At 34.2% G+C, this 72,089-nt stretch overlaps 4 protein-coding genes across 4 annotated transcripts; all 4 read left to right on the top strand.

The window, feature by feature from the left end:
• The first annotated feature begins 2,316 nt into the window (after nucleotides 1–2,316).
• LOC124356878 (solute carrier family 2, facilitated glucose transporter member 8-like) lies at nucleotides 2,317–7,466 on the top strand. Its single transcript, XM_046808152.1, has 2 exons — nucleotides 2,317–2,461; nucleotides 6,085–7,466. The coding sequence occupies exons 1-2, from the start codon at nucleotides 2,386–2,388 to the stop codon at nucleotides 7,461–7,463; spliced, it is 1,455 nt and encodes a 484-aa protein (XP_046664108.1). The 5' UTR covers nucleotides 2,317–2,385; the 3' UTR covers nucleotides 7,464–7,466.
• Nucleotides 7,467–25,312: 17,846 nt separating this feature from the next.
• LOC124356877 (solute carrier family 2, facilitated glucose transporter member 8-like) lies at nucleotides 25,313–38,365 on the top strand. The gene is made up of 2 exons (XM_046808151.1): nucleotides 25,313–25,513; nucleotides 35,382–38,365. Exons 1-2 carry the CDS (start codon nucleotides 25,438–25,440, stop codon nucleotides 36,758–36,760), a joined length of 1,455 nt encoding a protein of 484 aa, XP_046664107.1. The 5' UTR covers nucleotides 25,313–25,437; the 3' UTR covers nucleotides 36,761–38,365.
• Nucleotides 38,366–45,207: 6,842 nt separating this feature from the next.
• LOC124356876 (facilitated trehalose transporter Tret1-like) lies at nucleotides 45,208–54,229 on the top strand. The gene is made up of 2 exons (XM_046808150.1): nucleotides 45,208–45,291; nucleotides 52,241–54,229. Exons 1-2 carry the CDS (start codon nucleotides 45,210–45,212, stop codon nucleotides 53,617–53,619), a joined length of 1,461 nt encoding a protein of 486 aa, XP_046664106.1. The 5' UTR covers nucleotides 45,208–45,209; the 3' UTR covers nucleotides 53,620–54,229.
• A 14,022-nt stretch (nucleotides 54,230–68,251) lies between these two features.
• On the top strand, nucleotides 68,252–69,699 carry LOC124356875 (facilitated trehalose transporter Tret1-like). The gene has a single exon (XM_046808149.1). It carries the CDS (start codon nucleotides 68,259–68,261, stop codon nucleotides 69,636–69,638), a length of 1,380 nt encoding a protein of 459 aa, XP_046664105.1. The 5' UTR covers nucleotides 68,252–68,258; the 3' UTR covers nucleotides 69,639–69,699.
• The last annotated feature ends 2,390 nt before the right edge of the window (nucleotides 69,700–72,089 follow it).

The raw sequence follows: 72,089 nt of genomic DNA, 5'->3' as shown, positions 1-72,089 counted from the left end.
TTTTGTATTTTTACTTCGCCCTCAGACATGAACGAGCTTTAAGGTTGAGCTCATACATAATAAATTATAAATATTATGTCATTGCATAATAATAAAATATAGAGATAATTTTGAAAAATCGTTGTGTTGATCTTAATGTCGTATCATACAGTTGGAGGAATTTAGCTGTGCTCGTAAGGGTCCTAATACTACCCTTTCAACAAATAAACGCTATCTGTGTGGCGGGTTGCGTTTACGTGCTAGCCGCTGAGATGAAGGCGCAACAATCTCTTTAACGGCTTTAAACTCACGATTTCGATTTGCAGATTAGTATTGACAAATACGTTATTTTAAAAAACACGTTTAACAACACTATAATAAGTTTAAAACAAGGATAAGTCCTATTATTGTTATTATTTGGTATTCTCTTATTATTTAATTCCAAAAAAAAATCAGCACTGTCACAGAACAGACTGATTGTAGTGAGTGTGATGAGTAATTTGGCTCAATACGATTCCTGAAAGGAGGGTTTTACCCATGAGTCACAGAAAATGTTTTCGGGACGCAGCGCATAATGCTACCCCGCCACCCCTCCCGCCTATAACCACACACTCAAGGTCACGCGCGCAGCTAAAGTCCTCGAACTGTACCTGACAGTATTACTTGGAATACTTATATGTTCTGTTAATGTAGGCGTTTGTCTTGTGTGGGAACCAATCATTCAAGGTCGCAAGAGGACAGGTAATTTACGATACTGGAAATATTTACAGCAAAATGTATTGAGTTAATTGCTTTATGTTTGAAAATTATTAAAAACATAATTTTCACATGTTGACATATGTACGCAATAGCTTACTACACGGAAATTTGGCAATCGTGAAAAATGTCTCACATAAGGACAGTTTAAAAAATTAAAGTGGTGCAATCAATTTTAGATTGGAAACTTATTTTTAAACCTTTATTTCATATAACCTTGAGAAAACTTTCTTAAATACAGAAAATATTCTCTTAATAATTCCGCGAATAGATACATAAATTTAACGTAGGAAATTTGTGATATCAGTGTCAAAATTGGCTAAGGATAAAAATGGAAAATGTTTTAGGATGTAAATAATTGATAGGGGGTGAAAATTTTTGTACATATCTTACTTATGTAAATCACATCTCTAAATTGAATATAATTTTTTTAATGACTAAGAATATAAATAATATTACTTAATGAAATTATTGTTTTTATGAATAAACAACATGTCACTTCGTCATGTCGTATTTCATATACATAAACATTTAATTTTACAAAATTAATCTTTCAATACCAATAATTTCTCATAATATAATAAAAATCCTTATTTTATTATTTCGTGTCTTCAAAAATATTATAGTAAAGAGGTGTGACAAAATGTTGTTTACAAATTAAAAAACGACTAAAATCAAAAACCAATGGCGCTCCTTAAGCCCATTATATTATTTAAAAATATGCTACTCGGTTTAGAATACATTTAAGCAAGTATTTTCAGCCTAGGTTACTTTCTAGCCCTCAAGTAAGGATTCTCTTCCCGTGGTAAGTTAAATTGGACATATGTCTCTTTCTACCAAACATTTAAACCACGATGCGTAAAGGGCCTTAGGCACAACCGTTTAGGCGTGTCCGTGCTTCAAAATGATGTTTTATACTGAACTAGCTGTTTCCCGCGGCTTCGCACGCTTTTCGTAAGCTTTGCCTGTGTATGTGCTCTTCTGGTTCAAGTGAATTATATTTCCAACGCCGATGTATAGTTTGCCTTGTTACCACGATCAATAGAATATATGTAGGTTTATAGCCATTGTAAACGTAAATTTATTATATAATTTATTATAAAGTGGTCTAACACTCAAACTTTAAATTCAACCAGAAAGTATCTTAAGGAAAAATACAAAATTATTTAGCGCCTTCAAATAGTGTTTGGATATTTAATGTACGGTACTGTCTAGTAATTGCAGTTTATAATGTGCAGGCGTTTTTTAAAAAACTGTTATCTTTTGCAGCGCTGCCTGGTGATGTTACATCAATGTGCATATCATATAAACCATTTCCGTGAAAAAAAATACATATACATACAAATGTTTGTAATGTTTGGGCAAATAGTTTACGACTCTATAAAGGACAAACACACAAACATTCATATATATATATATAGATGAGCGAATTTACTGAATGGAGAAGAAATGGGAGTTTAGAAAGCTAACACATTGGACACAGAAAGTTCACTTGCGTTCAGTGTGTTCATATAAAGATTAAGGAATGGTGGTTTATGAGCGGCTGTTATCAGTTTTTGCCTCGTATCAAGACCGTACTGATGCATTGTTATCTCTTGAGCTGAGGAGTGGTATCGTCTCAGACACTGTTCCCAGTCCACATTGAGCACCATGCGCAAACTTGACCACGAGACAGCGAGATACCAGCGAGTGGCCAAGATAAGACAGTTCACCGTCGTATCTTTAGGTACATTTAGTTAAGTGCTATGTTTAGTGTAAAATTTATCAATATAGTAAGCAGTTAACTTTCTCATTTTAAATACAATAAGTAAATTTGAACGTTTTCGCAATTCACCAACTAAATTTAAACTTGTAAAAAATCCGCATATCTGATCTTCAGAATATTTTACGATTTGGGTCTAAAACGAATAATTAAAATAATTAATTTTCCAATACGGCTGATATAGCTTTGCTTAATATCTGAATTGATAATTTTTTATCCCTACTAAAATACAATCGCAATGCTCAATAGCAATGTCACCTGTTGCATTGTAACTTTTCAAGTAATTGTCAGACTAGGAACTGAAATTGTCAAGAAATAAACAATAGAGAATTGTCACTGGGTTTGTATTTAATCTCCACGAGGAATTAATAAGAAATCCTAAGTAGGCTAAAACAAAGGTTATCCAATATATTGGATACATTTTCCAAATTGTTTATATAATTTATATATTTATTGCAATAGGCTACTTTTTCCACACTAATGAATTAAAATTTTTTTTTTACCCAGCTTAATATTGATACCAGTACTTAGGTTGTGGGGATCGGATGATAAATAGCACTAAGGAAGTGCATAGTTGACGGCGCTTACGCTATCTTATCTTAGTGAGTTTAGTTTGTTTAAAGAGTCAAAGGCCATAGTCTTAGTAACCTTTCATCCAATTACAACAAGAGAGGCGACCTAGGGGTTAACTTTCAAGTCCCCAATTCTTTCACTGCTGTGTGGTTGCTCTTGACATTTGACACCTACATTGATAAACACCGTACATTTTGAAAGCAATGAAATTGGTTTTAATTTGATAATATTATAGTAAGAAATGTAACAATAGAAGGTTACGGTGCAGTAAACTAACCAATTAGCAACGAAATACTTTAGTAAAGACAGTAGTAATCATGATTAAAAAAGGAAAGGTTTTGTTTATTTTCATTACTAGAATTAAATTTCAAAATGTCACAACATAGATTTAAGTACTGTTCGTTATATCACAATCATATTAAACTTTCTATACTCAAAGGCAATGCCTTGGCGTATAAATGATTAGTCCTTTAATATAGTAAAGGCTCAGCCCCGTAATACTTAAATATTTATCCCTATTATCTTGAACCCTTACAAGGCTAAAATCACCTAAGCATGTAGTGTTTTCTAAAACCATGAAGTTGGTTTGGTTGATATCATGTAGCCATAGTTTATAAATATTCTCACTTTTAATGGTTCAAGTAGTCGTATAATGTCAAAAACTATTTATGGTCGCTAGCATGAATCCTTACAAAATCAAGTAGAAATATAATTGTTCCAAAACTTTTAATTTTTATGAACTATACGTAGTAAGTGAAGAGTAACCATTAATTCTCTACTAAAGACGCCTAACGTCTTACAAACTTAAGACACATTTTTCACAAGTTGCTTAACATGGCCATTTTTCTAAAATAAAAACATTATGTGTATTATAAAGTAGTTGGAATAAAAATTTTGAATTCATTTGAAATTGTCTGTCCTAAAATTTGTGTTATTAAAAATGTTCTAACACATTTGTCCGAGCCATGCTACCATCATCGTGGTTCGAAGTTTTGTTTGCATAAAGAATTATGGGAGTTACTTTCCTCATAATCCACGTTATATTGCACATACTAGTATATTCATAAATAATTACATGTGCGTGAGATATATATGTTTTTATATTATGAGGATTTTGGCTTTTGATAGTCTCGGTCGGCAAAAATGAAACTTTCCCATACATTGCATTATGGTGGTGACTGGAGTAGAAAAATTGCTAAGAAGTATACCTAATTCCATTTCTAAAGGTTGAAGTAATCTCATAGAGTCGGAGTTTTCTCAGTGAAAGGGTGTTTGTATAAACATAAACTTTATATACGAGTATATTTTTCCAGAACTTCATCAATAAAATATAGAAGAATCAATGAAAATAACTAGTTTTTTCATACTTTATATACGAAGGTTTATAAATGTTCAAAATTTGATTTCATAGTTCTCATTTATTTTTGTTAGTGAAATGTAGCCACTGATATGTTGATGTGGAAACATATGGTACATACAAGTAAATAAAACTTGGTTTATTCAAACACCTGCTATTTGACAAATACCTCTAGAAAGGTGGTACGACTATGTTCGTTGTTTTTCTTTTTACGTAATAAATAACATGATAAAGGATACGCAATATAACAATTTTCGTAACTGATTTAACAAATCTGTTTAATAAAGGATTGAAATCATTACGTATTCAAGTGACTTAATTATAATTTAATCAAAAGCTTAACGTATTAGAGTATATAATAATTTAATCAATTATCCACTAAATTCGTAAGATATCTATCAAATATTTGTTTACTGTGACTTTAATAAGGGTTAATTCCTAGTTGACAACAACCAACCCACTTTAGAGGTGTTTTTATTAAGAGTTTTTAAATGCTGCAAACCCCAAATGTTAATTTAATCATCATATTTTAAGATCATGAGTATTTATATCCCACAAATAATTACATAATTTTATATAATTGCCAACAATTGGCATTTACATATGTTATAAAAATGCGAAAAATTCGAAGCAAATATAAATTTTTGTGCCTTTTTAATTTATTGCGTTTCCGATTTAGTTTACTAAACATTTTATGAACGTAGGAAATATTTTAATTAATAGTATAAATAAACCTAGCCCATTGTACGAGAAGTATGAATAAGAGACAGTTTAATTAAAAGATCGAAAACAAAAAAGCTCCAACTAATCGAAAATTTACCGCACTAAAGAACATTCAAGTAGTCTGACTTGACATGAACAAGTGTTAATGATGCAATCCTAATCTGTGTAATCTTATCATTCTTGTGTAAGTTAATTATATCACGTCCCTGAAGTGCTCTGACCATAAATATTACATCTCTATATTGTTTATGTATTTAAATTATTATAGAAAGCAAAATCCTACCCTATATTTTAAACAATATATTAATATTAATAAATATTGTTATCGAAAATATGAAAAAACCATAACGCTCATTTTAGATTTTAATAAAAATAGTCAAATATTCAAGATTAAAATCTATAAAGACATGAAAATCCAATTGTTGAGAACATTTTAATAGTAGATATAAAAAAACTGTACATAATATGCATTTAACTAGGATAAATAAATTCCTATTAAAAGTATTCATATATGAGTACTCGCATAGTAAAATTCTGTAATCAATAATACAAATTCACAAAATATTAATTTATTTCTTAACAAAAAAATGCCGATTATTTATAATATTATAACCTAGCTCAAAACATACAGTTTCCGAGGCTTTTAAAGACCCCCTTTAACTGCTTATAAGCCCAAACTCTCTATTAATTAACTCATTTACTAATAAAGATTTTTAACAGAGTATTAGTTATTATTAATTAAAAATTGTTAACATCATGTTAATAAATCTGTTGTATGTATTTCCCTCCTCCATTCAGTATTTGAAAATATTAACTTAACTATAAGTTCTATCTTGTGTGCTAAGCTATACATTATACATAAATACCTAAAACTGCTATACGTTATATAAAGTGTATATTATAGAATATTTTCACCCCAAGCTGCATGTTACAGTTAGCTTGCTGGGGTTCTGCACGGGTACGACGCTGGGGTGGACATCACCGATGCAGCCATTGCTGATGTCTCGAGACTCACCCGTTGGGACAGAGCCCATGACGGAGGACAAAGTCGCCTGGCTTGGTTCCATCAACTTCCTCGGCACTGCCATCGGGACGTTTTTCTGGGGCACCATCGCCGACCGCTTGGGCAGGAAAAATATTGCTTGCATATCAACTGTTCCATACATCTTGAACTGGACTTTGATTCTGGCTGCTCAGAATTTTTGGATATTAATGGCAGCGAGATTTATTGCAGGTATTGCGAACAACGGAGCGTCGATGGCGGCCTCTGCTTTCATTTCAGAAGTCGCACAGGACGATTTACGCGGATTTTTTGGATCCTTTTTTATCATATTTGTAAATTTTGGAATATTGTACTCCTACGTTATCGGTACCTATTTTAAATATTATGCTCTGTCCATTGCCTGCCTGATGGTGCCAATTATTTTTCTGCTCACATTTTTTTGGGTGCCGGAAACTCCAATGTTCCTTTGGAAAAATGGACAGACTGTTAAAGCCGAACAATCTGTCTTTTGGTACAGAGGTGGTGATGCAGCCGAAACAGAAAGGGTGTTGTTGAAATACAAGTCTACGCCTAGTAATATAAAAAAGAAGTTGTCGTTCATGTCATTGTTTGCTACCAGAGGGACCACGAAGGGATTCATTCTTGGAATGGCTCTGATGATTGCGTTACAAACCAGTGGAATCTTGCCAGTTCTGAGCTTCGCCGTGAGTATATTTGAGATTTGTGGGGCATCCCTCACTCCGTATCAGTCCGCACTCATAATAGGGCTTGTGCAAGTAATATTCACGTGCTTATCATCACTTTTGGTTGATAAACTTGGAAGAAAGTTTTTGTTGATATCATCTTTGTTGACAATGTCACTATCACTTTTGGTTTTAGGAGCCTACCTGTTCTTCTTAAGTACACAGCCGGTCGCGTCTCTGTTAAGATGGATACCCGTCATATCTTTATCCTTGTTTGTCAGTGCATATTCAATCGGAGTGGGGCCAATTCCTTTTATAGTCGTGGGGGAAATATTTCCCACTCATTTAAAAGGTCTCGCGATCTCGTATCTACTATTGGGATTGGGCTTGACTGCCTTCATATTTGTAAAACTGTTTCCCATCATGAAGACGCTGTTACAGCCATATGGATGTTTCTGGGCTTACAGCGTGTTTTGTTCATTGTTTTCAATGTTCTTTTACGCATATCTGCCGGAAACCAAAGGTAAGCCACAGAGTGAAATTTTGAATATATTGAATAATGGAAGTGTTAATGAAATAGGAGTTGAAAATGAACAAGACAGACTAAATAAAACTGAAATTAAATAGTTATGTTAGTTTTTTATTTATACTGAACCTCATCTATTAAATATGAATAGGAATAATAGTTATTATTTACGTGTAGTTTATTTAATTCTGAATCAGTACCTTCTACACCAAGATGATTTTGAAGATTCAGGAGTATAGAAAACTAAATGTTTTGCTGTTCTATTGAACAGCTTAGTAGGATGAAGCTTCAGAGCGTTATACAAAGAATATGTTCTAATAAATCTCATATTTTCTAAAACATTTTATTAATGAAAAGCGCAAATATAAAAATATAAGAATGTCCTATAAACAATTAAAACAGCTTCCAAATGGGGGAAATTCAATACTTTACATTTTCTCATATTTAATGCAATTACACCCTATCCCACAAAAGTCCTGAAGCATCAAAGAACTTTCAGATCAATATTATTTGCGAAACCTTAATGACATCAAACATAAAATAACTTAACTCTTTCATCACATAAAAATAAACTAGTGTTTATTTGAATATATAAAGTAACAGAATGTTTTGAGGTTATGATGTTTAAGCATCACAAACCAGAGGTTACTTTTGTTGTCTTAATTTTAGATGTTGTGTGATCAATACATATGTATTTTGAAAACTACCACTGACGCAATATGTGTGTTGTATACATGGTTTCTTCCCTGATTCCGGTTTAAAATAAAAATATATAAAATAACCATTTACGATTTGCTAGGGTGACTATGGGCTATTATTAATTATGTAGGTATTTTTACGTTATGATTCTAATTTCAATACAATAGCTTAATATGAAGGTTATTTGTACATATAATCAATGATATAAATAAGGATGAAACCTTTTATTTGTATTAGCAGGTGTATTATAATCTCTTTGCTGGAGCATATTCTAGAGAATACCATTTGTTAAATTGAACACATTTTAAAACTAACATCTCAGCAGAAATAATATATTTCTTAACATTGCTTTCTGTGTTAGTTGCAAATATTTTTAGTTACTATAAAATAAAGTTTTCATAATAACTACCTATCAGTGGATACAATTAGTTTATTAATAGAAAGAGACACCTCAATTTAGAAACGGTACGTGTTAATAAAATAAAGATAACTTGTAGTTAATATTCACCATCTTATTAATTTCACAGAAACTTTTCTTTATATGCCTTAGTAATATTTTGTCTATCACTGAGGAATCAGAGATACCTAATACTTCTTGCCAATATCTATCATGTGTATTATATGTTAAATTAAATAAAGTGAAAACAATTTTTAAATCTTTGAAATAAAATGTATAAACCCCACGGAATTGAAAGCTTGGTTACTTTCATTTGAGGATGTTGATTATGTATTGTTGTATATAATATTTAATAGTTAATACACAATGTATTTATGTGTATGTAAATGTTTAAATGGTGAGTTTCTTAGTACATTTAGGTTTTGATATGTATTAACTAGAATCTGAAGTTTGTTAATAATCAATAAATATTAAACTGTATTAACTATTTAAATTATTTTATATCACTATTTTTTATGAATTTATTGATTTACTTTTAGTCATTGATAACAACTATTTAAACGTGACTTAGTTGTATTTGTTTAGGTCTATAAAAAATCTAATTTGTTTTGTATTAGTAAAGGAATGATGTGTTCATTTATATTACACATATTAACACTAGTAATTTGAGTCCATACAATTTAGTACGTTTAACTGTAATCTATTAATTGAATCCTAACCGACTTTCCCTTTGAGGATCCTTTTTACAATAAAGAAGTCTGCTCGGTCCTATAAAAAAAACTATTTAAAGCATTTATTTTTTTAACATTTAATTTGTGTTGCTTTTTTGTTATTAGGTTAAGAATATTGTAGGTTAAGATTACTGGTCAGCTTGAGTAATGTAAGTAAGTAATTTTAGAATTGTCTTTTTCCATCGAATAATTGTTCATAAAACTATGAGTACTCTGCAGCACTGATTTCTTGCTTTGTGATGGCCCATTGTTTTAGTATATTCTTACGTGTTCAATTTGTTACTTGTTAATTCTTAATTCTTTGGAATACAATATTATTATTACTACAACTATAGCCTAGTAATCACCATAGAATAGTATGTGTTCTCTGTTATGAAAGATTGAAATCTATATTCAATAAAATACAGATTCTGCAAATATATAAATTACACGAGTTTTTATTGGAAAGAGTTTCTAATAATCAATTTATTTTTTCGTTTAAATTGTTATTAGTCTTAATTGCTATATTAGTTTTCATTAAAAATGTCTATAACAAGATCACTTTTTATTCCTTGAATTGTTCTTAGTAACGAGTAAAAATAATCTGGTGTTAGGTTAGGTTCAGTGAGTGGTATAATTCCAACGAATATATAATTATGTAAACGCATAGAAAACTTGGTTTCAAAAAGATTTGCACTCCTAAATTACGAAGGAATTTGACCAACAAGTTTCTTATAAGCTTCTGATATTGATAGTAATAGTACAACAATGCCTTATATAACCATGATAAATCTTTGGATGAAACAGTGATTGAGGTAATAAAAACCAACTTATCAAGCATTCGCTCACTCAGACTTTCTCGAAAAGTGCCTGCACGATCAAGGTCAAAATGTGAACGAGGCCTTCAATTCAGTGTTGTCGTGTAGATTAAAAACATAAAATTTGTTGGAATGAACATCCTAAAGTCTGAAACTTTGATTCTATAATTACTTTGAATGAAGGGAAAATAAAACTTCTGCAACATGATGGGTAGAAGCCAGGACCTAACTGCGTCAAGCTTTTGGGGGATATCGATATTGTGAGAGTGTGGAAAGCAGAAAGATTCATTCGAGAAGATGTAAGGAGGAGAAGACAACATTTAAGGACATTTGAGAAGCGAAAAATGGACGTGAAGAAGTAAGAAGAACCACAAACTAAAGCAGGAATGTTTTTATTTATAAGTAAAAGAAGTGTTTGCGCTTTCTGCTCTTATTTATGTTTTTTCCCTAAAGTAGGCTATTTGTAAATAAAATTAGTCGTTTTTCAGTAAGTTTTACGTATTGACTTGGAATTTTAATACTTATTTAAAGCCATAATGGCAACCCCTACAACTGAAGCAGAATTTGTTGTAAAAATGATTTATTACTACAAGTTTGAAAACATATTTTTGCTTCCAACACAACAACACAGCAGAACACAAAAACATAAAAGATATATTTCTTTTATTTGAGAAGATTAATTTTTGAAAGTAATAAGAGCTGTTAATACGATTATATTTTAATAGTTCTAATAGTTGAAAGAGAGTACCTTGATTGATTCCTGAAAAAACATAATATTAGTGAACGTAAATTAACAAGGCGGGTGTTGGGGAGTCCGTCTCCCCAAGTTATATTTGATTAAAAACGTTTCCTTAAGTCATAAATTAATAACAAGATGTGAAACTCTGATAATATAACTCACTTACTTTGATTTTATTTCCATAAGTTTTTATTTGCTCTTAATTGCCTACATTTTTATATTTAAATCGCTGTAATAAAATTGCTCGTGGAGGGATAAAAACTTATCTACTTTTTCGGAGAAGATATCCTAAAAGCCTCTGAATTTCTGTATTAAGTGTTTACAAAACATGAAACTGATTGCACCATCATAAAATTCTCATGTGTAAGGCATTCTTTAAAAATATCAATGGGTAAGAAACGCTGATTTATGTACAACTAAGAAATAGACACGTTGTGTAGTACAGTCGCACAAATCAATATCTTGTGTCATAGTGTATAACTTTCAAAGTCAGCAATACAAAATCACGAGATAAAATTAACAATATAACTAATATGTAGGTCTGTATACACTTTACTAAGATAGATTCAGGTTCAGTTACTGGTTATCATAATATTTTGCTACTTTCAAAGAGTGCAGACCACTCACCAGGCAGATAATCACCATTATAGATACCATCCAAGCCTTGCAAAGCTTATGTGGTTTACGTTCACCTTCATGAGTGTCTAACGCCATACTAGTCCAACCATTATTGGCAACAACTATTTTTCAATAAAGATATTTCTGTGAGATCGATTCTTGATTTTTTCATTTTGCATTTATTGAAAAGTTATGTTTTTTGCCGGTGATTTTAATAAATCTCTTGACATTTTGAATCAATGAATTGCCGATTTTGCTATGCCTCATAATTCTCTGATTTTAAGGGATACAAAAAATATGTTTTATGTATAATTATATGCAAGAAGACATAAATATATAACAGTATCCCTTACTAAAGTTACGAGTTACTGCACTTTCTAAAAGATTCTAGGTTTCAATAGTCAAGCTTGTGGATATTTATATATTTAAATATATGGTGAATATTTCCATATTACTAAAAAGAATAATGCCGAATATTATTAAATTAAAATCAGAACGTCAAAACATGCTCTAACTGTACTTTATATTGCTGGAACCTTAAAATGTGACGGGATTTTTATCTTACTAAAAAATTCTGACCTTCGTTAATTTTATACAGATACATATACATATATAATTTGAATTTGAATTTATCAACGCATTTTTAAATACTTTTATTAAACAGTAATCTATGGATCATAAAAATAAATATATTACCTTTTATAAAAAATTATAATGTAATAAATTATTTGATTTGATGGCAAACAGTGTCTTTAAAAATAAATGTATATATGATGTATACTTACTGCAAAAAAATGGTTATAGATATATTAATGAGTCCTATAATATTTGTTTTCTCTTAGTGACTTCAAATTTCTATTGCATCATATGGTAAAACGTGTTACAAACGGGCGGGAAGCAAACGTTAATCCCATCAGTTTGCGTAAACGTAAACACAGGCGAGATAACAGTAGAACAAAGTTGTGCTGATGTTATAATAACCTCAATTTAAGGTTAAATAATATATCTCATGTTTGTTTATCTCAGTATCCTTATCTGTGGTGATCTGATATGCAAGAATAAGTAAGAATTTCCATATAATATGTAACAGTTTTTGACATTTTAACAGAGGGAAAAGTTTGTCTTGAAGCAAAAATAAGCCTTAAAACATTATTAAATTGTTATTATAAACCAAGACTATCTACTTTCCAACACGTTTGTTGTTATAGCAAACATCTGTTTACAAAAAAAAGAGAACTAAATTTTGGTTTTAACAGGAAAATATCTTTTGCTCCTCATGTGATATTAAAAATTACAACTTTACAGCAAGTAATTTCCGATCGTTAGAGAAAGTAACAACTCACATTTTTCGAGAAACATTTGGAACACATGAAATTAAATTTGTATGTGAAACGTTTTTTGTGGAAGTGCTATACATAGTAATTTAGTAGTAAGTCTCTTGTAGTTTAGTGTTTGGATAGGAGGTGGAAAAACCCAATAATGGGTAAAATGTAGACGGGACTAACTGTAGCCAATTAGAGTTATTAGACAAATACATTTTGATACTAACTCACCCTTCTTGACGGGTTCATATAATTTTCTCTCGTGTGTTTTAGTGTGACAAGGATAAATGTGTAGTGTCTGCAGCAAGATAGCGACTATATAAAGTAGTAGTGTATGACTTAGTATATGAGTTCCTGAAACTCACACTATTGTTGTGAATATGTTATGAGAACGGATGCCCTCATCACATCCCCGTTGGCCTCCTAAACCGTTGAAACTAGTGCAGTGGGACTGGGTGACCTGCTAAACCGTTGAAACTAGTGCAGTGGGACTGAGTGGCCTGCTAAACCGTTGAAACTAGTGCAGTGGGACTGGGTGGCCTGCTAAACCGTTGAAACTAGTGCAGTAGGACTGGGTGACCTGCTAAACCGTAGAAACTAGTGCAGTGGGACTGGGTGGCCTGCTAAACCGTTGAAACTAGTGCAGTGGGACTAGGTGACCTGCTAAACCGTAGAAACTAGTGCAGTGGGACTGGGTGACCTGCTAAACCGTTGAAACTAGTGCAGTGGGACTGGGTGGCCTGCTAAACCGTTGAAACTAGTGCAGTGGGACTGGGTGACCTGCTAAACCGTTGAAACTAGTGCAGTGGGACTAGGTGACCTGCTAAACCGTAGAAACTAGTGCAGTGGGACTGGGTGACCTGCTAAACCGTTGAAACTAGTGCAGTGGGACTGGGTGGCCTGCTAAACCGTTGAAACTAGTGCAGTGGGACTGGGTGACCTGCTAAACCGTTGAAACTAGTGCAGTGGGACTGGGTGACCTGCTAAACCGTTGAAACTAGTGCAGTGGGACTGGGTGACCTGCTAAACCGTTGAAACTAGTGCAGTGGGACTGGGTGACCTGCTAAACCGTTGAAACTAGTGCAGTGGGACTAGGTGACCTGCTAAACCGTAGAAACTAGTGCAGTGGGACTGGGTGACCTGCTAAACCGTTGAAACTAGTGCAGTGGGACTGGGTGGCCTGCTAAACCGTTGAAACTAGTGCAGTGGGACTGGGTGGCCTGCTAAACCGTTGAAACTAGTGCAGTGGGACTGGGTGACCTGCTAAACCGTTGAAACTAGTGCAGTGGGACTGGGTGGCCTGCTAAACCGTTGAAACTAGTGCAGTGGGACTGGGTGGCCTGCTAAACCGTTGAAACTAGTGCAGTGGGACTGGGTGGCCTACTAAACCGTTGAAACTAGTGCAGTGGGACTGGGTGGCCTGCTAAGAAGGCGATTGTGCTATTTAATGTCTGTTACTGATGTCAAATTACTGTAGTAATGTATGAATTTGTATAGGTGTTCCTGAACATACATTTATGTGAGTTTTGTATGAGAAAGTATATGCTCATCACATCCCTGTTGACCCCCTAAACTTTCAAAACTGGCGCAATGAGACTGGATGATTACTAATAACATTTAAGGTTAAGCTAAAATCTTTAAAACTTTGTATGAACCAATTAATACAGTAAATTAACTTTATCATATGTGCTGATAAATGTATTTATTTGACCTTTACTATGTACTCTGTTAATTTGTTATTCAATGTTCTTTCCACCATGATTACTAGCAATGTAATCAAAGTCACTTTTGGGGAACAGTAATCAAGACTCCTAATGACCAATTTGTACAATTTTCGACAGTGATATATTGGTATGGTGGGGATGATGAACTCGGTTAATACTTGGCAAAGATTGCATTTTGTACATCTGCAACTGAAGGGTGTGGATTTACTATGTACTCAGCTAATAAGTAAAATAAAAAAAATGTAAAACATTCTCAGTAAAAAGAGATAAAATTAAAAGTATAAATGTCGTATGTGAAGGTTTTAGCAGAGAAAATGAGAACAGTTGGTAGAGAAACTATTTAGAACACCCTTAAGTGAAACCTCATCAACACCATACAGTATAAGACAAAAAAAAAAAAAAAAAAAAAAAAAAAAAAAACGTTATAACATAATAGAAATCTAAAAATATTTAAAATGTTTGAATCATTTTAAGAAAACCTTTAAATTAATATTTTAAGAAAAGTAAAAAAGTTCTTTTTGAAAGTGAAAAAATGCATAGTGAAGAGAACGTTTTAAAATTAAAAGACTTCTTATGTGGACATGATGGGTAAATGTAAAGTGTAAAGCACATGATATCTTATCACCAAGTTGAGGTGCTGTGCAAGCTCAGTCTGCACTATGCCAGATCATCATCCCGAGACAGAGAGATGCCGGCGTACAGCCAAGGTTAGACAGTTCGTGGCGGCATTTTTAGGTAAAATTTATTTTTGATGTAAAGCTTTAGTTGTAATAAAAGGTTAATTAAGTTTGATATATATTTTGACAAAAGTTCTATAAAGATTAAATGTATATATACAGGGTGATTCATGAAGTTCTCCCCCCACTTCTACAGCACATTGTACCAGTAAAAATAATGAAAAAATGTTATATAAACATAGGTCCGAAAACGCTTCGTTAGCGAGTTACAGCTAGCGAAAGATTTCGCCTGAATTCCTGGGTAAAGAGTAAAATAAAGCCATACTGAACTTTTTGAAAGGTTAATTAAGTAAGAAATATCGTGGATTCTTATGTATTTTTACCTGATAAAGCTAATAAAATAGGTTTCAGAACTGTACCTGTAGTAGTTTTTGAGGGATTCAGGGTTAAATGCAAAAAATTGGGGCACGAAACAATGTTTTTTTAAGTTTGATGTGCAATAACTTTGTTAAATTGGTAATAAATACATACAATCAACAGAAATTAATTGTAGAGAATTTAATTCTGAGAAAATTGATATAATCAAAGTCTAAAATAAAACAGAAATAAGTACAAAAAAATCGATTTTATTCAGTATAATACATTACTAGTTTTAAGCAAAATTAATCAGGTTGGACCAACCGTACGCACCTTTTTATAATAGATGTTCAAAAATGAGGCCATCATTATCAATACATTTTGCAGCACGTTTGTGTATTGCTTTTGTTGAGTTTCTTAATTTTTCAGGACTTCCCTGTATCTGCACAGCCGAATCCATAATACGGGCAATTAATTCATCACGAGAATTCACTTTTGTCTTGTATACAATGTCTTTCATCCATCCCCAGATGCAATAATCCAATGGAGATAGATCTGGTGATCTTGGTGGCCAAGGGTGAGGCCCTCCACGACCAATCCAGTGTCCAGGAAATTGATGATTTAAGTAAGCAGAAACGGCACGTGAAAAGTGGGGAGGTGCTCCGTCATGCTGGAAGTACAAATTTTGTCTGAGATGTAAAGGAACATTCTCTAACAGCTGCGGCAACTCTTCTTGAAGGAAATGCAAATATAACTCAGCATTTAGGCGTCCAGGTAATATGAAAGGTCCAATCAGCCGATTGTGCAAAAGGCCACACCAGACATTGACGCTAAATCGGTGTTGAAAGTTCTGTTCCACTACCTCATGTGGATTTTCTTCTGCCCATGAGTGTTCATTGTGCAAGTTATTGACACCATCCCGAGTGAATTGTGCCTCATCCGTAAACAAAATACGCTTGTAGAGTTGATTATTAATATTCAAAAAGTTGCAAAACTCCAAGCGAAGCGGACCATCCCCTAGCTGTAGATGTTGAACCTTTTGTTTATGAAACGGATAAAATTTGTTTCGATTAAGTGACCTCCACACCGTTGACTGCGAAACTCCTATACGCCTAGAAATACGTCGTGTACGTACACCTGGACTGCGATGAACAGCATTAATAACAATATCATCATCAATTTGGACAGCTCGTTCATAATTGATTCTAGTACGTACTTGGTAGTGATCCTGTTTCCCGAAGAGTACGAAAAGTTCCTGAAATTTTTTTGGTATCTGGAATCCTCCTATTAGGGTAACGTAGTTCATGTTCTTCTACAGCAGCTCTAGCATTACCATTACAGTAACCCAAAATAAAAACCATATCAGCGTATTCCTCTGATATAAATAAGTAAGGCATTTTTTCGCTGAATAAACAGTCGAATTATAACTCACAGAAAAATTGCATTTAATAACACGATTCACAGAACCCGATCTCCTTCTGTAGCTTGCAAAACACCACTAATACACAGTTCTAACGTAACAGTACAGAATACCATTGTTGATCAGCTGTTATTCGTGCGTTACCAACTTAGAAATTAATAAAACAAAAAACTGCATTTCGATGATTAGTAAACAATAATGGGAAAATGTTTGCTTCATTTATTTTCGAACATTTGATGTAAATTTTTATTAAAAAAAATACAACGTAATAAAACATGATATTTTTATTTACAAACAAATTTATTTAACAGTTAATCTTGTTTTCTCAATTTATCTCATCATTAAGGAACAAACATTTTGTTTTTGTTTTATTTAAATTAAATACCATACGGTATTTCTTTACAGCTAGTAATGTATTATACTGAATAAAATCGATTTTTTGGTACTTATTTCTGTTTTATTTTAGACTCTGATTATATATCAATTTTTTCAGAATTAAATTCGCTACAATTAATGTTTGTTGATTTTATGTATTTATTACCAATTTAACAAAGTTATTGTACATCAAACTTAAAAAAAAACATTGTTTCGTGCCCCAATTTTTTGCATTTAACCCTGAATCCCTCAAAAACTACTACAGGTACAGTTCTGAAACCTATTTTATTAGCTTTATCAGGTAAAAATACATAAGATTCCACGATATTTCTTACTTAATTAACCTTTCCAAAAGTTCAGTATGGCTTTATTTTACTCTTTACCCAGGAATTCAGGCGAAATCTTTCGCTAGCTGTAACTCGCTAACGAAGCGTTTTCGGACCTATGTTTATATAACATTTTTTCATTATTTTTACTAGTACAATGTGCTGTAGAAGTGGGGGGAGAACTTCATGAATCACCCTGTATAGTTTTAATTTTACAACAATTTAATTATAAAACTTTGCTAAACTGTAGGAGGCTAGCTAATTGTGAGGAAAATATGACCAAACAGTGCGTGTTGTTTAGTAAAGTTGAAGAGACTAGAGTGTTAGTTAACTCAATTTAGAAATTATCAGTGAACCAATTAAGTTAATCCCCTGTTGAAGTCAGAGTACTTTAGATTCCAATATTCAAAAACTAAATTAGTCAAAAAACCCAACCAAATTATAAACCTCCAAGATACCTCAGGCCATAATATCCAGGACAGGATTGAATTGGGTCCAGAATCAAAACATTCACCTGTAAATTATTGCACATACTGCACAAGTGTTGGTCCAATTCGTACCCCAACCCTAGTAGGCATTTATACTTTTTTTTTTCTTAATATTAATCATATTATTGTTCCCTGCGTAATATTAAGAACTTAGTTTTAATATTTAATTTAATTTATACATATCCAATTACATAAATAATATTGCATAGTTATTAAATATTAATTTGGTATTTTAGTGTTTTAAGAATACAAATTATGGTTTTTATTATTCTATTTTTCAAGTTAAGTTGTAAGAGAGGAACAATGGCCCTCTAACCTCATCTGGATAAATCAAGAATTCATGCATTCATACTTACGAGAGTCCGTTACATTTCAGTCAAAAGTGTATTACAATTTATTAGCTTAGGATCCAATTATACATCGAGAGATTCCATACGGGCCCTGAGAAGCGCAACAGGGGAGTGGTGTCGTACGGAGTGGGAGAAGCCGTCAAAAGAGGGGAGGGGCCGTCTGCCGCCGCGCCGTCGCGCCACAAAGCTTGCCACTGTCACTATTGTCAGTGAGCTGGATCTGCGTGCTGCGTACGATTATTTAAACACATGTTAGACAAATTTAACATTGGCAGTATAGTTAACATACTTCCAATAGTAACAATTAAAATATTTCTATCTGAATTTAAACGTTAATGTATACAATTGAAACTTAGGATTTAAGAACAATAATTTTGTTTACTTACTGAATGCTGTAAACTGGTTACTGTGGTAGAGCTTCGATCCCACTTAGATTAAAGTCACCATTATCATCATCACTGCCACTCTCACTCATGCTGCTGTCACTGTCACTATCATCTTGCAAGTTAATGACGATATGTTCTGTCATTTCGTCAATTTGAGGCTCTAACCTAATGTAGTCTTCCTCTACTTTTTTGACGTGGTTTACACGAGATAACCATTCTTCAGTAGTTATTTCCTCAAATGTTGTTTCCACAAGCTGCTTTATTATTTCCATTGAAAAAGACACATTACGTTTAGCCACCCTCTGTTTCATGACACTCCATATCATTTCTATAGGATTAAGTTCGGGATGGTAGGGAGGCAAGCGCAGAGTTGAATGACCGTGTTCAGCCAAAATTGCATCAATTTTGAACATTTTAAATTTAGGTTTGTGTAAATTAATCAAACTGTACAGCTCCGGTTTTAGGCTACTTGTTTGGAAATTTATATTTCTGTCTGATAGCCATTTAATCATGTCACCTTTTCTGGAATTAGATGTTGGCGCTCGGTTAATTTCGACATTGTGGTATGGGGCATTGTGAATCACAATAACAGAATGTTCAAGGAGATTGGGAATTAATTTACTTTTCAACCATTTCTCGTAATTTGCAAAGTTCATATCGTTATGGTAATCGCCGGTTTTTTTGCCTGATTCAAAAGTTAGCAACGCGTTTTTTATAAACCCTTTCTCGTTTCCAGCGTGTACTATAATTAATCTTTTTCCTTTGCTAACTGGTACTTTACATCCCTCATTGCTGTCGTCAGTCCAGGCTTTAGGGGTTGCATGAGTCGTATGAATATAAGTTTCATCCATATAAATAATGGGTCTGTTCTCAGATCTGTACTGAGTAATTTTTTTCAAAAAAATTACTCTTTTCTCTCGGATGTTAATTTTTTCTACCAATACTTTTCTGTCATTAGTAGCCTTCTTCCATCTAAAATTCATTTTCTTTAAAATGCATCGAAGAGAGAAAGAACTACCTTTAAAATTAATTGAACTCTTCAGAACAGATAGCAGAGATTTTATTGTTGGTCTTTTGCCATGAATTCGGTGAAATTCATTTATAGTCCTCCTAATAACACCTACATCGAAATTGTCTAGATCGGTTTTAGGTTTTGTACGATTTCGATTCTTTTTCGGAGTGCTGAATTCTGCATTGTCTTGAATTATTTTTGTCCTCTCAGAAACTATTTTTTTAATAGTTGTCAATGGCACGCCAGTTGCAGCTTTTACACGGACGAGAACATTGTTTATGTTTATTGCGGCGCCACTTTCTTTCTCATTTTTCATGTATTCATAAACGTTTGCTACGATTTCTCGAGCTTGGCTATGATACACTTTACCACTTCCAACTTTTTTCAAGAAGTTTACACCCGCCATTTCAGAAATATCACACGGAAATCCTATAAGCAGTAACGGCGGCAAAACAGTGCAAGTATCACAGAGGCAAGAAGAGTGTTGAACAAGCAAGCGCGAGATCCGCACTACACAGCTCCGCGATACAGACTGAGGAAGCGTTACCCCCACTCCTCCAAATGACAAGTAGACCACTGCGCATCGCCAGGCCAGGGCCCGTATGGAATACCTCCATCAGTACTTTGGTTCATATTAAATCATCTCTTAACCAAATATGAAATTGTAACGTGACTTTTCGTATCGTAACGTAACTGACCCAGAAAGTCCCAGTCGTGAAATGGGGTATTTCCATTATTTTAAAGTATTCCAGGGGTCGGGAAAAGGTAGCTGGAAACCAAAGGCTCAGATTGAGAGCAGAGTCAACCTAAGTGCACAATACGAACGCTCGGTATCATCACAGCCCAGGCTCCAAGTAGGATATGAGGAGGAGTATGGACAATAGTAATTTGGAAACAAAAGCGTTGGGAAAGAGTTTAACAAAAGAACTAAGGTTCCGCTCGGATTTCTCTAGCGGGGACAGAGAAAGAGGCGCTGGGATTACTCTAGCGCAGGGCGAAAGGTTCCGCTTGGATTGCTCTAGCGGGCGAGGGGATAGAGGCGCTCGGATTTCTCTAGCGCAGGACGAAAAGTTCCGCTTGGATCGCTTTAGCGGGGAAAGACGAAGAGACGCTTGGATTTTTCTAGCGCAAGGCGAAAGGTTCCGCTTGGATTACTCTAACGGGCGAGAGGATAGAGGCGCTCGGATTTCTCTAGCGCAGGAAGAAAGGTTACGCGTGGATCGCTCTAGCGGGGAAAGACGAAGAGGCGCTTGGATTGCTCTAGCGGGCGAGAGGATAGAGGCGCTCGGATTTCTCTAGCGCAGGACGAAAGGTTCCGCTTGGATCGCTCTAGCGGGGAAAGACGAAGAGGAGCTTGGATTTCTCTAGCGCAGGGCGAAAGGTTCCGCTTGGATTGCTCTAGCGGGCGAAAGGATCGAGGCGCTCGGTTTTTTCTAGCGCAGGACGAAAAGTTCCGCTTGGATCGCTTTAGCGGGGAAAGACGAAGAGACGCTTGGATTTTTCTAGCGCAAGGCGAAAGGTTCCGCTTGGATTACTCTAACGGGCGAGAGGATAGAGTGGCTCGGATTTCTCTAGCGCAGGACGAAAGGTTCCACTTGGATCGCTCTAGCGGGGAAAGACGAAGAGGAGCTTGGATTTCTCTAGCGCAGGGCGAAAGGTTCCGCTTGGATTGCTCTAGCGGGCGAAAGGATCGAGGCGCTCGGTTTTTTTCTAGCGCAGGACGAAAGGTTCCGCTTTGTTCGCTCTAGTGGGGAAAGACGAAGAGGCGCTTGGATTTCTCTAGCGCAGGGCGAAAGGTTCCGCTTGGATTGCTCTAGCGGGCGAAAGGATCGAGGCGCTCGGATTTCTCTAGCGCAGGAAGAAAGGTTCCGCTTGGATCGCTCTAGCAGAGAAAGACGAAGAGGCGCTTGGATTTTTCTAGCGCAAGGCGAAAGGTTCCGCTTGGATTACTCTAACGGGCGAGAGGATAGAGTGGCTCGGATTTCTCTAGCGCAGGACGAAAGGTTCCACTTGGATCGCTCTAGCGGGGAAAGACGAAGAGGAGCTTGGATTTCTCTAGCGCAGGGCGAAAGGTTCCGCTTGGATTGCTCTAGCGGGCGAAAGGATCGAGGCGCTCGGTTTTTTTTCTAGCGCAGGACGAAAGGTTCCGCTTGGTTCGCTCTAGTGGGGAAAGACGAAGAGGCGCTTGGATTTCTCTAGCGCAGGGCGAAAGGTTCCGCTTGGATTGCTCTAGCGGGCGAAAGGATCGAGGCGCTCGGATTTCTCTAGCGCAGGAAGAAAGGTTCCGCTTGGATCGCTCTAGCAGAGAAAGACGAAGAGGCGCTTGGATTTCTCTAGCGCAGGGCGAAAGGTTCCGCTTGGATCGCTCTAGAGGGGAAAGACGAAGAGGCGCTTGGATTTCTCTAGCGCAGGGCGATTATCTTACCTGAGAGTGGCGAAGCGTGGTCGGTCTCGGAGAGCTTCCTGTGGTGGTCTCCCAGGATCTACTGAGCGTTGTATCCGTGGTGAACTCCCAGGAACGAATGAGAGCTGTGCTGGTGATCGGCTCCCTTATATAGCAGCCAGGTTGGCGCATGCGCAGAACCCCCAATATTGTCAGTCGGCTCCCAGCTGCGGTGCCGGCAACATCTCTCCGTAGGGTTATATGGTCTGCTTGTTCCAACCTATTTTAAATGGCGACGCTGCTGTTTCTGAATACTCGACCGTATTCTTTATTGTAGGGATGGGGTCGTTAGGGGTCCGTCGGCATAGGGAAGAAAGTGCTGACTTGTATAAAGCGACGCTGCAGGACGTATGAGAGGTAGGAATTAGGTGTGCATGTAGGAGTGTTTAGGAGAGTGTAAGGTTTATGGGGAAAGACACGGAAGGCGATAAGGTAACGGGAAGTTTCATCGACGGCGCAGGGTAGGGTCAAGTGACGGAGGGGCCGGACTGATCGTGGGAAAATAGCACAGGGCTTATTGTAACGTCAGAAAGTGAAGGACATAGGAATTATAAGAGGAAGTGTATAGGACGACGCCGACTACCTGAAGGCGACGCCCAAAGCGGATTAGTAGGATACGAGGATAGGAAACGTATAATGGTAAGCCGAAACATAGATAACCGCTAGGGTGAGGGCAAAGGTCAGGGTAAAAGAGGTACGTGGAACTAGGGCACGACACAGGGGAAATTAGGACGACGCTGGTTGTTTACGGATAGGAGGGGAGTAGAGGAGTTGTTTTAGGTGTAGCGGAAATAAGGATTGATTGGCGGAAAGAAAACGAAGGGTGTAGGGCTAGACGTAGGGCCGTGGGAGAAGACGCTAAGATAAGATAAGTTAGGAACAACAGGACGTCGGTAATAGCGGAAGGCGGAAAAAAAGGTCAAGGGCAATAAGGGAAACTGCACTCTAGTAAACAGGGTTTCAATTAGAAAGGGTGAAGATTAAGGACGGGGATAAATAAGGGTCGTTACAAAGTTACCTTAATAATATATATATATAATAAGTTAAAATTAGTAACATATCGTACTTAAACAATAATGAGGTGGATATAAATAGAATATGAGCGTATAAATATGATTCAATATACGTATGAGCGTCTTGGTTTGTTGTATATTGAAGTTTAACCTGTTTTCATTTCAATACTAAATATGATCAATATAAATTCCTTTGAAGTTCAAAAGCAGCTGATGGTGTATGATCAAATCAGAACGTGCGGTATGCATATGAGTATCGATGGCCAGACAGATGCGGTCTTCCGCATTGTTGTCAACATTAAAAAAAGCCTCCTTATATTGTGTTTATCATAGATAAATCTCGGTTGGTTCTGCCTTGATATGGAATTTAAAAATTAAGTTTTTGACCGTTAGTCATACTGGTATCATAATATTTAATTAATCGCATTCAAGAAATACCACCACGTGGCAGCGTACTTTTTGTACAGAGTGTCTAAAAACTACTGGTACAATAGTTTTTAAAAATATATGACACACACACACACACACACACACACACACACACACACACACACACACACACACACACACACACACACACACACACGCACACACGCACGCATGCACGCACGCACTCACGCATGCACGCACGCACGCACGCACGCACGCACACACATTGGGTGCGTATGATTTTGTTTGTAAAGTAGTACTTAGGGATGTAATTTCCATGGGTTTTGTTCATTCACATGTGTGATTAACCTTATTTGTTAAATGTTTTAACAACCGAAGAAGAAAAAACGAGGGCTTTCATACTTTTTGTAATAAATTTTATTATGATGAATGTAAAAATGCCAGCCTACCATCCTTTCAAAATCATCCATTGTCAATCATGAGCTGACAGCATATTGGGTGGATATTCATTAACAATACAGGCTTGCATATCCGGCCCATGGACCAAGATTTGTCATAGTTAAAAAAAATCCACAAAAAGGAAATAATATAATAGTAGTTTATAATAATATAATACAAAAATACATATAGACGTTTCCTAATGAACCGTGGTGCAACTCCTCATTTACTTAGAAGTATTCTTCAGGCGGTGCAATTGATTTTAGGTTAGAGAAATACTTGTTTATGTTACAATGTTAAAGTAAATTCCCCGAATAACAAAGTAGACTGAGTTTGTATCACTCAACATTTAATTACAGGCAATTACAGTAAGAAATTCAGGCAATTTTTCATTCAGTCCCAAATATAGGTGGCTGAAGTGACGGTGAAATTTGAACTTCTTACAGTGTGTACATAAAATATAGCTTCAGGGAGTGACTTAATAATTTATTGCTTAAGGTAATTATATTTTTTAATTAAATACAATTTAAGAAAACTACGTTCTTAAATATTTTTACTCACAAAACTAATTTTTATAGATCATTTCTGTCGTAAAAATGTTAAATTCTTATCTTTAGCAGTTTTTTCGACCTAATGACACAATTTTTAAATGACCTATTTTAATTCCCGAATTTCCCGTGAAGTGTTCTTTTTTGTAATTTTTCTCCATATTCAGTAATTTTTTTCTTGTAATGTATTTTCCAAATCCAAATCGATTGCACCACTTCAAAATACTTGCGGCGCCGTTCCTAAATCGGGAATATTCGTGATAAAGAATATCTACTTGGCAAGTATGACCGAAAAATAGAACAATTAAAAGTAAGCCTTATAAAATAATATCTAGTAATATAATAAACGATTCTGCGTATGAATGACCAGATTGAGTTTTGCGAGCCTATAGCTTAACGGTTTTGACCCTTTTCCTGAATACTTAATTCATGAGTTCAAATTCCCGGTGGGCTAATAGGATCAGCTTATTGACTCTCCTTTCTTATGATTTCTTGCATCTCTTCTTATTAGGCCCTATTTCAAGATTATCTCTGTCCTAATTATAGCTTATAAACAAGTTATTCTGGGAAATCGAATGGATAGAGAATTAGATATGATAAATGCAACTAACGACTCACATCGTTACAGTTATCACCAACAGTGAAATAACACAGTTGGATATTTATAAATAGTCCAATAAACACACACGTGTCGCAAACTCGTGTTGTGAGTGTATTCAGTCAGTAAACAATTGAGCCATGAGATAAATAGTAGCCGAATTGATCGATTTGTGTCCCTAATATCTTATCACCAAGTTGAGGTACTGTACCAGCTCAGTCTGCACTATGCCAGATCATGATCCCGAGACGGAGAGATGCCGGCGTACAGCCAAGGTTAGACAGTTCCTGGCAGCATTTGTAGGTAAATAAATACTATAAATCTTTATTTGCTACACAAACAGTCCAGTATTATTTTATTTTAATTTGACATAAACGTATGCCCGCACGCACGCACGCACTACTCAGTTCAGATTCACAATAAACTTATATCTAATACTAGCCAATAATGCCTTACCGATACGCACGCATCGAGATAAAGAGACAAGAGTGATGTTGAATGTTAGTGGACTTACCAATTTGCAAAGTAACTTAAGTTCACTCTCTCTGTTAACTCTCTGTTAAATCAAACATCAGCTAATAAAATAAGTTATTGAGTTAATCCTAATAAGTTAACTATGTAGATTTTTATTTTATTCACTTTGTACCGATTGTATTAAATTTTAATTCTGGTGTAACTGGATTACCGGTGGAAGGAGTAGGCCCAGAAGAATGGTAAGGAGTGGACAGTACAAAAGAGGCTTCTATCAGCGAGGCGCACATCGCAGATGGGAGTGTTTGATAATGAAATTGAGAGGTGGGGTGAGGTAGACGTGCCGTACCTCCCGTCTCAGTTGATCGGAAGTAGTAGTAACGAGTAAAGTCTTTGAAAGTGCTTATAGTTATTCTTGCTAATCGTCATCGAACCTGCGGGTAAGTGAAATTTGAAACTGGAGTCCAGTTAATATTCATTCTTAATTATTTTGAATGATTTTGAGGAAAGAAATATTGTAAAAATTAAATTTAACGGGAATTTAGGAACTTGCCCTTTTGATCTGTGCAATATAAAACTTGTTGGTGCAGTGAGCTCATGTATATAAAATTTTATGTAAAAATACTAAAAGAGTTTTGTGGTTGTTACAGATGCTTTCAGCAATTTTAATTCTCTAACACTGAAGAATTCTTTATTTCTCTAACACTGAAAAGAAGTAATATTTAAAGTATAGTAAAGAAAATTAGTAACAAAATAAAATTGAATTTTGAAGATAAATTAAATTGAAGAATTGCCAGATCAGATTAGAGTGTGAAAGTTTTGAATTTTGAAAATTGAATAAAAGACAAGCTGTAAGAAACTTGTACATTTTTTGAGTGTATATTACAAGTTTGAATTTAAAAGTCATCAAGAAGTTTTTATTTTAATTTTAAATCTAGTAATTATTTTCAAGAAGAAGTTTTATTTTAGTTTGAACTTAATTTATTTCAGAAGTTTTTGTTTTCCTTTTTTGAACCTTCACTAAAATTTAAATTTCAAAGCTAACCCCTTATGTGGCAGTAAAACGGTACAACTTGATGCATTAAATCTTTCACTTAGGAATATAAAATTTACAAATTTTACAAAAATGAAAAATAATTGGTTTAAAGTATTCAATTATTTATGTTATTTGTTTTAAAAAAAGGAGCGGATTTGCCAGTTGTGAGACATAAATGTTTAATCGATGTCCTCTGTTTAATAGCCTCAAATAGAAAAGAATAATGGTAGTGAATGAGAGTTAACTGAGTTAAAAAATACGATATTATTTTGCTTTACATTCAGATGACTCTAACGCATTCTGTTGCCATTAAAAATTAGGAATATTGCACATTAAATACATTACTTTATTTTTCATATTACTAACTGATTAAGAATCCAAGTTAAAAATGTCATTAAACATATAGAGAGGTTATCAAACACTGTCAGCGGTAGCAAAATGAAGGATTTAATCGACGACTTTATCAAGTAAAGATTTAGCTTTTAAAGGCATTTTCCGGAAACACTGAAAAGCATACATTGACGTAGTAGCAGCTATCTGTAGTGAATTTACTATTTAAATCATCTGAAGTATACTTTCGTACAAGAATAAAAATAATTTTTATACGAATTCCAATTTCTTATATCAATAATATAATTAAATAAAAGTGTTAAAGTGAAGTAAAGGCAAGATTCCTTACAGAATTGCTGTTGAAAACGAATGCTTATGTAAAATAGCGAAAATATTAATGTAAGTTAAATTAAATGAAACATATTTTTATTACACAGGCGGAGACTTAGGGGGAGAGGTCAAGCCGTGGCTACAATCTAACTTCAATGTTACGATTTTTATTGCTCATTATATTGAAGAACGATGTTGGAAAAGTTAACGAATTCTTTTTCATAGTTTCAAAAAATAAATATTACTTATCACTTCTGTATACATTATTAGTATTACATTTCGTGTGATATTCTATCCTCGGTTCGTACATTAGTGAATTATTACATTTTTTAATTCTATACTATAATGAAACAATCACTGGAGGTAATTTATAGTCCGAAGGAGGCGACCATGCTACCAAATTTAACAATACTTATGTTAAAGCAATTTCATATAGAACTGTAATCAAGTCATATAAAAAAAGGTGAAGGTAAAATAATTGCAAAATCATAATTTTTCACATTATGTAGATATAAATAATAATACTTTAAACAGCATTAAATATTGTAGTAAAGTAATCTGCCATTAATGATAAATACACGCTTAAATCTTACTCACAAGTATAACGATAAGAACATGTAAGGTTATCTAGTCACATTGGATTAGATAACCAAAATCAGTCTTTGCAATTAAAACCATTTTACGCTAAAACTCAGTGTGAAATTTTAATGTAGTACTTTTACAAATAGTATATTCACATTGTGTTTATTTGTCCTACGGAAATGTACGTATCTTTTTTCTGGAACTAAACCACCACCGATTCATTAATGTACTCAATGAAGAAGAGCACAAAGAACTTAACATTGAATAAGACGAGACGAAATTATGTTAATATTAAAATATAGTATATAAATACAATTCACTGTTAATGTTATATCCAATTCTTGAATTTAGTGGGAAATGTTTGAAAACTGTTATATTGACTTCCTTACAAATCATTACATCTATAATTATACTAAGCTTAATATGTGTACATTTTAATACGACTGCATAAAAGTTTTGCAATTAATACAATATTTTGGGGTTTATTATAACATGAGATGTAATAGTAATTAAATGATATACTGACCTTCGCGTCGTAATTAAGATATAGGCTTCGCTGTTGTGATTGATTGAGGGTGAGAGGCTCGCTCAACCAACACAATCAGAGCGCCAAGAAGCCTGCGGCCTTTTCCCTAACTGTCCTTAGCTGCTCCACCAATTCATCCTCCTCCCCTTTGTTGCCATTATGAGTGATGTAGGGAGACTCTTGTCCGACCAACACAATAAGAGCTCCACGAGGCCTGCGGCTCTTCCACTATCTGTCCTTAGCAGCTCCGTCAATTCATCCTCCTCCCCTTTGTTGCCATTATGAGTGATGTAGGGAGACCCTTGCCCAACCAACGCAATCAGAACGCCACGAGGCCTGCGGCTCTTCCACTATCTGTCCTTAGCTGCTCTGTCAATTCATCCTCCTCCTCTTTGTTGCCATTATGAGTGATGGAGGGTGTCTCGTCCGACCAACACAATAAGAGCTGCACGAGGCCTGCGGCTCTTCCCCTAACTGTCTTTAGCTGCTCCGTTAATTCATCCTCCTCCTCTTTGTTGCCATTATGAGTGATGGAGGGTGAGTCTTGCACAACCAACACAATAAGAGCTCCACGAAGCCGGCGGCTCTTCCACTATCTGTCCTTAGCTGCTCCATCATTTCATCCTTGCCCAACCAACACAATAAAATTGCTGCAATTTCCAACTATGTACATGTCAATCATTAGAGCAAGTAAAAACTATTAAATACTTGGGAATTCTATTTGATGAAAAACTTACGTTTGAGCCACACATTCTAGATTTACACTCCAAACTACGATCATAGATAAGAAAATTTTACTTTTTGAGAAATTTTTGTAACGAACAATTATTAAGAACACTATATTTTGCCCTTATTAATTCAAGATTACAATACGCTTTGCCATGTTGGGGTGGAACATACAAAACTGTAATTGGCAAGTTAAGAATGACTCAAAATTACTTCTTACGTATAATCTTAAAAAAATCTAAAATAACACAGTCCTTTCCATTATACCAATATTTAAAAATTCTACCCATTCAGCGCCTATTCATTTCTTGAGATTGTTTTTTATTAGAAGCGGAAATAGAGAAAATATTATGCCTAACCACCCACATAGTACAAGAAGTTGTGCAAATTATTGCTTCAAACTGCCTAAAGTTAATAAAGCTATTTTCCGACATTCCTTTCAATATTTGGGGCCCAAATATTTTAATAAACTACATAAACTATCTACTAACAACTGCAGCTAACTAATATCATGTTCATAAACATTTGTATTCTTTGTTGAAAGTAACTTATTAACGATAATTTGAAAGGATAATAGGTTTTCGGGCATTTGCCATGGTACATAAGTAGAACACTTAATTTCAAAGATTAAAATCTATCCTCTATCTTAGGCGGCAAAAAAAACCCTAAGACATGAGGTTAAACATGCACAAAAACTTTATTAATTTTGTCTTAATTTATTGTGCGAAACACATTTTAGTCTTTTTGCTGATGGTGATATACGTTTTAAAGAAGTATTGGTAAGTTGCCTCTGTCTTCATTTATAAATATAAAGTAATTGTAATAAACGTAATGAGCCAAAAATATAAACACCAAGGAAGGATTTATTAATTAGCCTACACCATTTTTGGTCACAATTACAACATTTTATTAGTATTATGTAACTATGTTTTTACCGAAACATACAAATGTGTACTATTATTCCCAACACCCCTTCAGTTTTACTCAACAATTATGACTCAAAATTGCTCTTGAAAGAGGTTCAGATGTGGCAGGATGTACATGAAATATTATTTAGAAAAAGATGTATTAAATATAATTGTTATAATTTGATTGATATTTAATCATAATTTTGATAGGTAATTTCGATAAAGTGAGGTTTGGTCTCAATATGCTTCATTATCAATTCAACTCAAGTAATATTATTTATATATTTAACTTTGCCGTAGTTTAACTTTGTAATTTAACGCAAAGATGCATTAATAATTTCACATTTCCAAAAGTCAGATGTCAGTCGAACGGACTGTATGTTTTAATTCAGTTGAACAATGTGCAGATTCTAGATTCTATGCCTCTGCTGTAGACAACGCTAAAACAGTAACTAGTAACAGTTTTCTTGTAACTAAAACATGTTTACAAATAGAGTCCCCATACACCTACTGTACTTATTTCTTTCAGCTTCAGGCTTATTTTAAAGAATATTTACATGAAAAAATATAAAAAGCTATCTTTTATTGCTACATATCACTGGAGTCACCGACCACTTCATGTCAGTGTGAATCAGCCAACCTATTCGTTTTGAACAGGATGAATAGTTTTCACCTGGTGAAAATCTCTCATCAAAAATATTATGATATACAAGTAAATAGAACACTATTTTCCTTGGTTACTTGTGCATAATCTTCATAAAATACTATTGTGAATCGTGGCCTATTATTTTTTTTAATAGAGAAAAAGATATATGGTGAAATCTCAACTTATTGAGATTTCTTGAAATAAGTCTTAACTTATTTGTTTAGGGATACTTTTCTTAAAATACATTATCAGTTTACCAAATTTGCTTTAGAGCCAAGCTGACTACACTTAAAATTTCTCATTCCTCTTCCAAATCTCCTTCCGGAACCCCATGGATTCGGGGTTATGAAAACACTCACAGTTCAATATGGGGGTCCGTGGGTTCACCCCGGGAAAGGTTTGACATTTTAGGTCCAAAAATGGTTTTTTTATATTACTTTTGAGCTAATAAAAAGAGCAAGTGGTGCAAAGTAGAAGGTCAGCGTTTATATAGTTTGCAGTTAAACCACTCTTACACCAATCACCAGTAAGCTTACTCTGGAATAATTAAAATCTTCTGCAACAAATATAATTTATATTAAGTTTATCTAACTAAAAAAAGTTAATTATAAAATTAACAAAATGGTAAAGTTTAAATCTGAGATTAGAATTAATTAATTAACATGTGATTAAATCTTGATTAGAATCAAGACCAAAGCTAAATCTTGATGTCTACTCTTGGATCAAACAATAAGCAATAGATATTCAAATTTGAAAGTTGACCACAAACTAAGTAATAGAGCTACAATAACATGAGTTATATTAAAATATAGTTATTTTTGTTCTGTGTTTCTATATATTAAACTGGTTAATAACAATCACTTCGATTTTTATATAAATTAAAAGAGAAAAATACCGGTTTTTGTCGCTTTTTAACGAAACTGCAACTTTATTTACTCGGAAACTTGGGATTCGATAAAGACCAAATGCTTATATAAAATATATGTAAGTGTATACCAATTGAGTATGCAATTTTAGAATAATATGGAAGCAAAGTTATTATTAAATTAACATCCTACTTTTATCTCGACCGGGTCTCGTCAAATTCGGCATTGGTTACGTTGGAGCTTTTAATCTTCATCTTGATCGTGTAATTTTGTAAACAACTATTAAAAGTGTTTAATTATCAAAACAGATTAAATTGAGCAGGTTTTGCTAATTTACCGTAACCGGAAACTGCTCTTTTTAACAAGCATACCGTCAGACTGCCCAGGGCGGTGTTGCGTGACAACGAATAGCAACAAACTAACATGGCTCAGAACTACTCAGACCTTGAAAACATACTCAATACTGTGACCGCTGATCAATCAGAACGACTTCAAAAGAAACTGTACCGGACACTCGTCTGTCCTGAGAGTACAAGTTACCGCAAACCGAAAGTACTCGGTACAGGTTTATTTTTACGATACAAATACTTTAAACGTTTACCGCCGTTCCACGTACAAAGTACTTGGAATTGTCTTGCTGTAACAGTAACTCGAAAATTTTAGGAGTACTTTGAAACGTATGATTTCAGATGAGTAGAACTAAATTTGGCACTCGGATACTGAAAGTAACGGGTACAGGTAGAAGCCACAAGAAAACCTAAACCCACTTTCGTAATTGTTGACTGACGGTGAAATATTTAGCGCTTTGAACTAAATTGAATTACTATGTGTACTAAATGTGCAGTGCTGGGTGTTTCATAAATAGAAATAGTTATAAAGTTAGAATTAGTATATTTTAATAGCAGTTACCCGCGGCTTCGCACGCAATTCCGTATGTTTTGCACCTGCATGAGCACTTCTTCGAGTTTGACTGAGTTTGAATTTGACTTCTTCCCACGGAAAAGAAAATATGTTCAAAAGTGTATTTATAGTCATTTTTATTTACTCCGATCTCAAAGCTGATTTTGCCTTTCTCTCGAAAAAGAATGTATGTCTTTGAGAAGCCTACATTTGTCAGAAGACAACTTAGATAGGTTTCCTGTTAAGTCTTGAAATTTATAGTAAAAGTTAGTCTACATTGTCTCTTGTATATGCACTGCTATCAGTTACCCGGTGCTTTGCACTCAATTTAGTGCACGTTTAAGACCACTGCTGGTTCGAGTCAAAAAAATTATAATTATGGACATTATAATCTACTTCGTACTTGATATGTTTTGTTCAATAGCTGTTTTGTTTCGCTTCCCGATCAAGAAAATATATTTCACTGATCAGACATGCCTACTTCTGTCAAAGGAGAACTAAGATGGATTTTATATCAGTATTTAAATTTATAGGTAAAGTTGTTCAACATTGTATAACATTTAGAGCTGGAATTGGTATGTTTATTCAAAAGAGCAGCCCAGCGAGATTTCATTTATCATAGTTCTCTTCGATATTCATTGGGAATCTTTTGAGTCAAAACCTAACCTTATGTTTTAGGACGTTTTATAAGGTAGATTAGTAATTACCTAACCCGCTAACACTGAAAATGTATGGGTTTTCTTTAGACATTTTACTCACTATAAATGTAACCTGTCATGCCTCAGGGCATTGCTGGACGACCTTCCCTAGGTCCTTCACTCATCTAGACATTCTCAAACTCCGCCGACCACGTACATCTTTTTTATTTTTCACCTACTTGTTATCGACTTGATTCCATTAACATTTCAGCAAACGTACCATTATCCCCCAGCACTAAAGTGTATGCTAAAATATACTAATGTTTCTACTCTCCAGTAGTCATTGGAACATTTGTTTCAGAAGCTGCTCTGAGGGGAACAAACCTGTCCTCTACTGTTCAGTTCATTCAATATGAATGCAAAAAATTTGAAAATAATAACCAATGCTATGCATCAGTTGATTACATTTGACACGCTCTTTAAATTAATATTACACAATTTTAGAGACTAAGATGGCGTTTTTATCTAATTTCAAGATCAGAGGGGCGTAGTCTGGAGGAAGTTTTGAAATAATAATAGGCTTAAATTCATCCCAGGGATTTCCATATAAAATTTTAGTACAGTCAGTTGAGTAGTTTAAAAATGAAAGAAAAAGTAACAAAGGTACATTTATAATATTATTAGGATTATAATTAACTTCAAAGTTCTAACATAAATGTTAATTTTAGTCGAACTGAGATTAGGCGATCGATTATTTTGAAATAAAATGTCCTTGAAGTCACATTCGTTACCCTAGTCGGCCCGCCCCTGTGCTCTGCGTATATTTACTCTTACACCAATATTAAATTTTCATTCGTCTTTTGGTTTCTGTAAGATAATACTACGAGTAAAACCTGTAATTATTCATTTTTTTCTTAAAAAAATGCTTCTTAATTATATCAACATCTCTCATACGCTGTGTAGCAATTCTTCATATAGTCCAAGTATCTATCCGTAATACACTGAACACTGACTGATATTACTTTTCCATATTCTGATACATCCTCCTTTTATTTTCCTTAAATTGATCAATGTCTGTCTTTAAGTCTATAAAAACTCTGTAAACTTAAGAGTATCAAAATTTGTCCTTCATTTAATTAACCACAACATTCGTCACTCGATTTTGATCTAATCAACAATCCAATCGAAACTTCCCGTTAGAGCAATTACTGTCTGCCAGTTGAGGCAAACTTGTTAAACTTAACAATGTCTATTCAATTATCAACGCAATGATACAATTGTCACCTAAAATAAATAAAACAAACATAAATGAACTCATGGGACATGACAAGCTCCAGACCTAAAACGTAAAATAAGACAGCTTAAGAATATAACCACAAAGAAACATTTAAATCTTATACTATTTTTTGTCATGTAAGTACAACATTGCTTTAATTCCATGTACCATGTGTTTTACCAAAACATACATATGGATTATTATTTCCAAACCCTAAAATTATAGTGAAATGCAATGATGGTTTAAAACCCCTTTTATCGCTGACGAGACTAAAGTCAAACTGATTATAAAATAGAAAGTTGAAAATGAACTAAGATGTGGAAATATTACATGTGTATTTTTTAATGCAAATTAATGGATTGAGGTACATAATTTTGCATCCATATTACTCTGCAAAATTGATTACATTTCATTCCTTCAAATGTGTTATGAATGGATTGGAAATGTTTTGCAGTAAAACAATTAAATATGTATTGAGAATAAATTTAACTCACACAATTTAAATTCAACACGGATGACAGATACGTAATGTCAAGTAAGTATTTATGACATTTTAGACACTACTAGGTCACCAGTGTCAACTAAATATCTTTAACCCTAATTATTTACAATTTATAATTCTTCATTAATTAATAAACTATTTAAAAATATATCCAACCGTTATACTTTTTGGATTTTAATAATTAAATAGTATTAACGCTATTTATCAAAAAAGCATAAAAATAATTAAGATCTATTGTAATGACGGCATCAAAATTTGGAAACGTAAAACTATGCTACGCAACATGTCCTAATTTTACATTTTAAGACATGTTTGGTATCTAGAGGAAGAAAGTTTGTAGCATATTCCAACAATACTCATTTGTAATATACACAATACGAATATAGGAAGTATGTCCGAAATCCTGTTATTTAATCACAAACTGTGTTTTACAGCGAGTTTGTTGGGCTTCACTTCTGGATCTGTTACGGGATGGATGTCACCCATGCAACCCTTGCTGATGTCTCCAGATCCGCCTGTCGGTACCGACCCCATGACAGAGGACAACATCGCTTGGCTCGGCTCCATAAACTTTGTTGGCACAGTCCTCGGCTCTTTCTTCTGGGGCATCGTAGCTGACAGCTGGGGCAGAAAGAAGACTGCGTGTTTAGTCGCCATACCCTTCATTCTGCACTGGATATTAACGATGGTTGCCAAGAATTTCTATTGGCTGATAGTAGCGAGACTTATTGCCGGTATCGGGAACAATGGTGCTGTGGCGTCTGTACCAGCTTTCATTTCCGAAATGGCACAAGACGATCTCCGTGGCTTTTTTGGATCATTTTATATGATGTTTGTAAATTTTGGAATTATGTATTCCTATGTTCTAGGAACGTATTTACACTATTATTGGTTGTCCATTGCGTGCATTGTTATTCCGTTATTCTTTTTGCTGACATTTATTTGGATACCTGAAACCCCGATGTTCCTCTTGAAAAATGGACAAAGTGTCGAGGCTGAAAAGTCACTTTTCTGGTATAGAGGAGGAGATGCAGCCGAAACGGAGAAGGTATTTTCAAGTTACAAACTCGAAACTAGTACTAAAAATAATAAATTGTCTGTTATGTCGTTATTTGCTACTAGAGGCACCACAAAGGCTTTCATTCTTGGAATCGCTCTGGTGATTTCCTTACAAACCTGTGGAATCATGCCAATTTTGAGCTTCGCTGTCAGTATATTTGAGATGTGTGGGACATCTCTAACTCCTTACCATTCTTCTTTGATAATGGGTTCAATGCAAGTAGTGTTTACTTGTTATTCCTCATTTCTAGTCGACAGGTTAGGAAGAAAGTTCTTGTTGGTGACTTCTATGATGGTCATGGCCGTTTCCTTAGCAGTGTTAGGAACATATCTTTTCTTTTTACACGGCCAGTCTGTAGACTCGGTGTTCAGGTGGACACCTGTTGTTTCTCTGTCTGTGTGTGTAAGTGCGTATGCTATCGGCGTGGCCCCAATTCCTTTTATAATCATAGGAGAGATATTTCCGACAAACATAAAAGGTTATGCAATCGCCAAACTTCTATTAGTTTTAGGTGCGTCAGCTTTTGCTATAGTAAAATGTTTTCCCATAATGAAATCTTTATTGAAGCCACATGGGTTATTCTGGTTTTACGCTGTTTTCTCTTTATTATTTTCAATATTCTTTTATTGCTATCTCCCTGAAACAAAAGGTAAGCCTTTAAGTGAAATTTTGAGAATATTGAATAAAAGTAACTCGACTGAAGACCACCCTGCTGAAGACAGGAAAAGTACTGAACACATACCACTAAGCTAGAAGTATGTTTATTCTTTACGTAACATTATGGGAGAATACCTTCCAAATAATAGTGAGTTTACGAAGTATACACAAGTTTTATGAAAATAATTCGTAATGATTGAGTATAGACCGCATTCAGTTGCTAACTTCTGAGTTTTTTTACTGTATTTCCTTGCTGCCATTAGTAACATTGTTGCCTTAGCCTACCAATCTCGTTTTGCAGTAATTAAACTATCCTTGCCTTATACTTACACGTTTTAGTACCATGTTTTGTGATTTTGTGGCATATAAGCTTCATGGTTAAATATACTGTGGCAAAATATTGTGTTCAAACCATCTATTGATTTTCCAAATGCTATGGTATTCATTGTTGTTAATAATCGATTCTTGTAGTAACTTTGGTGTCGTAAGTTCTCAAAATTAACTACTGAGTGAATGTTTTGTGTGTCTTATAATAACTTTGAATGTAACTAAAATTGCAGGGGTTGTATAAAATAATTCAAACTTTAATTAGCCGCCGAATTAGATAGAGTAACATTAGAGACCTCTAGTTTATGGAATAATTTTTCTTTTTTAAATAAATTTAAAATACTAGGTGTTCAAATTTAAAATTGATTTCCATCCTGCATCACTGACTGCTATCCATTTTACTGATATATCCCAGATTAAGCTTTAAGAGACACCGGCAAATTCACCTCCAACTAGCAGCTGCGTAATAAATGTGGTGTAAAAAGCAGCTAGAGAACCCTCATATCTTGTAGAATGCTACATGTATATGAAAAGTCTTCCAATTGTAGAATTGGTAATAATTGAAACTCATTCCAGCTCACCTTTTCACAATCTCAACCTTCACTCAGATTACTGCCTTCCCCACGTGGTTCGCTTAGTGCCACTAAATAAAGCTAAGCGAACACCTCACGTGTATCAGTAAAGTGATCACTATAGTACAAAATTACCGCTCCGAAATGTTTAGGAGTCATAGTTTTTATCTAAGGTTCCTATTACATCTGTGAATGTTACCACAGGAACATATGTTGTGTCAAGGAGTTACATTGTTTCTTACTAAGATATAGTTACCTATATTGTAGTTCTAATCTTACATTAGTGATATTAAAGTGTTATTTTTTATATTAAAAATTTACCGAAAGCGATATTATTCAATAATATATAAAGCAATTAAATCATCCTATCTTTAATTGACTACTCTGATGTAGATAATGCCATCAGTAGAGAGTCATATAACTGGAAAGACAGCTGAGTGACCCTGTTTCTAAATGTAATCAGCGCTTAGAAAGGTTTTGATGGAGTGGATTTTTTGTTACCTTGCAGTGAATTTAATTTGAATACAATTATTTTTGTATGCTCTCGTTTTGAATTCCGTAACGGAGTGGTTATAGAAAAGTTGCTGATAAAGCAAAATTTAAATTTATTTGCTTTATATATGTACAATCTCAGAGAGATAACCTAATGAAACATAAATATATGATCCTTCTTAATAGTTAATACAATAAGTTTGTATGGATATACTAGGCAAACTCCATCGTACTGTTAAGTTTGTATAAAATGTACATAATTATTTGTATATGTGTGTTTAACTGGTGATATAAATATAGTATATTTAAAGCTTTTTTACTTACCAAATTCTTTTTCTATTCTTTTAAGTTTATGTTGAAAGTTACAGGGCTGTTTGTATGATGTTTCTAAAACAATGATATGTTACACTACAATAGAATATAGATTTTCATTCAACAATATGTACAAACCATTTGCGTAGAATGCTAAATGTATAACAGATGACTCGAGCCCTAAATGTTAGTTTATATAATGTTTCACACAGAAAATACATATATGATTATTGCCTAATCAGTATAAAACTATATATACGACTATATATACTATAAAACTATATATAAGTAAAACAGCAAATGCCGAAATATTGAAGGAAATTTTATACCGAGAAGTCTAATAATTGTTATATTAGAGCAATTATGCATTTATACACACGAAGTGAATGTATATATGCATGAATACAATTTTTGTCAATGGCAATAGCCTAATTTAGATTCAATAAATATAGAATAACAAAAAGTAGTTTTTGTGATTCCATATTTATTAAAATTATAAATTCTTAAAAAAGGAATCTATCACAGTGTCATATAAGAAATAAATATCCACACGCGCATACGAGCGCGCCAACACACACACACACACACACACACACACACACACACACACACACACACACACACACACACACACACACACACACACACACACACACACACACACACACACACACACACACACACACACACAAACATATATATATATATTTCTTATGAAAGACTGTGACAGATTCTTTTTTTAAGGGACCGCAGGGTGACTGATTAGTTCAATGTTTATTCGGAATACGAGTAATTTGTGATAATAAGTTATCTGTTAAATAATATAAGTTATTTTTGTGTTAAAATAAAACTTAATAATAATATAGATTTGTTATTTAAAAAATGTAGTGTTTAGAGAGAAGTTTTTTATTTACCCATATGTAAAAACGAATAATTTGGAATTAAGTTTGTAACTGAATGCCATTTATTTTTTATGATCCATACCTGAAGACGTATTTAGTTAATTCCTTCACAAAACTGTAAAATTTCTTATCATTTTATTTTGAAATTGCTGACTATCTTTTAACGTTTAAAGTCAACAAAGTCTGCCAAGAAACTTATTTGAAAGGAATCTCGTCTCTCATTACTATGCATTGCTAATAATTTAATACAGAATTTCGTTTTCAATTGTTATTTTTATGTGTTGAAAATAATGTCCTTGTATCACATAAAGATGGAAAATGTCCGAAATCCTACTCCCCATTACTAGTAAAATTAAACAAACTGAGAGTTGTGTGCTAGGGATTTCCGTCTATCATTAAAGTTCATTATTGTATTTACAGTATATAATGTGACTGTGTAACATGATTTCATTAACTTGCGCCATCGTCATAATAAAAAAAAACTGAAATACGTATTTTGAAGAACTAATAATTATCTTTTCTAGTTTTACAAACATAAGACGTAAGGTTCGAAGCATGCACGAAAATACATACAATACAAAGAACAACCAAAATGATCACGCTAAATTCATAATTGGCAACACAAATTCAAATGACAAGAAATCAAGTATGTATCTGAGACTCAGCTCCAAAATCTGGAGAAGTACATAAGAATGGTCTTTTTAGTTGTTCTTGAAGGAATCAGAGTAAGCTTATCATACACTTTAATCTGAGCGGTATTAGAGGATAAAGTCTGGTGGACAGATTAAGCTGCTCTAAGAGGCCTTATGTCATACCATAAGGAGAAATGAGATAGAAAAATTAATCGAGAAAGTTAATAGCCTATCTGTTCTTCTTAAGTACCCAGATGATCGCGTTTGTTTAAAGATGGATTCCATCATATATTAATCCTTGTTTATCAGTGCAATATTCCAATACCTTTTATAGTCATAAGAGGAATATTTCCCACTCATTAAAAAGGCCTCGCGATATCGTATCTAATATTGGGGTTAGGCTTGACTGCCTTCATATTTGTAAAACTGTTTCCCATCATGAAGACACCGTTACAGCCGTATGGATGTTTCTGGGCTTACAGCGTATTTTGTTCACTGTTCTCAATGTTCCTTTACTCATATCTGCCGGAAACCAATGAAAAATGAGTGAAACCAATGAGTGAAATTTTGAATATATTAAATAATGGAAGTGTTAATGAAATAGGAGTTGAAAATGAGCAAGACAGACTAAATAAAACTGAAACGAAGCATTTATTTTAGTTTTTATTTATACTGAACCTCATCTGTTACATATGAATAGGAATAATGGTTATTATTTACGTGTAGTTTATTTAATTCTGAATCAGTAGCTTCTACACCAAGATGATTTTGAAGATTCAGGAGTATAGAAAACTAAATGTTTTGCTGTTCTATTGAACAGCTTAGTAGGTTTAAGCTTCAGAGCGTTATACAAAGAAAATGTTCTTATAATGTTTATCTGTCGGAAGCGATAGGTAAGCTACATAGTTAAATTTTAAATACATTAAACAATGAAAATGGGAAGAGGGACTGAAATTGAACAAGACAATAAAAATAAAATGGAACTGAAAAGAAGCATATGTTATAAAATAATTTAATTAAACATAATAATTGTTATTGGTATTTTTAAATAGCATTAAATTTGATTATTTTGAAATAAATCGTTATTATTATAGCATGTACTTGCCCTTGAATAGTATTGCTACGTCTGTAATGAAAAGAATGCAGTCTATCTACGTTAAAATGCATATAATGCATTGAAATACATTACAGGTGTTTCATTTAATTTACAATGAAAAGTGAAACTCTTTGGGTTCAAACTGTCATATTGCCTTATTGCCTATTCTATTTTAACATCTAAAACAATCTGCTTTTAGTATTTATAATTATAGTTTTTTATAATCTATTTTAAGTTGGTTGGATAAAAAGGAGCCATCCCAAATCCTTTCTTGAATGTTACCTGACAAGTTCTGGCGTCATACTATCCGTACAATGAGCCTAGGAGCCATCCCAAATCCTTTCTTGAATGTTACCTGACAAGTTCTGGCGTCATACTATCCGTACAATGAGTAGCAAGATCAATTTATTTTAAGTTGGTTGGTTAAAAAGGAGCCATCTCAAATCCTTCGTGAATGTTACCTGACAAGTTCTGGCGTCATACTATCCGTACAATGAGTAGCAAGATCAATTTATTTTAAGTTGGTTGGTTAAAAAGGAGCCATCTCAAATCCTTCGTGAATGTTACCTGACAATTCTGGCGTCATACTATCCGTACAAAGAGTAGCAAGATCAATTTATTTTAAGTTGGTTGGATAAAAAGGAGCCATCCCAAATCCTTTCTTGAATGTTACCTGACAAGTTCTGGCGTCATACTATCCGTACAATGAGTAGCAAGATCAATTTATTTTAAGTTGGTTGGTTAAAAAGGAGCCATCCCAAATCCTTCGTGAATGTTACCTGACAAGTTCTGGCGTCATACTATCCTTTACAATGAGTAGCAATATCATAGGACCAAACTCAAAGAAGGAACCTAGACAATTTATCATGAAATATGCTGAAATTCATTTATAGAAACGTATTAATCAATAAGAATTATGTTGTGCCGATATATAATTAGTCTGAAACAAAAGCCCCAAAAATTTGAAACTGAAGCTCAAAATACACGGTAAGATAAAAGACAACCCGCTTCAAGTGGTAAGAGAGTTTTAATAACTTTTTCTCCACGGTTGCTGTGCCGGACCTATATTTTAATCTGAACACCCGTGAGGACTCATTGACGGGACCGGTCTCGGCCATGGTCCTGTCTCCTGTGAGCGAGGCGGAAATGGCCCGTATTGTGCGGGAGTTGAAGCCGAAAAAGTCTGGTGACCAACGGGATGTCGCTTGTTGTCATATGGCACAGCACAGAACTGCTACTTTTGAATACTTCCGTTTCATGTTGGTGTAAGGCTAATGAATAAGATCCCTAAAGAGATCAAACGCGTCAATAACCCCAAACAATTTAAATCTGGACTAAAACACTTTAAGTTAGGAGTTTGTGATGGGCCGCTCGGATAGTCTTCAGTAACAATTAAAAAATAATTTTTCGAAATCCCCTTCTGATATCCAAAGACGAAAACAATCGAGGAACCGACAACAGGTGTCAAGTGCCCCAAAATGTAATTTTAAATGATATTTATATATAATTTACTTAAAATTCAATTGTATTGGTTATTCGATTAGGCCTTTTATTTATATGTAGTTTGCAATACCATTATTGTTAATTCTTTTCTGTAATAAGGAATATAATTGCTATTAGTCTAAAATAGTGGTAATATCCTGTGATTGGCTCAACATTTACACAATGTTTGAAGAAGAAAGTCTCTATTTACCTATCAATAAGTAGTTTTTAATTTTTGTGTATAGAATATTATTCAGTTTATTACTATTTTACCTAAAATAACATTTAAAATCTTCTTTATTAACATAAATGTTACGACGGTTAATTGATCATTCTAAATATAAATTTAGTACATTTTAAAACACTATGTAAGATTTTATAAATAATAAAAGTGTTAGTTTGGTTGAGCTATATTCTAAGTTTAAAAACATTCTTCCTTAATTGAAAGAAATAAAACTTTGTTTTCAAATTCATTTCCGTTTTATAGCACGTGATAAAACCTAATTTTTGACACAATCAGTACAAAATTAGTATTTTCTGAAATGATTTAGTTCAATGTGTAAATTCTGCTGAAAATAACGTCAAAGACATCTAGTCAATGATATTCAGTTACGACGAATCCGAATGCATTGGAGAATTTCACTTTCCCAAGCATTGGAAGCAATACAATACGAGAAGACCGGTTTCCAAGACGAACGATAATGAAGGCTGCAATATAATAAGCGCCCAACTCCCGAATTATCGATAATATCCAATCAACTATATTTATGAGTAGGAATCCTAGATATTACAACCTAAAACAAATCAAGTTTTTGGTATTTTAATTTCTGGTATAAAAAGTAATAATGTATGGTGAGCAAAATTTTAATGTAATGGCGAATAAAAATATCTAGTACCAGAAGGGACGTTGAGAAAGAACTAACTGCATTAAAATACATATACATTCTGATTGATGAGGAAATCTGAGAACGCAATTCATGGCTATTAACTCATATAAATTATATTATAAACAGCCAGAGCCAATCTATTTACGTTTTAAAATGGAGAATTTATAACTATGATATTAATTATTATTCATAAATTAAATAATAAATTCAGGATGGAACATCAGAGCCTAGAAAATCGTAGGTTCTAATCTTAAGAACCTGTATAGCTTTTCAAGGATTTTGTGGTACAGATCTAATTGAAGAGCTTCTCAAATCACCCTGTATGCCTAACATTTGGCATAAGTGATATTGATTTGAAATGGCATATGGTGCAGTAATAAAGGCCAAGATAAAGCTTTATTGACTTTTCTTACTGTATCGTTTTTCGTGTAATATTGAATGTGAGATGACACAAAATTGCAATGCAAGCATTAGAATGAAAATTTTCATTATTATAATACATTGTTTTTAAAGCACTTGGTTATATTCTAATAATCTTAAAATTAAAGTCCTGAAATGATAATTGCTCAGCATTATTTTACGCAAATTTTATAAAATTGCTTCACTGTAGTTTATGTTTCCAGCTGATATTTATTGTTCTAATTTATTTGTCAATAGCGCCGAGATAGCCTATGTCTGAAAAGTACTAAACTTTGTAAGATAAAACGTAAAATATATGTTTTCTACGTTTGATAAAGTGTAATGTTGACAGATGAAGTGGCCACTACCAGCAGAACATTAGAGAACTTTGGACACAAACTTGGCAGACAGACTGGGTTTGTGGCACATATTGGACTGGATTGTTTTTGGTTAAATAAGTTAGTTTCTTGTCTGTTAAATATCCAACACTAAACACAATTATATATTATTAACTCAATTATGTAACAATAATATAATAATATGCTAATGTTTCTAGCTGTACGTTAAATCTGATCATAGTTATAAAACTAAATTTAGATGGGTCTGCAGACTTTTAGATATGCATATGGTTCTCAATTTTTACTTCGTATGGAAATAAAACAGGTAAAATGTATGGTAACCACTGTAGAGGCCGTGAACTTTGGTTTTGATTTTCTGAAATTATCGTTTTTAACTCATGAAAAAACAAATCACATAAAGTTCTTAACTAATGGAATTTATATTTTCCTCCGTTGACTTGAAAGCCGCAGAGAGAAATATGGCTTTCAATAATTTATTTTAAAAATAAAGCTGAAAGGTGAAAATATTGCTAACAATATGGGAAAAGTGTGTAAGAATAGGAATGTCAATTATTTTCCATATCGCTAATAATTTGTGATAAATGATTAAAATAATTTCCAGGACATTTAAATTCAGGATAGCACCAAATCGGATGTTTCATATCTTTATATATTTAGACAAACATTATAACTTTATTTGAATACTTAGATATGATATTTTTCATTTTTTAAAACATACACTACTAGTAAAATAAGAATGTAAGAATATTAATAAATTAATAAAATATGTTAACGGACATGCCAAACTCATATTCAACATTAAATTTGAATGCCCAAAAATTAAATATTGAAATACGGAATGGCTGGATTTTCATAATAGATAAGAAAATCAGTTTGGGGACTTTTCAATTATTCTAGTTAAAATTGTACAATTTTTATGGTGTGTTAGGTTGTTTAGTAAACAGTGAATCAGTACAAGGAATATAATACGTAATACGTATGATACTCAAGTATAATCGTTAAGGAATCACCTTGAATGAACCTATCTACTACCGGTGGAAGGGGGGTGACGTCACGATAGGAGACAACTAGGAGACAGGCAGATCATGGACGAGGACGTAACCATCAAGACCCAGGCCGCCTGCCGTCGCACGGCCAAGGTCAGGCAGTTCATGGCAGCGTTCTTAGGTATGTGAATGGTAACATAGCCCTACTGTCGTTTACTGTGTAGGTTAAGACTGTAACTGGAGCTTTGGAATCCCCGGGGAAGTACTCTCCCATCCCACCCCGACAAATATCACTCATGTGGAGCTCAGAGCGCTGTATCCTTAAGTCATCCTTAACGCTGATCCTGAAAAAACTCTAGAGTATCAATTAAAAATTGTGAAACTGTTTTACTAACCCTACTGGTATAATTAAATATACATTTAATATCGGCTGTGAAATCACCTATATTATTCAGAATGTTCAGTTTATTTTCATGATTGAATACAGTTAAAGATTTAGAAACCTGGTTTTACATTTTAATTTATCAACATAGAACAGATATGTATTTAAACTATAGTTATGTTTCTGTCTGTTGCTCTTAGAAAGTTTAATTACATGTTTCAAAAACTGCAAAACTGGTTGCGTCACAGAAAACAATTGAGTTGTGTACGTAAAAGAGACGTGTTACTAGTTTATGTACTCTTTGTTATCTAATACACAATTAGAACGATGTAAGGATTGTTGCGCAAAGGAATGATTGAATTAATGAATGACCTTGCTCGAAAGCCTTGGTTTCCGCTATTGATGGTAGGTGAAGTCACTTATACTTGACTTTGGTTGAATTAAATCATCAGTTGAGTAAGTAAAAATATGAAAAGAAAATTAAAATTTGTATTGATCGTATGTATATATACATTATTAAACTGTATCTTTCCATTATTTCTTGGCTTCGTAGCATATTTGAGGGATATTAAGCATTAAATGAAGTTTTGATGTATTTGTTTATCATATGTATATCCAATGTTTTCCTTTTAAGTATTGCGATAATTGGCTCAAGTGGCTGTTATTAACAGTTTGAAAAGTAACAAGTCTTCTTATATCGATGGTATTTCAGCAAATTTAATGAAAGAAAAATGCTTGAAGTCTTATCACCTGTGTTTCTAATCAAGCCCAGTTTCAAAACTGGTGTCTTTATAATCCCTTCAAAACTGCAATATTTGTTTCACTACACAAGAGAGGTTCAAAGAAAGAAATCAATTACTATCGGCCGATTTCTATTCCCTCTATTGTTTTTAAAACAATGAAAAATATAATAAAGGTCAGGTTGGTTTAATATTCAAATCCTAGCAAGATTATTTGTTTAAATCAATTTGGACTTACGGCCAAAGAACCTATTAAAGATGCTCTCTGAAAGTTTTGCTCAGGAAGTTTATGAAGGAATTAACAATGGTAAATTTGTCTTTTGAATATTTGTTGACATAAATAAGGCATTTGATGCCGTGGATCACTAAAATCCTACTGAACTATCTGTGGATAGCCGGTGTTAGAGGTATTCATTACGAATGGTTTAAATTTTGAATGCTACAAAGATCTGTTTTGGGCCCAATACTATTCTTAGTCTGTTATATTATTAATTCAAAATTACAGGGGCTACATATGAGTATAAAAAATAGCAACTGAACAACTTTTTAAAAATATTTATTTTTCATTCACATGTATCAGCATACAGTCATTAGTATTTATTATATTACTATTCTTAGTCTATATTAACGGCTTATGTAATGGCAATTTATCGAGTTCTGTAATCATTATTATCATAATCTATTATAAAATTAAAATCATTAGATTTATCGCCAGAGCTAATAGGCCTGACTCTTCCTTTCCTCTTTATGCACAGCTGGGTTTACTTCCGCTCGAATACTTGTATATTTATAGGATACTCAGAATATTTTTCGTAACAGGCGGCCACTCACTCCTAAACGCGAACGGTCAATCATTTACGTAATAGACGATAAACTGAGTAATTATGCCTTTTCCTAAATTAGAAGTGTACAAACGTTATTATATATTCACAGCTCCTAAGCTCTATAACACATTACCTTTCTCTGTGTCTCCTCGCCAACATTAGGTACGTTTATACGCATTCTGAAATGCTTCTCTTTATAATTGTTGAGTGGCTCTTGAATTAGTAACTTTGTTAAAGATTTTTTGTTGCGTGAGAATGTTATGGTTACATCTTTATCTTTTACGTTTAAGTTTCTTTATAGTGTGTGTGTGTGTGTGTGTGTGTGTGTGTGTGTGTGTGTGTGTGTGTGTGTGTGTGTGTGTGTGTGTGTGTGTGTGTGTGTGCGAATGCACATTTATTATTGATTTATTATGGTAATGTAATGAATTATGTATGTAACTCTAAAATGCAAATGAACTCTGTGTGTTTTGTTTTAAGTATTGATATAGTTTATGATTTACTCTCCTTATGTATATTTTTCTATGAATAAGAAGTTGATAGCCTCATCTGATTTTAATTAACCACTAATTTCAACCTCAGCTTGGCATTTAGCTCATAAGTGCCTATACTTTGTATATTATATTATCTACCCTTGTGATATAATTTTGTGTTAAAAAATCACAATAAATTGATTGTAATGTACATTTGAAATAAAGATTCTTGTTTTTTTATAGTATATTTGATATATTTACGTAATAAATAAAATAAAATAAAAATTCATATTAGCAGTACAAAATTCGATGTAATATTTTTGACAGTAAGTTAAACCGTTTCAGAGTAACGTTTATTATGATTTACTAATACTAATAGAAACTATGATTACTAATATGAAATTATGATTACTAATATAAAGACAGACAGATGGAAAGTGATGCAATATATAGCAATGGGAACTTTTGATGTTTATTTTCACCTTTTTTTAACATACACCAAAATATTTAATAATTGTTCAACTGAAATACGTAGTACATTTACAGGCTTGAGAGTTCTACTTCAAAAGACCTGTCACAACTTACACTTATTATGTTATTTTAAAATTTAATCCTTTTGATTTGGATCTTTTGTTCTATTGTTAATCGAGTAAAAAAAGAGAAGTATTATTGCGATAGTTGTATTATTTCAGTTTGAAAGGATATATTTATCATATTAGTAGGGATAATGTTGACAATTAAGAGTACTTGATATTTATTGCATTGTTACGCTTTAAAAATCAGCTGTTTGGAAATGAAAGATTAAACAAATAACTAGTTACTCGAGGGGTTAACAGATTTCATATCTTTCTGTCGGTGTAATTGTCTGTCTGTCTGCTCGATATCTCGAAAACAAATGATAGTGCTTGTATATTAGTCTTGTGGGTACCTGACCAAATCAGGCTATTTATACACAATTGCATGTAAAACATTCCTATCTTTACGAAAGCTTTATATTACAAGCACAAAAACAAGAGGTTAAGGATTTTAATAAAATGTATGTGCAAAAGCGGAAATTATAGTTTTCTTTATTATTATGAACAATAAAATTTTCACGAGAGAGATCAAATATGCTAAGTATTTTCTGGTTTCAAACTTGTATGTTCACACACTGTCCTCATCTTGCTCATTACTAGTTAACGTCTTCGAACACCAACTTCTCATTGAGCCTCACATCGTGACATAATCAAACACTAAAAAATGGTTTTGCCGACACGGTAATGGTTAAAAACACCTGAGCATAGACTTTAGTATAATAGTTCAGTAATTTATTTAGATATCGTATGTGAATTGACTAATAAAACGGATTGATATTGAAGTTTATAGTAAGTTCACAGATAACTTGTCTTGAGTGTCACTATTTAGGAACCTCTGATGTCTAAATAGTGTCTATAAATGTGTCAGTGGAAGCTGTACTGAAAAATTCATAAAGTATGTCTTGGTATACCCTTAGCTATTATGTGTAAGTGTGCAAACATATTTCGATTTTCTGTTCTTTCAATTCGTAGAATTATTGCAGAATTGTTTTTCTGTAAATTCCTGCACGGTGAATTCCGAGGAAAGGTGAAATATGAAAAAGGTGGTCTATTACCAAAAATACTTCTTGTAAGAATGAAATAATAATTTAAAATACAGTGTGTCACAGAAATCTCTACCACTTCCAAGCATTATTCCTGGACCAAAGGCAAACCAAGTTATCATATAAAAACTTTTAAAATTTAAATAGTTCCCTGAACATTCAAATTTAATAGTTGTACTTAAGAGATTTTACTTAGGTGCAATTTTAAATTATTTACTCATAAAATAAAATTTCTGTGTGTAAGCGTGAACAATTCATTATTCATGTCATTTGCTCTCTATGTTCTGAAAACATGTTTTTATATTCAACATGTCGTGCCTTGTAATATTGCTACTTACAAAGCACCTTTTACACATAGACGCGTTGCTTGTGCCTGTCAATCACTTCTTGATTAGTAAAATGCCAATTTACATACATGTACGAAAAAAGTATGTTCACACACTGTCCTCATCTTGCTCTTTACCAGTTAACGTCTTGGAACACAAACTTCTCAATAAGCCTCGCATCGTGACACAATAAAACACTAAAGGCAGTTCTTGTTGTGGCACACAAATGGTTATTATGTACATTGAAAAGGATATACATTTACATTTAATGATACAGTTTACAGTCAAATAAATATAGACATCATCAAGGTTTGTATTGCAAAGTCATAGAAACAGAAAACTGTGTGATAAATGTTTCGCCTTTCTTATAGCAGGCTGTTGTCATGCGAGTATCATAAACTGTTATACGATGATGATTATGTTTAGTGATATTTAGTGATGATCGATAAGTAAAATTGTACTAATGTTTTGTATGTACAGTATATTCACCCAGTTTTGCCATTATAAGTAAAGCTTTCCTACAATAAACTTGAAATAAATGAAACTGTAACAACCAGATTTTGAGTCTAATTTTATAGAGAGCACCACAGAATGATGCGCCCATACATCAAGGTCAAACACACGGTATTGATGTTATTTATAATGTTTTTAAACCCTTTTCTAAAATTCGGCTTTCATTAACTAAAGTTTTACCGTTACATACACTTGAGTGAAAATATTATGATGTGAAACTGCTTTTTAAAAGGCTTATACAATTACATAGTACAAACATATTTACCACCCGGTAAAGTTTTTATTCGCTATTTTACCGGTTTGAGAACGATACCTTTCATTTTAATCTTATAATTGGCATTTAACAAATAAGGACAGATAGTTTGTTAATTAGTCTCGTTAATTTCCTAACAATAATAGAACCTGGAAGCGTTTGGGGTATGCTGTATAACCTCAAATATGTAACTCTGATAATTCTGTGATTTCATAAAAATACTTGTATATGATTTTAGGAAAGTATTTCCGTATTCTATACAAATGTATGAGAAGCGTGAATATCTTGTGCTATTTATTTTATACAGTAAATATCTTTCGACCGCAAATGTACAAATAAGTGTGAGTATCATTAAGATATTATTAATAAATAATTTTTTTGGTTTAACTCTGGCCTGTATAAGAGTGCAGTCGGTTAAGTCGAACAAACTCCAATGTGATAGATCTTCGGACGCAAAGCCAATAATGCTATTGGTTAGAATATCAACAGGTAGGTAAAATTTTCTTTGATAGGTCACATCTCATATCATCACACTAAGCAATATTATAAATTCCCAGTGTTTATCAGAGCCACTAGATGGCTCCATCGTCATGTTTACTTGATAGAGGATTCTCCAATGAACCTTATGGCTGTCGGTTGAAATATCAACCTGTAACTCAAAAGCACCAATATATATATATATATATATATATATATATATATATATATATATATATATATATATATGAAAATTTCAACAAGAATCCTATAAGGGGTTAAATTATTTTGTAAAAGTGCCCTAAAAAATAAGTGGAACAAACAGACCAATTCCACTATTATCATTTATCCCATGTATGTAAGAAGTTATGAACTAAAATCTAAAATTGATATGGAATACAGTGTTTTTTATTCAGTTTTTTTACAGTTTGTGCAAGAAATTCCGATTTAGAGCTAGTGAAAACAAAAATGTTTTAATAAATCTCATAACATATGTGTATAATGGCATAGATTTAAATAAATCTAATGTATGATTTTAGTATTAATACGAGGGCTATTCAGAAAGTAAGGAACATTTTGGAATTCCACAATTACATCCAGGGCAAAAGAAATTGGTTTCCTTTTTCGAATTTTTACGTTCGGCACAAAAGCGACAGTTCGTGTTGGGGAGCTTCTCGAGTTCATGAAAAGGGCCAAGGATATCACTAAGTGGAAGGACAGCTTCTAAGTCTAACTCACACAATTGTGAGAAAACACTTACTAGGATATCACGTCTGCTACATGGTCTGTCAAGTTTACCTCAATATGAGAATAAACTTCCTCATTATTAGAAATAGGATGATCCAAAACGATATCTCTCAGATCACAAGTTCTATAAAGCTTTCACCCATAGTGCATAACTCTATAACATAAGGAAGCTAACCATAGTAATAACAACACCAAAACAATATGAAATACATGTACCCCCCAAATACTATTAGATTCGGAACCAAACACAAAACCCGGGACATTTTTACAACTTGACAACATGCATGACGCAACAACGTGGCTGACGCGTATTATGTTCACATCAGCTGTCTCAAGAGAAAGATGTTCCCTGTTGTACGATAATCGAAGAAAGGACAATAAGTCGTAGGACATATGCTATAATTAATGATCTGCCAGAATATACAGGTACAAAATAAAAATCATTTATATGACTTTAAATACCTAAAAATTAAACGACAGTACATTTCTACTTTGCCGACGAATATTCTTCGTTGCCATATCAGACAGACCTTTGGCGACGAAAGTTTTTTGACGACTTTCTTAAAAATTTAGCAGCGGAAGGTTACAGATATATGTTATAAACTCTGGTAAAAGGAAAAGGTTTATACGAAATTGTATAAAACAAAATAGATCTATTATTCTTATTCTTCTTACACTTATATAAATAGGCCAGAATTGTCGATATAGATTTCGGTAATTTAACCTCATAGGAATATAGTAAACGTGTTTTAAATTGTGTTTTTAAAATTGTTGTTTCAGTAAGTCTGCTCGGATGTTGCAGTGGGATGTCAGTGGCCTGGGTTGCTCCGATGCAGCCTTTATTGATGTCTGAACATCCACCAGTCGGGACCGAGCCCATGTCCGAGGACATAATCGCTTGGTTGGCTTCAGTCAACTATCTCGGAAACGCAGGCATTTGGTTCTGGGGGCTGGCTACTGACCGGGTTGGGCGGAAGGCAGCAGCATGCTTCTGCTCCATATCTTACATCGTTTGTTATGTTGTTACACTATTTGCACGTGACTATGTCTGGTTGATTGTTGCGAGACTTTCTTCTGGCGTTGGAATCGGAGGAATATCACTGGCAGTGCCACTTTTCATCGCCGAAATGGCACAAGACGACCTTCGAGGATTTTTTGGATCTTTTGGCGTTATATTTTTCAATGTTGGGGTCGTTTACACTTACGTAGCTGGCACTTGCCTGAGTTATCGAGCATTTACAATATGCTGTCTGATTATCCCCATTATTTTTGTAATATCTTTCGTATGGATGCCCGAAACTCCCATATTCCTTTGGAAAAATGGGGAGATTGAAAAAGCAGAACAATCTCTGCTGTGGTATAGAGGAGGAGACTCCGCCGAGACTACGAGAACTTTAGAAAGTTACAAATTATTTCCAAAAGAAAGAAACAAGAGCATGAAGTCCTTAAAATCTCTAGTGTCTACCAAAGGAAACACAAAAGCATCAATAATTGGATTAATTCTTATGACAGCGTTCCCTTTATCTGGGTACTTGACAATATCCACTTTCGCTGTGAGTATTTTTGACGCGTGCGGTAGCTCAATTTCTTCATACCAATCGGCTATTACTATGGCCACAGTACAAATGATTTCCGCCTTTTTTTGTTCTTTCGCAAGTGATCGATTCGGGAGAAAGGGACTATTGTTAGCATCTTTACTAACAATCGCTTTATTTCTAGCAATATTGGGAGCTTTCTTGGTACTTTCCGTTAAAGATAACTTAAATTTCATTTCAAGATTGACACCAATATTATGCCTTTCAATTTGTATGGCAGCTTTTGCTGCAGGTTTAGGTCCAGTAGCTTATATAATAATGTCAGAGATATTTACACCAGACACGAGAGGATGTGCTATGTCAGTGCTTTCATTATATATGTGTATAGTTGCATTTACAATGAATAAGTCATTTCCGAGCATGAAAGAATTGTTTAGGCTTGAAGGGTGCTTCTTCTTTTACAGTTTTTGTTGTTGTATATTTGCATTATTTTTCTATTTTTATTTGCCAGAGACCAAGGGATTACCTCAAAGTGAAATATTGCAGCTGCTTAATGAAGAAAATATCACGATAGCAAGTAGCGCAAAGGAAACGGAAAAGTTAAACAAATGCAGTGAGCTGTAACCCAAAGGAAGTGATTGGGAGTGCTGTCTTAGGTGGTACAACTTTGATAAACCCTTATACTGTGATGCCGTTGGAAAAAGGATTATACACTACAATACAGAGAAAAGACAAATAAAAATTGGTGTTAGGAAATTGTAGTGCTCCATAATAAAATTCTTCCAATGGTTTTAAAAAATAAAAGCTTTTAATGGTATGTATTTTTGAACAGAGAGTGGTAGTCATTGAGGCGCTGGAGCTTTATTTAAAAATTTAATAGTGATTATTGTAATTATGTAGTAAATTTAATCATGTAATTTAATCATACATAATATGTAAATTTGATTTATCAATAATAAAGACACGTTACCATGTATATAATAGTTTCCGTTGTTTATGCATGAAACAATTACTAAAAATATAACATACAGTTATGCGAATGATTTACAGGATTTAGTTGTATTTCAGATTATACGATACCCTTAAAATGAATGACCTGTCATAAACAACAATTTTCCCTTACCACGGTGCTTTTTGTATGGGCAAATTGAACGTGTGCAGACTGTGTAGTAAAGGATTTGAACTTACTACAAATAATTCTTAAATAGTTAATAAATTATTTTATTACTACATAGATGTGCATTATTTTTGAACATTCATAATCCTTGTACAATTGAATATTAGGTATATTGTTATAATTAAATTACTAGGTAAACATTGTATTCGTTTGTAAACCAACACATTGTTGTAGACAGATCCGCAAATTTCACAAAATCCCTTTACCTAATTTTTTTATTAATTTTACTAATTATCCAACTTAAGAACTAATTAATTCCTTAGGGTAGATAGACAGGAGAATAATTTTTCAAATCACCTTAAAATAATGTATTAATTTGCAGTTCAGTAATTTCAAATTAACGTGGATCTAAAAGAACAATCTGCGTACTTGTTAGCTGTTTGTTATGTAGGAAATGCTAAAAATGTAATGAAACATATCTTATAAAACACAACACATCGGAGATTTTGGATCTGCGAACGAGTCAAAGTTAATAGAAAGATTATTGCATTGTGTGACTTCTTTACCAGATGTTCTTACAAGTGAAGATCCCTAGTCAAATGTATGTGAATAGGTAGTTACTAGAAAGATTGCAGTTCTAAAATGTTTATAGCAGTATTTAATACTCGTAAATATACCAGTCATTGAAAATATTAATTCTTTTAACTGGCAAAAAATAATTAAATAAATATTGATTGGATTCATAAATAAATCTCTTAGTGGAGTCAAACGCATATCACAATGCAGGATTGCAGACAAAAAAAGAACAGTTATGAAGAAAAACAATTTTTATAGTATAGATGATTGCGGAGAAATCATGTATGTAAAAAAAAATAATAGATAAGATTGAACCCTGGGGAACGCTAAATGTTATAACATCTTTTAATGAGTTGTCCCTTTTTACTGGTATTTGAACAAATTGGTTTATAGGGGTAGAAAAAAGTAAGAGCTTGATTGCACACCCCGTGACGAGTCTATCCAGAAAGACGTCGTGCTTGACGGAGTGTGTTTTATCCAGATCGACCAACGTGACCTGAGGTCGGGAAAGCATCAATCGGAAATGCCCCTGGCCATCAGTGCGGGCTTCTGTCTCCTTAGTTCTGGCGAAAAAAGAAAAACAATCACCGAGATAGTAAAAATAGTAGATAGGGACAGAATGGCCTGCTTCTCACTGACATCGCTTGTTTTGGAGAAAAAAAAAATAGCGATCGTCATAATGATATGTAATTTACACAGTAATTCAAATAAGGTCTGTTCTTTTTAATTGTGATATTTTTAGGTCCCCGAAACAGTGGTCTCCGGAAAATACCATAGTACCCACATTAATTTCCTCTTCGGATCCTGGAGGTGAATTTTGGTATATGATATGAAATGTATTTAATATTATAGTAGATATGAGTTGTTGGCTTTTGAGGGTTTTGATTATATATTTAATTCATTTTACCGATATACGTAGTATTTTCTACCGTTCCGAAAACTCCGTTAACTGTAGTCTGGCATTTTCTAATTGTATAAAATTAGAATGCTGTTTAGTGATATATATTTAAAATAAGAAAAAATAAAGTGTTTTTTCCATACATTCCATTACATTAAAAAATATTTTAAGCCTGTTACCAATTTCTGAAACGTTAACTACGTGGGGGTTCTAGTTGAGTTTACTTTCTATTGCTGTTCAAATTTTACTTAAGTTACAACTACTTTTGATGAACTAATTTAGATGACTGTTTTCGTCATCTGTACGTCACAGTAGAGAACGCCGCATACACAGAATAGAATAACAGTAGCGAGTGGCATAACTCGCCTCTAGATAAAAAAAACTGCAACGGGCTAACCCACATTGTAAGGACGCGGACTGACATATTATATACAAGTTTTTTTTCTCCGTGGATAATCATGAGTTAATTGTTAAAATATTACTTGTTAAGTATATATTTATTATAGAAGCAGTTATAAATTGATAGGTATAACTACTATTGGAAAGGCTGGATGGGTATTACTATGCAAAGAATATAGTAAAACGCATTTCAACGAATTTAGTTTATATGTCCGTAGAAAATCTGTCACAGAAAAAAAGTTGTGGATTAATTACATGTAAGACAGTATTTTTATTTTTGGTGGGAAATATAGTAGTACAATGGAGAATTAATGTTGAGCAATATAATATAGTTCCTTTGGAGTAAATATAGGTCACCAGAACACATATTTTCATAACGATTGAGATATATATATATATATATATATATATATATATATATATATATATATATAGATTTCAACACTTTCGGTCTATTGAGCAGCGGAGAAGGACGCAAAGTGAGATGCTGGTCATCACAGGAGATAGTGAAAAGTTTTGTTGATGTTCTTCCAAACAGAAACAATTTAAGGTTTTTGAGTCAGCTAACACTGGTAAGTCAAAAGAAAATTAGCTTTCGTAGAAGTTCAAAGTTTCCTAGAGAGATAGGTAGACTATTAATTAGTGTGCATTCACAAAATAAAATCTCCTAATTACAATCAAAACTTCAAGTGAACTGTAGTTGAGAACTCAGTCTCTAATGTTTATATTGTCTCAACTTTGAAAAGAACAGTTTCATCAAAGTAACTGCAAAGAGTAACAAAAAGGTTTAGTTTTAGAAGCTTTAATTTTAGGATTAGGAAACCATTTTGAAAGTTGATGTAGGAGGCAGTGTCTTTGTACGTACTGTTTATTCGAAGATTTAAGAGCCCCATAGTATTACACGACACTAAGACCTGATTCGCGCGCGCGCGCCCACACGCACACACACACACACACACACACACACACACACACACACACACACACACACACACACACACCACACACACACACACACGCGCGCGCGCGCGCGCGCAAAATGTAACCTGCCAGTATGTGCGCCATAGAAACATAAGTTGAAGCAAAATAAAATAAACAGTGATGGCAGTTAGGGCGAGCTGCACGTGTGATGGTATGTGGGAATATTCTATAATTGTAAATAAGTTTTTAACAGAATATCACTAAATTATGCCCTTGTGTTTGTATACTATGGAAAGATTGTGTATGTAAGTAAAGTGGCAGTCGAAAATGGAACGCAAAATACACTAAACCTTTGAATATTCAAAATGATTGATGTTGTAGGAATGGCTGGATCCTCACATCCAGTGATGGGTCGTATGGCTTAAAGTACTTGAAGTTGGCATATCAGTTAAAAGTATCTATTCGTAGTATCTAAATCAATGTGTAATAAGCAAACCCTTCACTAAAAAGATAATTTTGAACTAATCATATCCGAGTGATGCAATAGATACCATATAACATTTTCACATAGAAATTAGGTCAGCATATAAACAGTATTTTATCACTAAGTTATGTGAAATGTCTGGAAAAAATATTGCTTCCTTCGTAATACGTTCATCGTATAAGACAAATGTCAACCAAAGAAATCGGTAAGACTAAATCAAAAGGAAAATGTAGACTAAATTACTTTAAATGAAACCATGCCTGCATCCATGCATAATTTTTTTACAATAGGTTATAACTTCTATTTTTGTTGATTACAAGAAGTAAGCAGACAAGTATACGGCTATAGACTAGATAGAACGTTAACAATTTACCGTAGCCTTTAGACAAAAAGGAACTGCTTTCCTTGTATTCTAAAAATTTCAGTTAATTTAGTTCATGAATATGTGTAAGTCCCTTATGTCCAAATATTTATTAGTTCGGTAAAGTCGTTCATGAATATGTGTAAGTCCCTTATGTCCAAATATTTATTAGTTCGGTAAAGTCGTTCATGAATATGTGTAAGTCCCTTATGTCCAAATATTTATTAGTTCGGTAAAGTCGTTCATGAATATGTGTAAGTCCCTTATGTCCAAATATTTATTAGTTCGGTAAAGTCGTTCATGAATATGTGTAAGTCCCTTATGTCCAAATATTTATTAGTTCGGTAAAGTCGTTCATGAATATGTGTAAGTCCCTTATGTCCAAATATTTATTAGTTCGGTAAAGTCGTTCATGAATATGTGTAAGTCCCTTATGTCCAAATATTTATTAGTTCGGTAAAGTCGTTCATGAATATGTGTAAGTCCCTTATGTCCAAATATTTATTAGTTCGGTAAAGTCGTTCATGAATATGTGTAAGTCCCTTATGTCCAAATATTTATTAGTTCGGTAAAGTCGTTCATGAATATGTGTAAGTCCCTTATGTCCAAATATTTATTAGTTCGGTAAAGTCGTTCATGAATATGTGTAAGTCCCTTATGTCCAAATATTTATTAGTTCGGTAAAGTCGTTCATGAATATGTGTAAGTCCCTTATGTCCAAATATTTATTAGTTCGGTAAAGTCGTTCATGAATATGTGTAAGTCCCTTATGTCCAAATATTTATTAGTTCGGTAAAGTCGTTCATGAATATGTGTAAGTCCCTTATGTCCAAATATTTATTAGTTCGGTAAAGTCGTTCATGAATATGTGTAAGTCCCTTATGTCCAAATATTTATTAGTTCGGTAAAGTCGTTCATGAATATGTGTAAGTCCCTTATGTCCAAATATTTATTAGTTCGGTAAAGTCGTTCATGAATATGTGTAAGTCCCTTATGTCCAAATATTTATTAGTTCGGTAAAGTCGTTCATGAATATGTGTAAGTCCCTTATGTCCAAATATTTATTAGTTCAGTAAAGTCGTTCATGAATATGTGTAAGTCCCTTATGTCCAAATATTTATTAGTTTGGTAAAGTCGTATAAAACAACATTGAAAGTTCAAAGTAGCATGGCACTATATTACATCCGTTGTTACTTATTAATACTGTGGATAGTACAAGTATTGGCAGCTAGAAATAGCAATAAAATGATGTCATTTATCTCTGAAGAAGAATATCTCGAATCTATAATCACTTCAAGGAACTGGTTCTACAGAATCTGCTTCGGCTCGTTATTATGCCATTTTACACTTTTTTACCTGTACAACTAGCTCCAGAAACAAGTTCTACAAGATTGAGATGCATGTTGTGTCATCATTATTTCTGAAGGTGTCTATACAATTAGCATATTCAATTCCATTACTCAAATGCAAAATTTCGATACTCACCAATAAAAAAAGAAGTTGTATTTAGTAAATACTTAGTATATTGTTATTTTACTACACATAAGCTTTTTTATAACAGTAGAAAAGTCATACATTTGACAATGAATTGTAGATAAAAATATGAGAATATTAAATATATAAACATTGTAATTCTCTCAGTTTTATTATAGTGATAGTAAACTATATCTACGTTCCTGTGCATATTTGCCATGGGAAAGACTAAATGTTGACTGTTATGATTCGTTTCAAGGGAATTTACGGAGTTTAGGAATTCTTACTGTTGTCGGAGAGAACGTACAGCGTGCATACAATCGCCAGTACATATAAAGTAAAACTTTTATTACCTAAACTTTAGTAAATTAGGAGTAAACTATGTTTCTAACATTTAATTAATAAAATATTAAATGTAAAAGTCGATGAAACAAAAGTAAACCTACTCCTGATATTCGGCCACTGAGAAGATAAATTAGATCGATTATTCACACTTCCATGAGCAATTGTTAAACTAATGATAGTTAAAAGAAAATCTTAAAATCATACATATTATACTATGTAAGAAAACGCCAGACCACGTGTCTCTGAGATTGCATACAAAGTTTATGTATATCACATTTGATTATAGAGATGTCCTGCAGACAGATTTTACAATTTTACATCCCCCCGGAGACAAAAAGTTTTGTGAGCTGGCTGAGTGATAGATCACAATAACGCTCAGCTAAATCTTATGGTTGGACATACACCAACATGTAACTAATTCTTGTCCATGTAGAAATTTTCATGCAAAATTATAGAATATTCACATTATTCTTAATTAAATTGGAACTGATAGTAGTGTGTTAAAATATAAATATAAAAGTTTTCACTTAAGTACCGATGAAATCTAGCAATAAGCTATGATTAGGACTTTATTTTTATATGACTCTTGCAATACAATTACTGTTATTTGTTTCCTGCAATAAATAATATTATTATTATATTAAACAATTACTGGTATTATTATTCAGACTATAATTTGATCCTGCCCAGGCTATTACAGTTTATGTAATATGCGATTTGAGGAAATTAGTCATGGGCTATTTGTATAAGCGATAGTGACTTACTTATTGCTTAGTACTAACTAAGAGTGCGCCTATAATATGTATAGCGAGCGTATATTTTAAGCTTGTTAGCTGTAATTGAATATGGTTGGTTAGCGTGATAAGCTATGTGATTTGGTTTACTATAAGGACACTATAGTAACTAATTTGTATATATATCGCGCGCGCGCACACGTACGCACACGCGCGCGCACACACACACACGTACGCACGCACGCGCACAAAACGATTAACGAGACTGCTCAATATGATGCCAAATTATGCAAATTATGCAAAAGATAAATGTAGACACCAATTTTGTTTTGCAGGGTTAACTTTATTTAACAGGTCAATTCAAACTTCAATTCAATTCAAACCTTTTATTACCATAAACAATATACATTATATGGTAAAAGTCAGCCATTTAGTCTAAAATTTTGCAAACATACCACAGTGTCACATTCATACATACATATTTTGCATTCATTAATTCCAGTCACTCGCCAATTTTCACCATTTCAACGCCAGGGTCTATTTTCAAAATGGGTTGGTAGACCTGATCCTACCCTACAAACACTATTATTTTTACGTTCGCTCCCTGGTTAAATTTAGATTTTGTGTGATTTTAAGCCATAACGAATATTTTTGACTCCGGAAATTGTTTGTTTTATTTACATAGTTATGACCTCACAGTAAACAGGACATTTTATTTTGTTTCCGTAAGTAATTACTAGCTCTACATCTAACCACCAGACTAACAAGGTTAGACGTGCATACAGCAATACAATCCACGTTTGACGTAACCAGGAGCGACGCGACTAAACATAGACTATCTTCTCAATCTTACTACACGTCCACTTGGTCAAGACGGTAGTGTCAGTCTCGCATTAGAGAGTTCGCTGGTTCAAGTCTCGGACTAAGCAGAAACTTTTTGCACAAGATTTTATCATCATATTTATTTCTTGTTACTATTTTTAATATTTTTTATACATATATATAACTGTAATTAATTTTAATTTTTTTAACACTTTTAACCGTATTCAAAAGGTTGTTATACAATTTTATTACAATCGTTCTTGTTATAAATTAAATATATTTTATTATTGTTAAAAATACTTGTTAGATTTATATTTTAAACTCTTGTTATTTGTTAAAAAAAATATATTTATTCGTTGTTTGTTTTTAATATTTTACTGAATTTTAACCATATATTTATTTTATTCTATTTTATATATTCATATCCTTAATTTATTATGAACATGTCGTTTACTGTTGAAAAGACGAAGACTGGTAAGCCGTGCATTCTTTTTAACGATGTTAAATATAGGCAGCAACGGATTCTTAAAAATGGTGAAGTGTCTTGGCGCTGTCTAGGGAAAAGCTGTGGCGCGTCCATTAAAACTGATGCGGGTATGACAAAAGTTATTACTTATAACCAAAAACATAGTGGCGAACATCCTGTCACGATGCGTACCCTCCTATCACCACTGCTGAAGTCTCAGTCTGCGACCGCCGCGCTACCTGCGGTGCCTTCTACGCCGGTTAGGATTGCTGTAGAACGCCCGTCTGCTCCACACCCGCCTTAGATCTCTCACTGTCTGACGATCCGCCTGGTTCAACAGAACAAAGAGACATAAACAACAAAATATCTGAAGATCCGGTAGCGGAGATTTCCCGACTCAGAAAAGTTCAGAGTGAATACCAAAAGCTGCTAAACCACACAATAGAATCGGACACTCGTTTGCTTGAGTTCACGGACCAGATCTTTCAAGTAAACGCATCTCGCGTCGACCAGAGCGCCCGCGCTTCCGCGACGGTGGACTGTGGTGTCCAGTGCGAACCGTCACCCACTGGTGTGGACTTCGGTACGCAGTGCGACCTATCGGAACAGTCTGTCGAGTGTGCGCGATGTGCCGGAAACACTGAGACTATACGCTGCATGAAAACGACCAGAGAAGTTCTAGAAGCAGAAAATCAGTGCTTAAAACATCAGCAAACTTCGTTCAAGGTTTCAAGTTTTAAATCTGAAGAGAAATGGGCCAAAGTTAAAATTAAAAATAAAAACAACAAAAGTAATAAACAAACGTTAACAATACCTATACATAATAAATTCCAAATTCTATCACATGAAAAACAAATACCACCGAATCACCAATCCAACAAAACATCTCAAAATATAAAAACAGATAAGAAAAATAAATCTCACCATTAACAGGCAACCTTCTCTAAGTCATAGCACTCATTTTAGTCGTAAATCAATAATTATCAGAGGTGACAGCCACACCCGTCACATCGCTGGACTGGTGAGTGACTTGACCGCCCCTGGAGCCTCAGTTGATGGCGTGTGTCTGCCAGGCGCAAAGTTGCTTGACGTTCTAAACTCGGACCAAACATCCCCTCGACCCGGAACGCGCTGTGAGGTGTTGATCGCTGGCACCAATGACCTGGCAGTGGGCAAGCAGCAAAATATCTACCGTCACCTAGAGACATACATCACGTCCCGATCAAAAGACACCGAGATCGTTCTAACCACCCTTCCACGCCGTCACGATCTGAAACCAAACCACCCTATCCACGATGAGACCGTGCTCGTGAATGCCTACATTGAAGAACTGGCAATCCGACACAACATCCTTGTCATAAACTTCAATGACATCGGCCGTAGGTATTTCACGAGACACGGTCAGCATCTTTCAATGCGGGGCAAGAAACTACTGGCGAGGATGATCGTGGGCGGCCTCGTACTCTCGGGTTCTGCCTCTACAAGACTTGAGACGCGTTCACCACCACCACTCCTAGTGACTGCCCCAGCAGTGGCCGTCTCTCCCCCCATCTTGCCGACGCCTGCTGCTACCCACAAGGAATTCTGTTTTGCCCCTCGGCGGTCATCTGGTCTCCAGCTACTCACGTACGCGGAGGTGGCCAGAGTACCTTCTACACCGGGAGGTCCGGGACAGCCTGTGCCTCCACAAACACAACTGCATGATGCAAACATTAGTAGTATTTCACACCAAACTGTTTTTTTAGGGACTCCACTTGCCAACAACAGACTAAATTGACAGACACCTCTCCATCAAAACAAACAACCACTTCAAAATTTCTTAATCAAAACAATTCAGTCCGACTGCTTCACCAAAACGCCCAATCAGCGAGAAACAAACTGGAGGAACTGCAACTCATTTGTGAGGACGAAAAAACAGATATCCTCGTTGTGACCGAAAACGGTTTCACCGACAGAAACATTGCCCTCTGCAAAATTCCAAATTTCACTTTGGCCAACGCATTCTGTAGACAACTCTCCAAAGGAGGGGGTGTCGCCATTTTTATGAAGGAAAATTTTAAGTTCAACCTTTTTCCAGTCAAGGAAACAGTGGAAAACGATTTTGAAGCAGTTGGAGTCAAAATTTACACAAAAAAGTCAAAATTAATCGTAGTTGGCGTTTATAGGTCTCCCAACGGGAACGAAGACGTTTTCATGTCAAAATTTGAAGCATTGCTGACAGAATTGACTACCCAGCAACTGAACTTCGTTCTGATGGGTGATTTTAACATCGATGCGATGAACCAAACTCATCCGTCGACTAAACGCTTTGTCGATATGCTACAATGCTTTGGCTTGGAGTTGCTGGTCAAAACTCCAACGAGAGTGACGCCAACAACACAATCTGCTATCGACAATGTAATTTCAAATCTCCCAAATGTCGAAGTGTCCGTGATCAACACAGCAATCGCGGATCATTATGGCCAAGAGGCTATAATTACAGGACAAAAAATCGAGAGGGAGCCCAAAATTAATAAAACAATAAGAGACATAAGGCCTAGCAACATTGCTCTCCTAAACGCCTCTCTATTTAAAGAACAATGGCATTTTCTAAATTCAAGCCAAACTGTAGAACAGCAGTTCCAGGCATTCAATAATTGACTAAATTTCCATCTAAATCTTTGCTGTCCTACAAAAACAATTAAAATATGTCAAAAAAAGACAAGAAATACTTGGATCACGAAAGGAATATTGGTTTCAAGAGATAAACTAAAATTCCTTTCCGAAATTTATAGATCAGATTCAAATGAAAATTTCAAAATTTATTACCGAAACTACAAAAGAATTTACCGAAAAGTGATCCAAGCCGCGAAATCATATAATGTCTCAAAAAAATTTTTACTTCTAAAAATGTTTCTAAAACTGTTTGGGACATTATTAACAATAAAAATAAAGCTCACAAACAGATCAAAATTAAAATTGGAGATACATTGGTGCAGGATGAAGCTCAGATCGCCTACGAGTTTAATATAATTTTTGCGTCTGTTGCTTGTGGGCGAGGTCCTCGACCGTCAGGTCAGAGCCCCAGGTTACTCACACGCGAAGACGTAGTCCAGTAGAATCAATGATACTGGCACCTGTACTTGAGGAAGAGTTCGAAAAAATTATTCAGCAGCTCCCGGCCAAAAAATCAACCGATCTAAATTTATTGTCCATGTGGATTTTGAAAAAATGTGCCAAGCATATTGTGAGCCCTCTGACTCAATTGGTAAATCTGTCTTTTCAAACAGGAGTTTTCCCCTCCCTCCTGAAAAATGCTAAAGTACACCTCATTTTCAAAAAAGATGACCCATGCTCCCCTAACAATTATCGGCCTGTCTCTATTTTGCCAACTGTGAGCAAGATTTTCGAAAAAAAACTATTTTTTGACAAGAATGCTTTGTTTTCTTAGCAAACACAACCAGCTCTCAGAAGACCAATTTGGCTTCAGAACGGGAAAATCGACGGTAGACGCTGTGGTGAGTCTGGTCGAAATGGTTATTGAGGGGTTAGAGTGTCGAAATCCCACCATAAGTGTGTTTCTCGACTTATCCAAAGCATTCGACTGTGTTGACCATAATACACTTCTTGACAAACTTGAATCTCATGGCATTCGAGGTGTGCCCCTGCTATGGATTAAATCATTTCTAAGTCGTAGAACACAGACTGTCCAAATTACAAATCACCTTTCAAGTCCATTGGATTTGAGATATGGAGTTCCCCAAGGCTCCATCCTCAGTCCAATCCTTTTTCTGGTCTATGTCAATGACATCGAGTCATCACTTCTGTACGGGAATCTCGTGCAGTATGCTGATGACACGACTCTCTGTTTTAACGAAAAATCAAAAGAAGTTTTGGAACAAAAAGCTTTTGTTGACCTTAACAACTGCGTCCAACACTTTCATAGCCTCAACCTGACAACAAATTCCACAAAATCTAATTTTCTGAATTTCGCCCTGCGGTCAATGGACGAGAAGCAGAGACAACTACCGTACTGGGCGACACAGAACGGTGGTTTATGAACACCTGCCCTCGCAGGCAGGTGTCCGTTTCATCAACAGTTTGCCTGATTCCATGAAAAACGTACAAACGCCCAAGGCGTTAAAAACTCGTCTGAAGCGCTTTTTAGCATCTAAAGCATTTTATAGCGTCGACGAGTTTTTGAATTATAGTTGGGAGACCTCCAATCTAGAAGACTGACACTGGCGTTGGCGGTGGAGAGAATTGGCGAGTAAATGGTATGGATGAATGTAACGATTGTATGTCTGAATGTGGTATTGTGAACGAATGTAAAAATTTTAGATTTATTCCGTATGATCTTTGCCACATAATTGTATTATTATCAACGGCAATAAAAGACTTGACTTGACTTGGGTGGTCTCCCAGTTACATCCCAAAAACTCGCCGACATTATAAAATGCCATTGACGCTAAAAAGCGTATAAGACGGGTTTTTAACGCCTTAGGCGTTGGTGCATTTTTAATGGAAGCTGGCAATCTGTTGATAAAATGGACACCTGCTTGCGAAGGCAAGTGTTCGTAAACCACCGTTCTATGTTTTCCAGAACGGTAGTTGTCTCTGCCTCTTGTCTCATATCCGTGCACGTCACGGCCCCTCAACAGGGTACATTTGGACATACAGAATGAAACTGTTTCCAGGATGTACAGACAGAGCAGAGTCAACAGTTGCAAGTGTTTGAAGGCTGGTCGGCACGACTCTCTAAAACTCAATTTTGCAATTATTCGAATCGCTTTCTTTTGAAGTTTGAAGGCTCTCAAAAATTGATTGTTTGCACTAGAGCCCCACAACACCAATCCGTAGGTAAGACGTGGGTAAATCAGCCGTCATCAGTACTTGACTTGGGCAGTATTTGGCTAAAGACCTCATAACATGGTTTATTAAAGTATATGGTAATAGTGCATTTCTTGATTGTAAACCCACATTTAAAATGAAAGCTGTGTAGTTTATATAGAACCTCAATCCTTGATAATTTATTTCTATTTGTTATATTTATTAAAATTGCTTATTTCTTTCTTGCATGTTTATCACACCTTATGTTATATTATGCCCGTATATTATGGATATGTCTGTTGTTTACGATTGTCAGCAATATTTATTGTTATATTTATTACTATCTTTTATATTTATTAATTATAAGTAGTATTTATTTATTATAAATTGGTTCGCGTTGTTATTGGTCTGCTATTGATGATTATAATGTAGGAGTAAATTAATTAGTAGTAGTTGTAATATCACAGAATGTACGTACAATTAAACATCCCAATGTGAAGGACTGCCAACGTAAAGACTAAACATGTTCACTTGTAAACTGCATTCCCGCACGCACATTGCAAGGTGCCTTGGGGTGGTGCATAAATGTTAAATGCATTTCTTTTCTGAATAAATGAGTTTGAACTTGAACTTGAAAACACACACACACACACACACACACACACACACACACACACACACACAAACACAAGCACGCGCACGCACGCACATACGCTATCGAGGGGTAGGTCAATGTTATGCAACCAAATAGCAAAATAATCTTAAAAAAAACATATTATACTAGTATATACATCATAAAAACAGTGGTAAAAACTTGAGGAAAGTATTTGAACTTTTGTCAGGGACTACCTTGAATTTACATAAATTATAACTGTTATCTGGTGGAGGGGGTGACGTCACACCGAGTGATGCAACTAGGAGACACACTACATACCATGGACGTGGACGTGACCAGCAAGACTCAGGCGGCCTGCCGTCGCACGGCCAAGCTCAGACAGTTCATGGCAGCATTCTTAGGTATGTAACTGGGAGCAGAACCATACTGTCTTTTAGTTTGTAGGTTAGGGCTTTAAGTACGATTCTTTTATCTGAATCCTAGGCAGTTTTTCCCTCTCCGCTACGACCATGTTTTATACGGAGCCTGAAACTGAAACTGTGATGATTGAATTAATAATGAAGATAATTGCGGCGTGTATGCGTGTGAGTTTGGTTTTCTGTTAACTTCGTAATATTATTCTTTAGTGCCAGTAACAATAACTATATTACGCAATGTTAAAATTAAAATTGAACTCTTTCCTTTATAGTACGCAATGCTTTATAGCATGCTTTAGTTAGTAATTAAAAAAAAAAATATTGCTTACTTTCTTAATTTCTTAAGTCTTAGTTTTTTCCGGATAAGATAAACTTTCATTCTCTCCAAATCGTGCCTTCAAGAGTTACCACTATAATGAGCCTTTTATAAACAATTTTTAGAGTGAACTCTAAAATGTTTCTGTGATCAATATAACCGTATGTTTTGGTGTGGATAAGGTGAGAGACATATCATTGTGAGATTGTGTTATGCGATTAATTAGTTACGAGTAGATGCCCTCCCTTTGTAATCGTATGCCGCAATCTCACATTCACATTTCTGTCATTGAACAAAAAAGAAATAACGGAAAGTTGTATATTAAAATTGAAAAGTATGCATAGTTTAAGGACGATACTATTATATAAAAATATACTGTACTTCAATAAAGATAAATATTTCTTAGGTTTTATAGCTCAACAGGTATAACATAGAATGGTGTCAAAAGTTTAGAATAATTTCCGAACTATTCGAACTGGGTTTGTTTCAGTGAACATGCTGACATTTGCCATGGGGACAACATGGTCTTGGCTGTCTCCCATGCAACCGTTGCTGACTTCGGAGAATCCTCCAGTGGGAACAGAACCCATGACAGAACACACTATAGCCTGGCTCGGCTCTCTCAGCTTCGCAGGATCTATCATCGGCGCTTTATTCTGGGATATCGCCGCGGACCGTCTGGGAAGGAAGATGACATTGTTTCTCGTAGCAGTGCCGTTTATCATCAGCTGGATAATGATCCTTGTAGCACAAAATGTCACATGGCTACTCGTAGCGAGGTTGATTGCCGGTCTCGGTAACAACGGGGCAACAGTTGTTGTACCGTTTTTTATTTCTGAAATCTCTCAAGATGACCTTCGAGGGTTTTTCGGCTCGTTTTTTATGATATTCAGTAGTGCCGGTATGCTTTTCTCAAACGTTGTTGGTTACTATCTGAAATACGAAGGACTCGCAATCAGTGGTATGTTGATTCCAATTGTGTTCGTTTTAATATTCGCCTCAATTCCAGAAACTCCAGTTTGTCTGTGGCAAAACAAGCGATATAACAAAGCAAAACAGACCCTTCTGTGGTATAGAGGGGGAGATGTAACAGTAACTGAAACGGAGTTATTGAAATATAGTGCGTTTACACAGACATCTCAAAGTAAACGCCCACCTCTTAAAGCATTAATTGCGACTAAGGGGAATACTAAGGCACTTTTAATAGCAAGTGCATCGTATATGGCCTTCCAAGCCAGTGGAATTTTACCAATTGCGGCATATTCTGTTAGTATTTTTGAAATCTGTGGGACCTCTATAAATGCTTTTCAATCTGCTATTATAATTGCTTCCGTTCAGTTGGTGTTTGGGTGTGTTGGCTCTCCATTAGTTGATAGACTGGGCAGAAAGGTTTTATTGGGTGGAACTCTTTTGGTTAGTAGTGCTTGCCTGGCTATCCTAGGGGGCTACTTATATTTTGTCGCCGACCGGTCCGTCAACCCTGTCTTGGAATGGATTCCAATTCTATCCTTATCTATTCACGTCATAGCGTTTGCTGTAGGGATTGGTCCAGTTCCTTTTGTTATAACATCTGAGATATTCCCTCTAGAAATAAAAGGACTCGCTTTGGCAAAATTGCAATTTTTGAACTGTATGTTCACTTTTGGGTTTGTGAAAGTATTCCCTGACATGATACGATATCTGGGACCTTATGGTTGTTTCTGGGTTTTTAGTACGTTATGCGTCCTCACATCTGCGTTCTTTATTCTTTATTTTCCAGAGACAAAAGGAAAATCTCAAGATGAAATACTAAGATTACTGAATGGATGTGACAAAGAAAACGAAACAGAAAAACTATATGCAGGTTACATTCCAATAAAATTGGCGAGTACAGAACGTAATAATCTCTAATATATGTTGGATTGAGTACTAAATTGTTAATGTAAAGACAGTTTGTGTATTAAACTACTGCAGTACGAGTACAATACTGAAGTATTGAAATGTATATACTATAGTATAAAACATTTATGTACAGTAAACGTCTATAATATTGAAGAAATTAGTTATTATTGTATATTATAATATTATATTAATAGTATATTAGTTCTATAAAAAGAAAAAGCAAAGCAGCTGTGATAGAATTATATTCTAAACTGTAGCAGAGGATAAGAACCTCTTAACACAAGTGCTTTAAACGAATTCAATAAGTAAAATACAATACTACATTATCCGGTGTTGTTAGGGAATGTTCGATGTTTGTATTTGCAGTAGAATTTTATCACTGCTGAAATATGTCAATGTAGCTGCACTTGCATTAGAGAAAAAAAGTTGAGGGGACCAAATGACTGATACTAAAAAGGCATTAATAACTCAAAATATTCATATAACGTTTTTGTTTTAATTTATTCTAAATCCAATTATTTTCAAACAGTACATTTATTTCAGCTATACATACTTATGTTTGGCCATAGGCATGGACACCAGCTTTTATAGAATCACATCTATATTTATGGCATTGTAAATCATAAACATAGTTTTTGCCAAAAACCTTCACCATGAACTCTCTCCAGTTACCGGTATACAAAATGCATTCCTGTGGCGATCCTTACAATAAGTTCAAGATTTTAATCATATACGTAGGCCTACAACAAGACTTATATAGGCCATCTTTCATAGAACATTAACTTCCTCATTACTATAGTTAAGAAAATAGTTAACGGGATAGTTAGTTTGACAGTAAAAGTGCTTCACAGCTTTTTCATATTTCTTTCTTTCTTGAAGTTATAATAAATATTTTTAATAGACGTGTATAAGGTTATTAATGTACAATTTATAATTGATAGATTAAGGTAAATCTCTATGCAACTATATTTATCAACCGCATAATAGGTGGCTTGAGAAGCGAATAGCTTATCAAAATCTTCAATGGACTCTGCTGCCCTTTGGAATAATCATAATTATAAATTTGCAGTGCCATCAACAAAAAGGGAAGGATATAGGATAAGGTATAACAATAGAAGATGAAGATAAAGATAAGGGGTGTAGCTGTAACCAATTTACTGTACATTTTTAATCTCCCACTCTTATATGAGATATATGGATGGGCGCAATAATTCCGGTCATCTGCTTCTACATAAATAACTGCATTTAGCCTTGGAAAGTCTCTAAGGTAACTGATAGCCAAACGTAACTATTAAGCATTTTGTGCTCTTAGATGGCCAAATCTCACGAGTAAGCTCGAAGGGCTCTGACTCATTTGTCAGACAAGTATATCGGAATCGTGCATTATACTCTTCTTCACCATATTAATTAAGCGATGCACACTATAGTAATTTACACACGTACGTACATTTTTATATCTTTGTAAAAAGAATAATCTATAAGACCTTTTTTATGAGGGTTACAAAATAAATAATGTTTACTTTGTCCTAGCTGTACTTTGGTGAAAGAACACTAAAATTATTTTTTTTTAGTGTTATTAGTTGGTTGCATCATATAAAATATCTAAAAGAAGTATTTAAATAAAGATTTAGTGAGTCTTACGTCTCTAGACCATTGTCTTTATATAGTTCATTTGGAAATTCATTTGGTATAAACCAATCAATGAACATCTGGGTTATATACGGATCCAGAATTTGAACTTATGTAAGTTAGGCTTAGCCTAGATTTTCTCCATATAGGCTACACTTGTTGATCAATACAAACAACAAACATATATGAGCGTATTGTGAAAGAGAATTTACTAAAATATTTTATTGATAGGTACATTTTTATCTTAACCCGAGACTATAAATGTGGTGATTGGCAAGCATGCCCCCAGTAATTTCAATACCACAAATCATCTGGATATTTATAATCTGGTTCTCTACGTCGGCTATAATAAAGCATTTGATATTTTTGATATAAATTTTCTAGTTATGAAATATAAAAACAAAAATTTAATTTGTGGCAAAGCCATGTTTTGGCTTGAAATTTTCTGTAGATGATGGCTGATAGTGAAAATTATGATCAATATAGCCAAATAAATTAGCGAAAGTATTGCACATCGCAAGGTGGTGTACTAGGACTAATACTGTTTCTTATACTTAATAATGACTTATTAAATCTTACAACTGAGAACGAAAATACTTTAACATGCCGACGCGTGCCAAAGATCTTATAATACGTCTTATATACGAAGGATCTAAAGCCTTAGAGTAAGCAGTGACCTGGAAAGGATTATTGGATGGTTAATTAATACTAGGGTAGTGACCAACCAATCAAAATCTAAGGGCTTAGGGTTTAGATGTAGATTACAATTTAGAAGTGTGCACGTTATTTTATTAAAATTATAGCATTCTATATTGTATAAGCGTCTGAAAT

The sequence above is a fragment of the Homalodisca vitripennis genome, chromosome 3 (genome assembly GCF_021130785.1).
Source record: "Homalodisca vitripennis isolate AUS2020 chromosome 3, UT_GWSS_2.1, whole genome shotgun sequence".
NCBI lineage: Eukaryota > Metazoa > Arthropoda > Insecta > Hemiptera > Cicadellidae > Homalodisca > Homalodisca vitripennis.
This window is presented reverse-complemented; position numbering and strand designations above follow the sequence as displayed.

Coding starts and splice junctions, on each gene's coding strand:
- LOC124356878 (XM_046808152.1), top strand. CDS start 2,386: ATGCGCAAACTTGACCACGAGACAGCGAGATACCAGCGAGTGGCCAAG. Junction 2,462..6,084: donor GTTCACCGTCGTATCTTTAG/GTACATTTAGTT, acceptor TGCATGTTACAG/TTAGCTTGCTGGGGTTCTGC.
- LOC124356875 (XM_046808149.1), top strand. CDS start 68,259: ATGGGGACAACATGGTCTTGGCTGTCTCCCATGCAACCGTTGCTGACT.
- LOC124356876 (XM_046808150.1), top strand. CDS start 45,210: ATGGACGAGGACGTAACCATCAAGACCCAGGCCGCCTGCCGTCGCACG. Junction 45,292..52,240: donor GTTCATGGCAGCGTTCTTAG/GTATGTGAATGG, acceptor TTGTTGTTTCAG/TAAGTCTGCTCGGATGTTGC.
- LOC124356877 (XM_046808151.1), top strand. CDS start 25,438: ATGCCAGATCATGATCCCGAGACGGAGAGATGCCGGCGTACAGCCAAG. Junction 25,514..35,381: donor GTTCCTGGCAGCATTTGTAG/GTAAATAAATAC, acceptor TGTGTTTTACAG/CGAGTTTGTTGGGCTTCACT.